Source organism: Plecotus auritus, assembly GCF_963455305.1.
Source record: "Plecotus auritus genome assembly, chromosome: 3".
Classification (NCBI taxonomy): Eukaryota; Metazoa; Chordata; class Mammalia; order Chiroptera; family Vespertilionidae; genus Plecotus; species Plecotus auritus.
In genome coordinates this window covers 183,531,925-183,604,013 of record NC_137772.1, presented here as the reverse complement: position 1 = coordinate 183,604,013, position 72,089 = coordinate 183,531,925, and the positions used below count along the sequence as shown (strand labels likewise).

Genomic DNA, 72,089 nt, shown 5'->3' with positions numbered 1-72,089 from the left:
ACAGGCAATGACTTTTCTTAGTGTGTCAATTGTTTTGATGATCAAAGCAAACTTTGCCAAACCATAACTTTCCTTGGGGGTCTTTGTTTTATTTGAAAATCCCTGTGTGTGTACTGCTATTCTAGAACTTACGCCATTGTGTAATACCATCTGTGTGTGGGTGTCTGTCTTCCCACTTTTACATTATGAGGTCTTAGATATTGTGACCATTTCTTAGTGATCTTTGCATTTTTTAAACCTAGCATAAGACCTAGCATATGGCAATCATTCAATAAATGTATTTTGGATTGAATTAACTGTACATGTGCATGTCCTTGAACCATTTATATGCCATAAGCGTCTATAGACTCAAGCGGCAGACCTTTTTTAATTAAATTCAAAATATTGTGGCAGTTAACTGGTTAAACACTAATGATATTTTGTAGTCAAATTCACAGATACTCATCAGAGAGTTTCTAGAACTCACATATCCTTTTAAAGTATCCAATAAGCCAAAATTTAATCAACATTCATTCATTCAACATGTTTTATGGAGCAACTACTGTTTGAAGTCACTCAAATAGGTCATGTAGATGTTAAGATGTTGTCCTGGCTTTCCATAAAACTTTATTTAGAATGGGGATCTAGATATATAAAAGCCTAATATACAAAATGTCCCCTCGGGAGTTCCACTGGGAGACCAGGAGTTCGATCACTCACTATGACGTGTGCTGACCACCAGGGGGTGGCGCGGAACTAAGGAAGGCCCTGGCTGGGCAACCGCTAGGGACCCTACCCGTGCACAAATTCCATGCACTGGGCCTCTAGTATAAGTATAAAATCTAATAAGGTAAAGAACCCAAAAGACTTAAGCATCACACAGGAATAATTGCCCGGTGAACAGAACATCCGAGAATCACCAAGGAGCACAGGCAAAGGAGACATTTCCTTAAGCTGAAGACTGGTTTGTCAGGAAAAGGCAAGTAGCACGTGGGACTTAAGGGAGGTTATAAAGAGAAAGTTTGCCTACTTAATAAAGAAAGAGCTAAGTCATTTGAAGGGATTTTATATCCTTTCTCCAATTTCCCTTTCCCCTACATGCCCACTTCCAATCAGAACTGAAATGGAGTGGTGGCAGAGAGAATATTTTAGAACAATGATATGTATGTTCAGGGGCTGTGAGTCAAAAGCACATGCCGTGCTGGCTGTGGGCTTATCCTTCCAGAACAAGCACCGGTGTTAAGTGTCTGCAGTGGCACTGCCTGGTGGTGAATCGCTCAGGATGGGAAAGCAGCCTATGATCCCTGAGCGGCTTCCTTCAGCATTGCTCCAGAGCTCCTCAGGGGTCCTCTAAGTCTACTTCTTTAGCAGGAATTCTGGCCCCAATTAGGCTTCCAGAAAAACAAATACCATAAAGTGTGACTTTTTAAAAGATAAAATGTATTCTAAAAATGTTTAGTTTTCCTTTGGAAAATGCAGCCTGGCAGGCACATTCATAACACTTTATGTTCCACAATAATGTATGGGAATGCTTCTGCCCTCAGGCCAACCACCTTAATATCTCTCTCTCTCTCTCTCTCTCTCTCTCTCTCTCTCTCTCTCTCCACACACACACACAAACTCACACATATGCACATGTACATTTCCTGGAAAAGTCATCCAAGGATCTTCAACAAATCATTATGAGCCCTTGATGAAACACTAATAGAAAAAAAAATTAGAGGAAAGGCAATTGATTTTTTTAAGGATGGAAATCTCCAAAATATTATAATATATATATATATATATATATATATATATATGCACTAATTGATATTTAAATAGGTTTTTCAAAGTTTTTAACTTGGGTATCATTCAAGATGATTCAAAGAAGCCAGTCAGTTTTCATGATTCAGATTTCTAGGCATCACCTAGAGATAGTCTGGTGCTGTTCTTACCTGAGTACCTGAAGCTGGGTTTGAAGCCAAGTTATCTTAAAATAGTCTTGGTCTTTCCCCTTGAAGTAGCCCTAACCATAGACCCGTGAGCCCATTCCCAAGGGAGTCTGAACGTGAATTGCTTTAAAGTCCCCAGTTTTACACTAAAATTTCTTGTTTAAATAGTGGGATTACTAGGTACAGCTGTAATTTCAGTCCTGATGTCAGCTAATGTCACAAAAGTTTCCCAGTGCATCTCAGCAGATTTTAAAGTTAATTAAAAGCCTATATTGTACAGGTGTGAAAGGCAATTGGTACCCTCTTTATCTGTTTTAGTTTTTGTGTCCTTTCCTTGTATCAAGGTGTTTTATTTTGGACTTGATGGTTATGGAATATGCCTTGATGCCGGGGGGGGGGGGGGGGCGGTGAGGGGGTGGGAGCCAGTGCTTCTCTACACAGCTCACATTTACAAAGTTCTTCCTCTAGAGATGCCCAAGTCATATCATCTGGGCAAGCCGCCGCCCCCCACCACCACCACCCCACACAACCCATGGCAATTACTGCTTTACTGAGTTTAGGGACCCTGGGCTTAAATTCAGTTTGAATTAACCCCTTGTCATGCTAGTAAGCTTCTGCACTCAATGGGACCCAAGAGCTCTTGTTGATCCATTTACAGTTGTTCAATAGGGCGGTGTGTTTGGGGCCCTTTAAATGGCATGGGATGAAGCATTTGGGGCTGCTTTTCATGAGGATCTGGGCAATGGATGCATTCCCCTAAACACCTGAGGATCACAATCTTTTTTTTTTTTTTTTTTTTTTTTTGGTGACAAAGGCGTAGGCAACAGCAGAACAAGCAGCATTTCATAGAGTCCTCATGAGCTTTTTGGAGCATGGACCTCAGCACTCCACACAGTGACACTCTTCCTCACGTGGAGTGATCACCTAACAGGCCGTGTACTACATGGAACAGAGTCCTTCCCTTGAGAGGTCTACAGAACACGGACCACTGCCCACACGAGACACACAGCCAACAATCACAGAAGAAGAGTCTATCCCTGAGTCCAACGTCCATCACTGCTTATCCCGAGATCAAGGCACACAATTTAGTCCAAGACTCATGGAAAGGTCCAGGCCAAAACCCAGGGCCCAGGGCCACATTAGGAGAGGCTCCAATTTCATACTCCTGTGCCCAAGCACTGACTACGGAAACTTCCAAGTTGGGTCAGTGAAATCTCTCACACACGCCTGACCTTGGTAGGACACGGCAAAAGTAGCATAAAGTACCAGAGCACACACTAGGCAGCAGGCAGCAGGCAGAAGCTCAGAGTGCAGGCTCACCAGCAGGTGGCCAAGCCTGTCACAGGCCAGAAGCAAGAGAAGTTCCCCAGGGGGTAGTGGTCCTTACCTAGACCATCCTGCTCACAGCAACAATCATTCTGTGGGTGCCCTTAGGCAACAGGATCAATTCCCAGAATTGGTCTAGATGTTGGGACTGCTGACGCAACTCTGGGACAAAGAAAGTGTGAAAAGGTTTATTATTCACATAATATTGCTTTCTGGGAAGGAATGGGCAACCACCCAAGCTGGTCCCAAATGGCTCGAGCGAAGGGAGGGGGAGTTTGAGTGTTTAGCATGGTTCGAGAGTAGGACCCCTAAAGGTTTCCTTATGGAAGCTGGTTGACTCTGAAGTGCATGAGCTTTTGTGCTGGCTTGCCTGGACAGATGTGAGGCAAGAGAAGAGAGAGGCATAGGGTTTGAAAATTGTCCATGGCCAACCATCAAAAACGGAGTCAGACTCTTTATCACAATTAGTTTAAGAACCATGATTTAAATTAACTGATTTTCAAACGTTTCTATTTTATTCAGTAATAACATATTTTTCCCTCTTTATCCTGAAACAAGGAATGTCTAAGGAATCTATTCTTTCTTTGATTCCCTAAATCTCCAGATGTTTTCCTAGAGCCAGGAGCAGAGATTCAATTATATTTGTGCAAAAGATAAATGGTTAGAAAAACAATCTTAAGTCTTCAGCAAAATGCAACTCAGTGATTTAAAATGCCAGAAATTGATTTATCCTATTCTTTGCAAGAATCAGGAGTAATTAAGAATTACTTTTGCATTTTTCCCAACCAAAACATGAATGCATTCCTTTTATCTTAAAATGAAAGTTAAAAACGTATGGTTTTTGTGACAGGAGAATCTGGATCCAAAAGACTACAAAAGTGTTCAGAGAAATAAAGCATTTTGTTGTCATTAAAGCAATTACCCTTCTCTCGGAAAGAAGAAATAACTTCCCACATTAAATACATCAATAAAGACAGAAAGTTCGTCTGCAAAGAACACAGGTCATATTTTTATGTGGTCACTGACTCTGATGCTTTCTAGCTTAATTGTGTTTTGTTGTCTTTTTTTCTTCAGCTAACTTAAAAGATTTCTTCACAATCAATGGGATCAACAATCTGGTCAATTCAATTTAGTTATTAAGACAAGCAAAAACAATAAATTGACTGTATTTTCGATCCGGTTGTGGAGATATTTCAGTCAGAGAGACATGGCAATAAATTTTCTTTGAGAGGAAGTCTGGGTGGGAAAAGAAATGGCTGCGTTAGCTAATAAATGTTGCTTTTCAAACCTGCTAATGCTCTCGGATGATTTATCACTGTTTGAAAGCTTTGGGCTATTTTACCAAGGAAAATGCATCATCCCTTGAAGTTGTATAAAAAATTTTTTTTCAAAGTCACGTTTATAAAACCCAATAGCACCTAAAACTGGCAAACTCAAAGTCGTCTAGCCAATCAATACCTAATGGCCTGCGCCAGCAAGGAAGCCTGAAGAATCTTCTACCATCTCGTTTCAAAGGGTGATTTTACGTATCACATATCTCCAGATGTTGGCTTCACGTGCCCCCCTCAGGAAGGAGTCACGCTGGTGGTGGGTATTGGAATGGTGTTCACAGAAGTCTCTCCAGAGGTGGTACCTGGTGTATGCGCTCCTATCTGATGAGGGAAAGATGAAAAAGGAACCCTAAGAGACAAGATACTATTTTGAGAGTTTCTATATGGATGTCTGTGTGGTTTGCAGATATAGAGCAGCTCTGATCATCCACAGCTCTGTTGAGTCCAAGCCAGACCTGGTAGTGGGAGGCAGTCTGCCACAGTCAGCTAACCCATGGGAGTGCAGAGAAATATAAACATGTCCCTCATGCTGTTTTTAAATCAATAGTAAGGTTTTTAAATGGGATAGTTCCATGGCATCATCAGAGGAAACTTCAACCCCTTACAATGAAAGAATCTCTAATTTTGATCATTCACTGATAAGCTCATTGGCATTTCATGGTTTATGTTTATTTTTCTTATCCCGGGTATATCTCATCAGAAAATGCACGTGGTTTTCTGAAATTTTTATAAAGAGGCTATTATTGCAGGATGAAAAAACAAAAAGTTCCCCAGCTAGGGGAGAGAGAGAGAGAAAGAGAGAGGAGAGAGATTTGAAAATAGCTGAAGCAAATAAGCTTTTTACTATTTCCTCTGCATGCCCAGGTTTAGAAATCCTTTTTGTTCAGGAGTAAATAATTTTTGAGCATATACTATGTGAAAAATGCCAGACTGGACTCCATGGGAGATACACAAATGAAACAAAAAGTGATGACTATCCTATCTAATAAAGAGCTAATATGGAGATCAAAAAATGGTGGCGGAATTGACAGACGTGTCCCGAGCCTTGTCCCAGAGCAGATAGAAAGAACAGCTGAGGGTCGCACGGGGAGTGTTTGTTGGTGATTTGAGGGACAGCTATACTCCAGGAGATGGTGGGTGACTGCTGGACGGGGCTCCCCTGACCGGGCAACCCCCACTGCTGCTGGGTTCCCTCCTGGAGCAACCAGCTCGAACACGGAGACCACGCCATCTTGAAGGGGAAAGTGGATGTTATCGGAAGCCTGAAAATCTACAACTACAGCACCCACTGAACAGCTGCGAACCCCAGAATACCAGTCCCCAATTGGCGCAAACATGCGGATTCAGAGGAGCTCTACACTCCACCATGGAAAGGTCAGATTTCACCTGGGATAAGGTGAGGTCTCTGGTCCCGGCAGGAAAGAGAAACACACGCACTGCGGGAGCTGGAGGACCGGGGGAAGTCTGTGCCTAGAAAAATCCATGGCTGTTGGGGCTGGCGTGATCCGTGAATGTGGAAGGGGGTCCTCAGAGCTGCTAACAGAAGGGAACTCTAAAAAGCAACCCATTTTGATCTGACGCAAAAGGACAGCCTAAAAATTTTAAAAGTGTGCCAGCTGCTTAGACCCAAGGGGGAGAAAAAGACTGCACAGACTTGTGTGCAGCCCCGGAGTTTGCACAGTTACACTGGCTTTTTTTTTTTTCTTTTCCTCTTTAAATCCTTGCTTCTGATTACTAAGCCAAATACATAGGATCACCCAATTCGGGACCCTAAGAGACTGCAGGGAAAAGTTGTTTTTCTGGAACCTGGGGATCAGAGCGGGGAATAACCATCAGAGAACCAGCTCTGGGGCAACCCACTCCCACAAACTGGTATTGAGTGCCACAGGGAAAGCAGGATCTAAGCACTGGCTAGAGAGGACCTATAGACCCAGAGGTCAATCCCGAAACACTGCCACCCAGGGGTTGAATCACAAATTGACTCTTGTGTAAACACAAATAAAGGAATACAAGAAATTAAGACACACTGCCTGCTTAAAAATCAGGACTGGTTTACAACACTGAGGAGCAGTGGAATGCAGGGAACTGCAATACTGTCCTGACTAGGAAACAGGCATGCCAAACAGAACGGTAGAGAAAGTGAATGACCTTCACTACTGCACATTTTTATTTTTATTTTTATTTTTTTATTTTTTCATCTTTTACTTCAGAAACTAATTTTTTTCTTTTTTCCTCATTTGATACAACCTTTTTAATTATTACATTTTTATTTTCAATCAGTATTATTACTACTACTATTTTACCTTTTTTTAAAAAGGTGTCATTTTATTTTCTCTTTATTTTACTTTGGGATTAGTGTTCTACATTCTATTTTCATCTTTCCTTTAGCATCATTTTACTCTATCTCAACTTTACCTTTATGCCATTACTCTCTTCCTAACTTTCCCCCTTTTGTTGTCCTGTTTCTCTTACCCTTTTCCTGCTTTAGATTTTCCCTATTCTTTCTTTTTACCACCTGTTAAAATTGCACCCTACTTATATATCTAATTTCCAATCCCCCTGCTCCAAGTCCATACACACCTCTTTTCTCTGTCTTCACTATCCAAAAAATTGTTTTTCTCTCTGTCCTTTCATTGTTGTTTGTTTGATTGTTGATTATATCAATTTTTTATGCTTGTTTGTGAGATTGTTTTGCTTATTCTTTTATTGTTTGTTTTGTTTTTGTTTGTTTTTTGCTTCTGTTTTCCATCGCCTCACTTGATATTAGTTGTTGTTTGTAGTTTGTATTCATCTCCAGGTACTTGTCGCTGGCATTTGTTGGGATTAGTGGCTGTTCTATTGGAGTTTTCTACTCATATATATAGTTTGTTCCCCTCTTCTTTCTTATTCTCTTTCTTTTCTCTCTTACTTTTTTTTCCTTTTCCCAATTTCATTTTGGCATTCCTTTCTTTCTTTTTTTTTCCTTTCTTCTCTTCTTCTTTCTCTTCTATCCCCTAATTTGCCTTTCTCTGGAGGTCACCTTTATTTTGGGTTATTAATATCATGAATACATTTCTGTTCAGTGCCTTGTGCATTATACCTGGTTGTGTTGTATTTTGTGCCTTTAAATCAACACAGGAGAGAGAGAACTACATAACCAGACCCCCGGAGAAGAGAGACCATAGGGAGACAAAGAAACAGCCTGCATATGAAAGAAAAGCAGGCATCACCAGAAAAGGAAGTAAACGAAATGGAGGCAAAAAACCTGCCAGAGAAAGAATTCAGAGAAATGGTCATAAGGTGGCTGAAAAGAATGGAAGACAAAATCAACAATATGAGTAAGAACCAGGAGGAAATGAAGAAGAACGAAGAAGAAATGAAAAATGACATCGCTGCTGTAAAGAACTCAATAGAAAGCATCAAGAGTAGACTAGAAGAAGCAGAGGACTGCATCAGAGAGCTAGAAGACAAGGTAGGAAAAAATACCCAAGAAGAGCAGCTTCTAGAAAAAAAAAAATGAAAAAGCAGGAGGAGAGCCTAAGGGAACTTTGGGACAACATGAAACAAAACAATATCCACATAATAGGGGTTCCAGAAGGAGAGGAATCTGAGCAAGGAATAGAAAATCTGTTTGAAGAAATAATGACAGAAAACTTCCCTGATATAGGGAAGAAAAAACCCACACAAATCCAAGAAGCTCACAGAGTCCCAAGCAAAATGAACCACAAAAGACCAACACCAAGGCACATTATAATTAAACTGGCAAACATCAACGACAAAGTAAGAATCTTAAAAGCGGCCAGAGAGAGACAGAAAGTGACCTACAAAGGAACCCCCATCAGACTAGCAACTGATTTCTCAACAGAAACTCATCAGGCCATTAGGGAATGGAATGAAATATACAAAGTCATACAAAGGAAGGGTCTGAATACAAGAATACTGTACCCAGCAAGGCTATCAATCAAAATTGAAGGTGAAATCAGGAGCTTCACAGACAAAAAAGGACTAAGGGAATTTATTACCACCAACCCAGCAATGCAAGAAATGCTAAAGGGTCTGCAGTAAAAAAAAAAAAAAGAAAAGAAAAAGAAAAGAAAAGAAAAAGAAATAGGAAGCAAAGAAGGAACACAGGAGTAAAGAATAAAAATGGCGACAAATAAATACCTATCAATAATAACTTTAAATGTAAATGGATTAAATGCCCCAATCAAAAGACATAGGATAACAGATTGGATAAGAAAACATGACCCATATATCTGCTGTCTACAAGAAACCCACCTCAGAAAAAAAGATGCACACAGGCTGAGGGTGAAGTGATGGAAAAGGGTTTTTCAGGCAAATGGAAATGAAAAAAAAAAGCTGGGTAGCAATACTTATATCTGACAAATGAGATCTCAAAGTGAAGGACATAACAAGAGATAAGGAAGGCCACTTCATAATACTAAAGGGAGCAATCCAACAAGAAGAAATAACTCCGGTAAACATATATGCACCCAATACAGGAGCACCCAAATACATAAAAAAAAAAAAACACCTGGAGAATATCATGGGAGAGATTGACAGCAATACAATCATAGTAGGATACTTTAATACCCCACTATCACTATTGGACAAATCCTCTAAACAAAAAATCAGCAAAAAAACATCAATCCTAAATGACTCACTAGACCAGATGGAATTAATTGACATCTTCAGAACATTTCACCACAAAGCCACAGAATATACATTCTTCTCAAGTGCACATGGGTCATTTTCAAAGATAGATCATATGTTGGGTCATGGGCAAAGTCTCTTCAAATTCAAGAGGATAGAGCTCACATCAAGCATCTTCTCAGATCACAGTGGCATAAAACTGGAAATCAACTACAATAAAAACAATCCAAAAAAATCAAACACATGGAGACAATACAGCATGCTATTAAGCAATGACTGGGTTACCAGAGAGATCAAGGAAGAAATAAAAAACATCATGGCAACAAATGACAATGACAACACAATCCAAAATCTATGGGACACAGCGAAAGCAGTCTTGAGAGTTCATAGCTCTACAAGCCTACTGCAAAAAAAAAAAAAAAAAAAAAAAAAGAAACAATGGTAATAAATTACTTAACCTTACAAATCAAAGAGTTAGAAAGAGAGCAACAAGAAAAGCCCAGTGTAAGCAGAAGGAAGGAAATAATAAAGATCAGTGTGGAGATAAACAACATTGAGACAAAAACAATACAAAAGATCAACAAAACCAAGAGCTGGTTCTTTGAAAGGATAAACAAGATTGATGAACTTCTGGCCAGGCTCACCAAGAAGCAAAGAGAGAGGACCCAAATAAACAAAATCAGAAATGAAAGAGGTGAAATGACAACTGACCCCACAGAAATACAAAGGATTGTTTAAAAATGCTATGAAAAACTGTGTTCCAACAAACTGGACAACCTGGAGGAAATGGACATATTCCTAGAAAAATATAACCTTCCAAAATTCAATCAGGAAAAATCTAAACATCTCAATAGGCGAGTAACTATGGAAGAAATTGAAGCAATCATCAAAAAGCTTCCGGCAAACAAAAGCCCGGGGCCAGACGGCTTCACAGGAGAGTTATACCAAACATTCAAAGAAGAACTAAAACCTAAACTCCTCAGACTATTCCAAAAAATTCAAGAGGAAGGAACACTTCCAAGCTCCTTCTATGAAGCCAGCATCACCCTAATACCCAAACCAGATAAAGACAACACAATGAAAGAGAATTACAGGCCAATATCCCTCATGAATATAGATGCCAAAATCCTCAACAAAATTCTAGCAAATTGGATCCAACAGTACATCAGAAAGATCATACACCATGACCAAGTAGGGTTTATCCCAGGAATGCAAGGATGGTACAATATCCACAAATCAATAAATGTGATACATCAAATAAACAAATTGAGAGATAAAAATCACATAGTCATATCAATTGATGCAGAAAAAGCATTTTACAAAAGCCAACAAACTTTCTTGATAAAAACTCTCAACAAGGTGGGAATAGAAGGATCATACCTCAACATAATAAAAGCTATATATGATAAACCCACAGCTAACATCATACTCAATGGGCAAAAACTAAAACCATTTCCCCTAAGAACAGGAACAAGACAGGGATGCCCACTCTCACCACTCCTGTTTGACATAGTACTGTAAGTATTAGCCATTGCAATTAGTCAAGAAGAAGAAATAAAAGGCATCCAAATTGGAAAAGAAGAAGTAAAGCTGTCCTTATTTGCAGATGACATGACACTGTACATAAAAAACCCGAAAGACTCCATCAAAAAACTAACAGACTTAATAAATGAATTCGGCAATGTAGCAGGATACAAAATAAAGAAATCTATGGCATTTCTATACACAATAGTGAACTTACAAAAAGAGAGACTAAAAAAGCAATCCCATTTTCCATCGCACCAAAAAAATTAAGATACTTAGGAATAAACCTAACCAAGGAGGTAAAAGACCTATATGCGGAAAACTACAGGACACTGAAAAAAGAGATAGAGGAAGATGTAAACAGATGGAAGAACATACCATGTTCATGCATTGGTAGAATCAACATCATTAAAATGTCCATACTACCCAAAGCAATCTATAGATTCAATGCACTCCCCATTAAAATACCAACGGCATATTTCACAGACTTAGAAAGAACTCCCTAAAAATTCATCTGGAATAAAAAAAAAAAGACCCTGAATAGCCACAGCAATCCTGAGAAAGAAGAACAAAGTAGGTGGGATCTCAATACCAGATTTCAAGCTGTATTACAAAGCCACTGTTCTCAAAACAGCCTGGTACTGGCACAAGAACAGACATATAGATCAATGGAATAGAATAGAGAATCCAGATATCGACCCAAACCACTATGCTCAATTAATACTTCACAAAGGAGGCATGAACATACAATGGAGTCAAGATAGTCTCTTCAATAAATGGTGTTGGGAAAATTGGACAGATACATGCAAAAAAATGAAACCAGACCACCAACTTACACCATACACAAAAATTAACTCAAAATGGATACAGGACTTAAACATAAGATGGGAAACCATAAAAATCCTAGAGGAATCCACAGGCAGAGAAATCTCAGACATATGCCAAAGCAATTTCTTCAATGATACCACTCCTAGGGCAATGGAAACTAAAGAGAAAATAAACAAATGGGACTACATCAAAATAAAAAGCTTTTTCACAGTAAAAGAAACCATCAACAAAACAGCAAGAAAGCCCACTGTATGGGAGAACATAATTGCAAATGTTATCACTGATAAAGGTTTAATCTCCAACATCTACAGGGAACTTATACAATTTATTAAAAGGAAGATAAATGATCCAATAAAAAAAATGGGCAATGGACCTAAATAGAATCTTTTCAAAAGAAGACAGAAGGAAGGCCAAGAGACATATGAAAACATGCTCAAAGTCACTAATTATCTGAGAGATGCAAATCAAAACGACAATGCAGTACCATCTCACACCTGTCAGAATGGCAATCATCAACAAATCAACAAACAACAAGTGCTGCCGAGGATGCGGAGAAAAAGGAACCCTCATGCACTGCTGGTGGGAATGCAGACTGGTGCAGCCACTGTGGAGAACAGTATGGAGTTTCCTCAAAAACTAAAAATGCAGCTCCCATTTGACCCAGTAATTCCACTCCTAGGAATATATCCCAAGAAACTAGAAACACCAATCAGAAAGGATATATGCACCCCTATGTTCATAGCAGCACAATTCACCATAACTAAGATTTGGAAACAGCCTAAATACCCATCAGCAGATGAGTGGATTAGAAAACTATGGTACATCTACACAATGGAATACTATGCTGCTATAAAAAAGAAGGAATTCTTCTTTTGCAGCAGCATGGATGGACCTGGAGAGCATTATGTTAAGTGAAATAAGCCAGGCAATGAAAGAAAAATACCATGTGATCTCACTCTTTTATGGAAAATAAAGAACATTATAACCTGATGAATAAAAAGATAGATACAGAGGCAGTAAAGCACCGAACAGACTGTCAAATTCCAGCGGGAAGGCTGGGGAGTGTTGGGGAAGAAGGGAAATAGATCAACCAAAGGACTTGTATGCATGCATATAAGCACAACAATGGACACAAGACACTGGGGGGGTGGGATGAGGGCACGTGACAGAGGGTAGGGGAGGCTGGGGGAAGGTCAATGGGGGGGAAAAAAGAAGATATATGAACTAATATATGTAATACTTTAAACAATAAAAAAATTAAAAATAAATAAATTGTTAAAAAAAGAGCTAATATGCAAATGGTCATCACGCCCCTGTGCCCTAGCACCCTCGCGCTGGGGTCGGGGGCCTGAGGCCAGGCTGGGAGACCTGAGGCCGCACCTCCCACCAGGCGGGGCTTGACAGGGGACCTGAGGCTGCGTCCCCTGGCCAGTGCCAGGCCAGGGGACCTGAGGCTGAGCCCCCTGCCCTGCAAGGCTTGACGGGGTTGGGGACAGCCGGTCTGGGTCTCATGCAATTTCAAGGTGCACGCAAGTGGGCAGGGACTTAACTCTGGGTCCTGCGGTGTGCCCCAGATTCTGACAAGAGGGAGGTTTTCATATACATTTTACAAATTTTCTATCATCTCTGACACTTCTATTATAGAGAAAGGGCAAATCGCAAAATTAAAATATTTCCTCTAATTAATTCCCTTTTAATGTGCATGCATTTCATGCACGGGCCACTAGTATCATGATAAATAACAAATCTATAATAATAAAAGGGTAATATGCTAATTAAACTGGACATCTTCCGGACTTCCTTCCTGTCAAAGCCGGGGCAGAGGGAAGCCAGCCTGGTCCCAAGTGCCTGTGAGTGGCCGGAAGAGAGAAGCAGCCCAGGTTCCAGGTGCCTGCTGGCGGCTGGAGGAGGGAAGCCCGGGTCCTGGGCACCAGAGGGAAGCCGGTGCTGGCAGCTGGGGGAAGGAATGCCTACTCCTGCACGAATTTTCATGCACTGGGCCTCTAGTACATATAATAAAGTATGTTATGGTTGATAGAAGACTGTTGCTCAAGATGGGAAGAGTGGAGAGTTGTACCAAATCATTAGTTATTTCATTCATTATATATAGTGAGTCATGGACTCATGGCTGTTTATTTGTTTGTTTGTTTGTTTCAGTGGATGAAGACCTCATTCTGTTTTATTTATTTTGTTGACAAACTGTTTCAGTTTGGGCTATTAGAAGCTTCTTCACGTCTACTCCTGTGTGTGTGTTTTAACAAACACCACCACATCCATCTTTATTTTTTTGGTGTTTTTTTTTTAGTTTTGGGTTTTTTTAGCATTTCTTTACTTTCTGGCATCACAAGACTTCCCAGGCTCAATTTGTATTTTCCCTATATTAGGCCCAGAATCAACCAATTCTCCAAGGATCCCTGGCTCTTTAAATTGGAGAACTAGAGGCCCAGTGCACAAATTCGTGCACCAGTGGGGTCCTTCGGCCTGGCCTGTGGGATCGGGCCAAAACTGGCTCTCCGACATCTCCCAAGGGGTCCTGGATTGCGAGAGGGTGCAGGCTAGGCCAAGGGACCCCACTGGTGCACGATGGGGGCCAGAGAAGGACACAGGAAGTTGGCAGCCAGGGAGGGACCACAGGAGGGCTCCAGGGTGTGTCCAGCCCATCTTGCTCAGTCCCGATCGGCTGGACCCCAGCAGCAAGCTAATCTACTAGTCAGAGTGTCTGTCCCGTGGTGGTCAGTGCACGTCATAGCGAATGGTTGAGCAGCCTTAGCATATCATTAGCATATTACACTTTGATTGGTTGAACAGATGACCGGGCAACCAGACAACCGGACACTTAGCATATTGGGCTTTTATTATATAGGATGATATTTTGAAACCAAGATCAGGGAGCTAGATATCAGTGTCTCTTGGTCCTCTCTGCAGACAGAGCTAGCAAATATATGTGTGTATTCTAATCCACCCCACACATACCTATCTATACTAATAAAAGGGTAATATGCTAATTAGACTGGGAGACCTTCCGGACATCCTTCTGGACAAAACCATGGTGGTGGGGCTGAGGCAGAGGCGGTTATGGGCAATCAGGCCAGGAGGGGAGGGCAGTTGGGGGTGATCAGGCTGGCAGGGGGGTCCAGTTGGGGTTGAATAGGCTGGTGGGGGGGGCAGTTGGGGACGAGCAGGCCAGTGGGGGGGGGGCAGTTGGGGGCAAGCAGGCTGGCAAAGGGGGGCAGATGAAGGTAATCAGGCCAGCAGGGTTTGGGGTGATCAGGCCAGCAGGGGGGGGGGGAGTTGGGGGTGAGCAGGCTGGCAGGGGGGGGCAGTTGGGGGTAATCAGGCCAGCAGGGGGGGGCATTTGGGGGTGATCAGGCCAGGAGGGGAGGGCAGTTTGGAGTGATCAGGCCAGCAGGGGGGGGGACGTTGGGGGTGAGCAGACTGGAGGGGGGCGGGCAGTTGGGGGAGAGCAGGCTGGCAGGCAGAGTGGTTAGGGGTGATCGGGCAGGCAGGCAGGCAGGCAAGCGGTTAGGAGCCAGCAGTCCCGGATTGTGAGAGGGATGTCCGACTGCCAGTTATCAGGCCTAAACCAGCAGTTGGACATCCCCTGAGGGGTCCCAGATTGGAGAGGGTGCAGGCCAGGCTGAGGAACACCCCCCGTGCATTGCGCCACTAGTATTTATATATTTATACTAGAGGCCCAATGCACGAAATTTGTGCAAGGGCTTTAGCCCCGGCCCCCGCCCACCACCGCTGCCGCTGCCGGGGCCTCTGCCTCCTCTGCCATGGCCCCTGCCCACCGCCACCACAGCCGGGGCCTCTGCCACCTCTGCCTCGGCCCCTGCCTGCTGCAGCTTTGTCCAGAAAAAAGGACATCTGGAAGGACATCCAGTCTGATTAGCATATTATGCTTTTATTATAATAGATATCTATGTGTAGTTGAAACCAGGAGTTCATAGTGATTCTAATCAAACACCACAGAGCTCATTTTAGTCTTCCTTTTTTCTTATTTATAATCAAAGGGAATCCCAATTTTTATCATCTACTATTTAGTGACTCTTTTATTCAGCCCTAGAATATGTATAAAAGAGCTTCTGAATTGCTAGTCCACATCCTGATGATGAGGAATCTATGTATTTTTACTAATGAAATTGCACCATTCATGTGCAGTTCTTTCTGCAGTGGCCTCAGAGCACACTGTTTTCCATAGTAACTTGGGTTAGTTCTTTTCTTTCCTGCCCCCTTCAGGGTAGGTATGTTATTCATTTGCAACACAGTACTTGTTTTGCTTGTTAATATTTGTATTCCATTTTGGGTTCCCCCCACAAGGTTGGTTTTTATTGTTTGTTACTCCTTAGGTGTGTGAACTATTACTATGATTCTAATAGTCAGAACTGTACAAAAAGATCCACTGAGAAAGTGCCATCCCCTCCTCGGCTCAGCTACCCTCTCCCTACTTTCCACCGCATGCCCTCCCACTTTGTAGGTAACCAGGTCTGTTTTCTGGCTTACCTTTCCTGATTTTTCTTTGGCAAGTTAAATACCTGTGTATGTTCTTATATCTACCCACTCTTTTCTTACAGGAGAAGTAGCATACTATGGATACTATTTTGAGCTTTACTTTTCTTACTTAAGAGATATAATTATTGCTGCAAATTCCTGCTGAGGTGTCACACTTAGTTCTACTTTTGGTAAAATGTATTCTTAATATGGAACTTATGGGATTCCCTTTGACTCCTAGTTTCACTGATAATGCAGTTTATGGGCTTTATTTTTGTATTCTCCTTGTAATTCTGGGTGGTTTGTGAGGGAAAAACGCAGATTCAGGACTAAGCATTGTCATATTCCCACTAAAACCAGAAATTCACAGTATTTGCATTGGAAAAATGTTTTCCTAAAAGAAGACTGAAGAGAATGACTTTATAATGGAATTGCAAGCACTGACTTCCTTCCTGGAGATGTTTGAAACCAATGAGGAGGGAAGAACCTTTATAAAAACACTATCAATTCATTACTCAAGCATAGTCGATTTAGCACGTAGTTTTGAGTGCTTACTACCTGGCAAGCATTGGCACTTGGTGTACATCAGTGATAGACATAAAGACCCCTGTCCTCAAGAAGTGCACATTCTAGAATTCCTTCTACATGTAAGATACTACACTAGGACATATAGGAGAACAGATAAATAAATAAAAAATAGAAATAGGTTCTCGCCTTAGAGAACTTTATATTCTTGATAACAGATGTACACATGTCCTTAGTGGGAGATAATGTGCATGTTTATGAAAAATACTGTGATTTATCCTGAATTCCAAATAATAAGCACTAATTTCTTTTGTGTTTCTCTTAAGTATTTATGGAGCACCTATGACGTGGGGTACAGCAGTAAACAAAACAAAAGAAAAAACTGCTTTCATGTAGTTTACAGTTTTGTGGTGATAAAAAGACCATTGATCAAACAAAAAAAAAAGTCAAAAACATGTCAAATATCAGATAGTGGTAAGTGTTCTGAAAAAAATAATAAAGCAAAAAGGGGGAGATGGGGATGTGGGGGTGGAAATGGAGTTGTGAAGCTCTGGAAGTTCATTTTGTGGAGCAAAGACCTAAAAGATGTGAAGACTGAGCCTTGTGGGGGACAAGCATGCCAGGCAGAGAGAGCCCTCTGCAGGGATTTGGAAGGGAGGAAATCTGCCCACAGAAACCTCATGGAGGAGGTGCTCGCGTGGCTGGGCTTTGAAAAATGACTAGTCTCTGGGACGTGGGAAGAATAGGAAGGGCATTCTTGGTGAGCCGTAATAAAACTGGTAACGGAGCACAGGACGGTCCAAATGACTCAACCCACCTGGCTGAGGAAGAGAGTTTGGGGAAGGCCAGGAAAGCATGCTGGAGACAGTTAGGAAGTCTTTGAGTGTGCACCAAGAAGCAGTTCCTTTTTCTGTAGGCATTGGGAACCCTTTGAAAGAGTCTAAAAGCAGAATACTCAGTAGTGAATATAGTTTGACCCCCATTTTATTTTCAGAACACAAAGCACACAAACATATCTCGGAAATAAAACACTGCAAGGAATACAACAAACAATAATGCCAGTTACCACTGGAAGATGGAAAGGCGAGTCATTTTTACTTTTCTTCATGCTGTTCCACATTTTCCAAATTTTCTGAAAATAATAATTTTTACTTTTATAATCAGAAAAAGTAAAATGAACCTTGTTACCATCGCAAATGAAAGCTTGAGCATGGGAACGGCCCAAAGGGGTGTTTTAGAAAATTAAGTGAGTGGTAGATACAGCCATCCGTATCTACAAGAGAGGAAGGGAGGAGGCTACTCAGTAAGAGTGCGGTTCCAATCACAGACACCAACTCCTTTCTCTTGTATGGCCACCCTGGTTCTATTTTTTAGAGTAAACAATAGAGACAGCTGTGTGGATGGTAACATTTCACCAAGCTATTAGCACCCAACCTCAATTTCTCCCTCTCTAAGTGTAGAGAGGGAAACTACTAAATTAAAAAAAAAAGTCCATAATCCAAGAGCCATTAAGATGCAGCCCATATGTTCATTTCTTTTACATATTTGTGTTTCACAGCTCACACTCCAATGTAAAAGTAACAGGAGGATGAACATTCCTTCAGAAATGAGATGGAAGCTCCGATTTGTGAAAGTCCTCCTCTGGGGTGTCCACAGAAGCTATCATCTTTCTTCACACAATTCTGGGAAGTGAGATAGCATAGGAGAGGGTGATTTTCATGGGCCCTGTCAGGAATGGAGGGCACTACATGGGAAGGACTTTGTTCCCAAATTGGCAGCACCAGAAGCTCACCTTCTGCTGTGGATGGAATTGTATTCCCAAAAATCATATGTTGAAACCCTCACTCCCACTGTGATGGAGACTTACAGAGGTAATTAAGGTTAGATGAGGTCATGAGGGTAGGGTGGTGCCCTCATGATGGGATTAGTGCCCTTATAAGAAGAGACACCACAGAATTGCCTCTTTCCCTGTTTCTTCCATGTGAAAAATAGGGAGAAGGCAGCCATATGCCAGGGAGAGGACCCTCATCAGAACCCAACCATGCTGACACCCTAATCTCAGACTCTCAGCCTCCAGATTTATGAGAAATCAATTTCTGCTGTTTAATCTCTCCAGTCTGTGGTATTTTGTTATGGCAGTCTGAGCAAACTTAACAGACTGAGATACCTTTCTTCCCTCTGAGTTCCTACTGGACCCATTTTCTGCACTATTCCTTTGACTGTGTGTGTCCCAGTCTGCCTTATATTCTTAGATATTTTAGAAGTGAATCTAGATTCTCTGTTATATTTATATTTTGAAGTCAGGAGCTATATTCTTAAATCCTACTACCTTCTCCATTGGCCAAACAAAAAGTATCATACATATATTTATCACTCAGTCAATAAATATTTATCAAGTAGCTCCCATATGCCACCCAGGTTGGTAAACCCTCAGGAATACGAAGATGAAGAGCCTTGGTGATGCTGAGAAAAAGTAGCTTTTTAAAATGCTGCAACTAGTTCCGTGCTTCCATGTCTCTGAGTCTATTTTGTTCATTAGTTTATTTTGTTCTTTAGATTCCACATATGAGTGAGATCATGTGATACCTGTCTTTCTCTCACTGGCTTATTTCACTGAGCATAATACTCTCCAGGTCCCTCTGTGCTGTCTCAAAGGGTAAGAGATCCTTCATTTTTACAGCTGCATAGTATTCCATGGTGCATGTGTACCACAGCTTTTTTATCCACTCATCTACTGATGGGCACTTGGGCTGTTTGCAGATCTTAGCTGTTGTAAATTGTGCTGCTATGTACATAGGGGTGCGTACATTCTTTCTGAATGGTGTTTCAGGTTTAATAGCAGAGGGAAGGTGGGAGTGGGTAGATGGGAAGAGATTAACCAAAGAACTTATATGCATAACCCATGGATACAGACAAAAGTGTGGTGAAGGCCTGGGGCAGGGGGAGGGGAGGGCCAGAATGGGTCAATGGGGAAAAAAGGGGGTACATCTGTGTAACTTTGAACAATAAAGAGTAATTTTTAAAATATAAAATGCTGCAACTAAAGGTTCAAAATTGAAGTTGTACTGTTTCAGTAAGCCACTCCTCAAACCCACCTTTCAAAAAAAAATGAGCAGATTAGAAAACAAATTTTTGCTTTGATTTAACAATACTTAATTTTCCATTTTTCATGCTAACAGTATTTTATAGAGATACAATTTACATAGTCACATGCACAAGTCTCCAGTGCACAGCTTGGCGAATGCTAATGTGTGCACTTAACCCTCTGTCACCACTACCCTGTTCAAGAGGGTAATGTAATACCAATGCTTCCATTGGCTTCAAGGTGAGAAACACAATTTCTCGCGCTCAGCAATGCCCATTACCAGTGCTGCCCTCCACCCTCCGTCTACAGGGGCAAGGTAATTTTGGGGTGGTTAACGCCTGAAATAGAAAAGCCATTTTCACTGAAGTAATCTTTTCAATGTCAAACTGACATAAATATTCTTTTCTGAAAGCCATGGTAGCTCTACATTTAGAGGAAAATAAGAAAACATTCCTATGCTTTGGAGAGTAATTTGCGATCCTGCTTCTCTGAGTGGGATTTCCCCTGGTAATTCTGTTCCTGAAAGCCACTAATAACCCCAACTCCACTGGTTTGCTTTCCCCTGTGCACACAGCCTCCCCAGAAGGACATATGGACGGTCCTGTCAGGTGTGAAGTCAGACGGGCCAGAGCCTAAAAAACAAATCTGTTTTTGCACTGCTTTTGCTTTTGTGTCTCACCCTAGTGGGACGGTCTGCGGTTTCCATGGCAATGATATCTGGCAACAATGCCGGGCAGCCTTCCAGGAACTGGGGCTGGAAGCTGTGAAGCTAAAATACGTCTGTCAGAGATAATGAAGAGTTCTCTGTGTAAACATTTCTATCTGACTGCTCCGCTCAGCCACCTGCAGAGGTTCGGAAGGTAATGAGTATGATGCAGGAACAAAGATCTGGGGATGGGGGTGTCAGCCTGAGACCAACATGGCACATATCACACAGTCTATAGCATCCTGAAAGGGCCAAAACTCCCACCCAAATGGGTGGCTTACTTATCCAGACAATCAATTATGAGCTAATGCTGGGTGACCTCTGAAACCTTTGCAGAAGATTTGCAACGATTCTCAGATTCAGCGGTAAAAGTTGAATTCCTCCTAGTTGCACTCCCCACCGCCTCTAACAAGTTGCTTTCCCTGAAGTTATTATTTCTGTTAGTGCTATAACCAATCCCCTAAACATCTAATGCTTCATATTGAGCCTTTCACCCATTTTTTTCTAATTGAGTCAACAAATCCCAGCAGCTTTTCCTTCACATTTTTTTTCTATCAGCCATTCATACCCATTCATTTATTTATGCATTCATTCATTTAAAAATACTAAGCATGCAACAAAGAACAAAATAAGAAAAAGAAGTTCAGTGTCATGTTGCAGAGTCGGGCAGGGCAGAGCTTAAAGGCAAAGTCAGGCAAGAGAACGGAGGATGGGCAGGTACCAGGAGGCGGGCCTGATGGCTCTCATAAGCACTTTTCTTCCATCTCTTGCTCCATACAGTGTCAGTGTTGGACACAAAGAGCTCATCGTACCAGTGGAAAATAAATAATTCAATCAACTGGAAGACTGTGACCACCCATGTGTTGAAATACTAACCCTTAAGGTGGTGGTGTTAGGAAGTGGGGCCTGTGGGGGATGATTAGGTCATGAGGGTGGAGTCCAAATGAATGATATTAGTGCCCTTACACAAGAGACCCCTGAGAGCTCCATGCCTCTGTTTCTCTCACATGACTTTGTTATAGCAGCCTGAACTGACTAAGATGAATGGAGTATGGGGAGAGTCCTTAACCCAACTCTGCAGCCTCAATCCCGAAACCCCAGTCACAACCCTTCCTTAGTAAGTCTTCTCATCTCCAGGTTACTTGGTTTCCTCTCACATGTAGCTCTCCACTCCAATTTCCTTCTTAATGTTTCTCTCCTTTGTCTCTCCTGGGATCTGCCCTCTTGGCCTCTCCCTCTTCTCCATGCAGAGCAATTTGGTTCTCTCCCAGCTCTCTTACACATGCCTCCTCACCCCCCATCACACTTGTTCATCCAATGACCAGAGCCCACCCTCGTAGCAGGCAGTCAATTATGTGACAAAGAATATTTTCTTGTCATAGAATGAATAGAGTGAGTACCTTGAGTGTTAGGAGTGTGATAGAAAGTGGTTTGGAGAAACACTGTGTGAAATAGCTGCCACTGCTTGCCTGAGCCACGGTGAGGTTGGTGGCAGAGGAAATGCTCTTAATGACCTGGCATTTGTCCCCAAAGCCAGGCGGAGTGTGAACCCATCTAATTACTATTTAGTAAAAAAAAAAAAATTGTAAACAAATACAACCTAAGTACCTTAAATGATTTTTAAATCCATTTTAAATTACAAGATTTTTTTTACTTATGTAAAGAATGTATTTCATGTATAATTAAAATTCTGTTAGTGAAATTCAATCTCTCACTGATTGCCACATTTAAGCAACATATTTCCACACAAATTACACCCTGGCACCAATATTTAGGTATTCTCATCACACTGTCAGAGTGCCCAGCAATAATCACTCTATCACTTGAAATCCAGAGCAAACACAGAAGTACACAACCACCGAGTCAATGTTACAAAGAGAATCTCCAAAATGAGATGCAAAATTATGTGTGTAAAAATAAATCTCTCTCTCTCATGACTTCACTCTTGGTCTCCCCCTCTCAATGTACTCTGTATTATCAAGTGTGATGAGATGCTGAGTATATTTTTGTATTTTCCAAGTTTTCTTTTACAATGATGTAGTAGAACTTTTACATGAGGTGTTCAAATATCTGGGGATAGTTACTAAACCAGTGGGGTCAAACTCCCACCATATATTTATACAAGGAATTGAGAAGACTTCTCAGAAAGTTTATCACAAAACAGAGCCAAGGATGAGAGTCTTGACCCACCAAAAAAGCCATGGTCATCAGAAGGGAGGGATGATCCTGAGTACATTCTGACATGAGTCTCTTGGATGTGTCTGTCACCTTGGCTTCATATCTGAGTTCTCTAAAGAAAGGGTGGCTGGCCTGGTCAGTGTTGCTCAGTGGTTGAGCATCAATTCATGAACCAGGAGGTCACAGTTAGATTCCCAGTCAGGGCACATGCCCGTGTGCAGGCATGGTCTCTGGTGAGGGTTGTGCAGGAGGCAGTTGATCAATGATTCTCATCATTGATGTTTCTATCTCTCCCTTTCTCTCTAAAATCAATAAAAACATTTTTTTAAAAAAATAAAAGTGTGGCTGAAATGAAAGTTAGTAACTCTGTATTCTTTTTTACACTGGGGCAGAAGTAGCCCAGCTTTAAGATTCCTCTGACCAGGTATAACACAAGGACATTTCTCCCCATTCACTGTGGAACTGCTTTAGCACCTGGAAGAATCTAGTGGGAGACTGTGATGCCCAGCTAGAGGATGTTGAGTCTGGAAGTCACAGAGATAGATGTTCACCTGGGAGGAGAAGTGACTGCAGAAGAACTAGTATTATCAAGTGATTCTCACAGAAGAGGCAAGAGTGTCCAGTAGATGGGAGAGGTGCTGGGTGGACCCAGGAGTGGTGTCCAGAAGCAGCTCCAGATGCTGTAGTGTTCCTGTCAGACATGGCAAACCCGCTGGTGGAAGACAGTGCCAAGAAAAGATGAGTAAAACCCCCAAGACACATGAGAACATAGGAGACACTCCTTAGAACATATAAGGACTCCCAAGAAAAAAAACACACACACAGTTTTCAGGAGGCTGGAGCAAGAGACAGTGAAACATAGAGGTGAGAGAAGTACATCTCACAGTGTCTCTCACAGGGGAAGCATTCAAACGTTTTCTTTTAGAAGTGTGAGTTTAAATGCTAGTAGAGCTGTTAAGACTATGAAAGATAATGAGAGACACACAGTTGTAAATGTATTCTCTGTATCGTTACAGGCTGTCTTGAGGAAATTTCTCCTTGCTGGTCTTCACTCTGTCCCCTAGAGCACTGACTTACCAAACTCCATTCATGGATCCCTGGGATTCGATTGGAGGTGCCTCAGAGGGAAAGTGCGGTGGGAAAGTCTGTAGGAGGGACCTGGGTGTAATTCCAGTGAGGATTTTTCGGGGGGGGAGGGATATTTTTTTTCTCAAATTAAGACAAATGTCATTGCTGTATAGCAATATAATACAAAACAACTCATTTTTTTGAAATAATAACCCTTAAAATATTTGTGGACAGCTGTCACATCTCTGCTTAGTCTCTTCTCCTGAGGCTAAACGCCTCAGACATCTGTTCCTCCAATAAGGCAGCTGCAGCACTTCATCCTGCCAGTTGCTTTCTTTCATTATCTTCTGGTTGGTTAACCCATGTCCTTTTGACTATGTGTGTCACTGAATCAAAATTTGCAACTCAGATATGGGTTTGTTTTAAGTTTTTAGTGTCTACAATTAATTTTATATTACTCTTGAACCCCTTTCCTGATTATGGTGAGAAAAATTAAACTTCCCAGATAAATCTACTTCTTCCAGGTAGATGTATAGACTGCAAATTATAGACTGTTCTGTGTTATATGTCTATAACACCAACTCCTCATACATGACTGGTTACTAGGCGGAGGGTGTCTGTATAATGCAGAAATCTCTTTGGTTCATACATGACATCTGCTAGGCAAGGGAAGCAGAGTTAGCAGGTCTGCTCACTCATCTTTGACTCTCTATCTCCATATCCTCATGAAATAATTGGAGGAGGGGGGATATTGTGTGACAGAATGAACTTATTAGTGACAAAATGAAACCAAGGTTTTTGCCCTCAAAACTGAACTCTTGAAGCCCAAGAACTAAACTCTAACAAAAGTGTGTAGTCTGCTGAGAGAGGAGGTAAGGATGGTTGGCAATGGTTCTGGGACCTGAGAAAGAAGGCAAGATTGAGGTGAACCTGGACCTCCAGGAGAGAGAGGGGAAATGGTGAAAAAGCAAAGGCAGTGATACAGGAAAGGAGTGAGACAGACCAAAGCTCTGAATTCCCAGAGTCAAGCTGCCCTGCTCAAGTGACCCACAAGGACATCAATTGTGCTGATGTGTGTCCCCAGCTACACAGACTCTGCAGCCAGGTCTGTTCAGAAGAGAGGCCTCCTGCATGCAGAGTTGTGTTCATCAGTTACCTATACTCACCAATACAGCTCTCCACTCCTGAAAATGAATGAACCATAAAAGAGCATCCAAAAGCCAAGGAAATCTAGAAGAAGAGGGAAACAAAGACCAAGATGAACAAATGGAACATCCAATCCTAGAAACAATGGAGGAACCAGATTTTTAAAATACCTAATTCTCGGCTTTTAGCTCAGAAGAGGCTTAGGTGCAATTTCTTTGGTCTGGCATCCGGGTTCATACAATACCAACTGCCTCAACCATGGCACCGAAGTTTGACCCTAATGAGATCAAAGTCATATACCTGAGGTGCCCCAGTGGGGAAGCTGGTGGCATGTCTGCCCTGGCCCCCATGATCAGTCCTCTGGGTCTATCTCCAAAAAAAGTTTGGTGATCACATCACCAAAGCAAGTAGAGATTGGAAGGGTCTAATGATTACAGTGAAACTGACCATTCAGAACAGACAGACCAGGTTGAGGTAGTGCCTCTGCCCTGATCATCACAGCCTTCAAAGAGCCACCAAGAGACAGAAAGAAGAAAAAAATAAATAGTGGAAATATCACTTCTGATGAGATTGTCAACATTGCCCGACAGATGCAGCACTGATCTACAGCTAGAAAACTCTCGGGAACCATTAAAGAGATCCTGGGGACTGTTCAGTCTGGGCTGCAAATTGATGGCTGCCAGCCACCCTCATGACATCATAGATGACATCAACTGTGGCACAGTGGAATGCCCAGGTAGTTAAGAACTATAAAGGAAAATATTTGAATTAAAGATAATTTGACAACCAAAAAGAAAGAAAGCAATAGAGGCTTAAGAGTATTATTTCAACACAATGGGAACCTCCAGAAACACTAAAAACCAAATCTGCCCACCACAGTTGCCTTTGGGAACTAAATCCAGGGACACAAGTGGAGAGATAAGGAGATTCTACTTTTCACTTTACACTGTCTTGTACTGTTTAAATTGTTTACCATTAGGATGTGCTCTTTCTATCACTTAATACAAAAATATGGAGAAGGAATCTTTACACATGAAAAGCATGCTCTCATTTTTTTGGTCATTTAAACAAAGAAGGGAGAGGGAGGGGGAGAGAGAGAGAGAAAGAGAGAGAGGCGGGGGGGGAGAGAGAGAGAGAGAGAGAGAGAGAGAGAGAGAGAGAGAGAGAGAGAGAGAGATCCATATGAGAGAGAAACATGGATCAGCTGTCTCCTGCACTCCCCCTAATGGGATCAAGCTTACAATCTGGGCATGTGCCCTGACCAGGAATCAAACTGTTGACCTTTTGGTGCATGAGATGATGCTCAACCAACTGAGCCACATGAGTCAGGGCCCACTGTGTTTATAAAACTAAGAGTTACAAATCCTGAGTTTTCAGAATAAAGTCGGAACCTTTGCCGGAGAGGCCCAGGTAACTATGGATCCACGAGACCTGTAATCCCCACTGGAATTTGCTGCTTTGGATTTAAACCTGGAAGGCATTGGCTAAAATATGCAATGATCTGCAAGAGCAAGATAATAGATACTTAACGCTTTGACAAAGGATTAAGAATTTAGCATAATTTACCTCGTGAATCACAAGGATGCCCAAAATTAATTGGAGTTTTGAGTTGGAAACACATGGGACAGTAAAAGGAAGAGCCACTCTAGAGAATCCCCATTAGGGACTAAGAAGAAGCTGTAGAGCCATTTGACATCTAAAGAGGAAAATCGTCAGGAAGAAGTTACCTATTTTACAATTTGCATTGGGTCAACCCTGACTGAAAATGTTGACAAAGCTAAAGTCTCATCTAGAGTTTAAACATCACATTTTAGGTCACGTCGATAAAAATATCATTGACTGCACAACACAAGCCTTAAAACAAAGCTTCACATAGTCATCCTCAAACTCCATGGCAGAAGTAATCAGTCTATTTAGGCACAATGGGATCTAAATAGATATTTACAAAATTTGTAAATATCAAAGCTGACCACAAAGCACACTTAACAATGAATCTTTTATACGAAGGAAAACTGTGAAGGTGCTGTATGAGATACTGAAGTAATATTCACACAACATTAGGTAATTGCTATAAATGCCTTGAAGAATAATAATATTTACCAACTTGCTGGTATGTTAGTTTTAAGTGTAATTGTGTAAGGTCATTTGCATAGAGTTCTTTTTACTTATGGCCACTTTGTCTTTTTTTATTCCTTTAAAGTTCACTTCAGCTATGCAACTAACAGGAAATTGCTGGATACCGACAGCGAGGTCGATCTGAGGGCAACACTCAGCATGGGAAGAAAACAGTTGACAAACACAGATCAAAGGTATTAATCTAACTACATGAGATCACTTGCATGGGAAGATATACTAATAAAGGGGCTGAAATTTTTATCATTGACGTTGAACCCAATGCTGCAGAAAATGTAAGTGTTGGGAAAGTTTGATCTTGAAGCCTCTAAAGAAAAAACTGACCATTGACTTAATGGGCAAGGCAAGAAATAGAAAGGCATCTTGCCATCAAATGCAAAGAGAAGACTTTCCCCAAGCCATCAATGAGATGACAACGCAGTGGGGCTGGGGTTGGCTGCTTAGAAACCTCTTAACATCCACCCAACTCATGCTCAAGCCCCATGTTTGGTCCTGCAATGACATCCTGCCACCACTTCACAATTGCCTTTGGGGTTCATTATAACCCTGTTTTCTGTGCACATTTGGGAAATCCTCCATTTGACTTACCTTGGGAACTCACCTCTCAACTGGATCATCTGAAGGAATTCTCAAAGAATAAATGCCCAAGAGAATAGAATATCTAATTGGCTGACTCAATCAATCAATATGAACCAATTTAAGGAGAGACCAAATGTTGTTCCTCTATTATTTCTATTTCTTTTGATTTTCATTTTGAAGGCAAATGGGACATGTTTTATTAGCATATCTTCTGTAATGCAATGATGGCATAGCTTTAAATTTTGCTACAACTGGAGTGCTATTTGCCCATGTGTCTCTGACTCTTTTCCTGTGTGTTTTCCTGTGTAGGGTCTGAATTTCTGTATCATATTTATTGGATAATTCACCCTCACCAATGCCAGCATCTTGTGAGCACATGAGGGGCTTGCTAATTACAGATCTAAAGCATTCATTAAACTATTCTGAAACATGACAAGAACCACTCTATCAAATAAAATAAGGCACAGAGTACACATGCAGGCCTGCTTGCTTAGTGGTAATATGGATTTTAGTGTGCACTTGTCACCCACTTTAGGTTCTCATTATTGTCCTGCTCTCCCTAATTCAGTGATGTATCATTTTCCTGCATTTGTCTAAATCAGTTCAGCAGCAGATAAATCAAAGCTTTTCTTGCCCTTGCCCTTCCAAGCTGTTCAAATCATCCATCTGACCATGGAAGAGAGGAAATAATCACTTGCTTGGAAAAAGAAAATATCTGCACTAACGCTACAGTAAACCACTTTTGCATCAATGTGTGCAAATATGTCCATGGTACTTGTGTGTGTACACATATGCATGCACACTGAAATCACACACCTTGGGGCATATTCCCAAAGAAAAACATCAAAACCCCAAAATGTTGCTCATTTTTCTTCTTTTAGAAAGGAAGAAAACCAGACTCAATTCTCTTCTTTTAACAGGAGAGTGTATTCAACATTTCAAAAGCCATCTAAGATCCTATTTTTACATCCTCGTGAGCTGTGGGAGCTGGAAATTAATTGGTTTTTTAACTGGCAAATCCTTTGACAGACGATATACCCTGTCATTCAGAAACCTAATTCATTTTCCTCTTTGTGGTTCAACAGAGGAAGAATCATAAACCAGGAGACTTCCTGGGCAGACCTAAAGAATGCACCACCTGCCTCCTGCCCCTTGCATTCCCTTTTTCCAACCCACCCCTACTTTTTGATATTTTACTTTTTTTTTTTTTTTTGCCTTTGGAGCTTTTGCTTCTTTACTAGAAAGTGCATTACTGGAAAATTTATTTAAAGTTATAAAAAGCAAGGTCTATGCCTGTGACAGGGAAACTAAAATGCAGCAGAGTTTCTGCCAGAGCCCCCACTGCCCTCCGGGCATCTGCAGCTGAGACATGGACGCATCAGCTCCATTCCCAATGGCCTGCTGGGAGAGGGGCTACATCAGCTCTCCCGGCTACTGCAGAATGCACTCTGCTGCTCTTGGAGGGTTTGCTGGCATGTCCAGAATGAAACCAGGGCACCGGTCTTCTTTCACATTCTGCAGAGCATCATGACAAACTCCATTTTAAGAAACAATAAAGTAAATAGGACTTTCCCCATGTTCTGTAACAGATCCTAACATGCTTCTCTGAACTGGTTTTCTGTATCACTCATACTTTTGCCCAGGGTAGAATCTAGGTTAAACTTTGGAAATTAGGATCTTGAAAGTATTTCTTTGGAGGCAAAAGTAGCAGAATGCAGTCATACATTCTGTTTATTTCAAATTATAATTTTATTTAAAATAACATTCTCTTCCTATCCTATTTTTTGTTTTATGTATGTTTATACATATTTTCTTCTCCCTTTTCTTTAAGTATTTTTTTAGAGTAGTATTAGGTTTACAACAAAATAGAGAGGAAGGTCCAGAGATGTCTCATGTACTCCCTGCCCCAACACATGCATCGTCTCCCCATTATCAACATCCTTCACCAGGCGGTAGATTTATTTATAATTGATGAACTGGCATTGATGGGTCATAGTCATTCTAAGTCCACAGTTTACATTACCCTTCACCCATGGTATTGTACATTTTATAGGTTTAGACAAATGTCCAATGACATGTGTCCTTCATTATGGTATCATACAGACTTTTTTCACTGCCCTAAAAATCTCTGCCTATTCATACCCTCACCCTGACCCCCGCCCCCCAGCAACCACTGATTTACTTTTTATAGGATGTCATATAATTGGAATCATTCAGAAAGCAGCCTTTTCTGATTGGCTTCTTTGACTTAGTAATAAGCATTTAAAGTTCCTCCATGCCTTTCCATGGCATGGTAGCTCAATTCTTTTTCCTTTTTTTTCTCATTTCTTTTTAGCACTGAATACTATTCCGTTTTCTGAATGTACCACAGCTTATTTATCGATTCACCTACTAGAAAGACATCTTTGCTTCCAGGTTTTTGCAATTATGAATAAAGCTGTTATACACATCTGTGTGCAGGTTTTCATGTGATGTAAGTTTTCAAGTCCTTTGGGTAAATAACAAGAAGAGCAATTGCTAGATTATATGTTAAAAGAATGTTTAGTTCATAAGGAACCACTGACCTATCTTCCCAAGTGGCTGCCCTGTGCTGCATTCCCCCCAGCAGTGGATGAGAAGTCCTGCTGCTCCACAGCCTCACCAGCATTAGGTGTTGTCAATACACCCTACTTCTTTTTTATTTTTTAAATGAATTATTAATTTTCTCAGCTATAAGCCTAATGTTTTGAAAGTTAGCTGATAAAAGTAATGCCATAGTCCTGGCTGGTTTCTCAGTGGTTAGAGCATCGGCTTATGGTCCAAAGGGTCATGGGTTCAATTCCAAGTCCAGGGGCCATACCTCGGTTGCAAGTTCAATCCCTGACCCCAGTCAGGGCTCAAGCAGGAGGCAACCAATCAATTTTTTCTCTCTCACTTCGATGTTTCTCTCTCTCTCTCCTCCCTTCCTCCCCGCTCCCTTCCACTCTGTCTAAAAATCAATGGAAAAAAATATCCTTGGGTGAAAATTAAAAATAAATAAATAAATAAATAGTAATGCCATATACTTTCTTTACAGTTTTCATGGGACATGTCTGTGGGTGTATTGTTGGGTACCCTAAGAACATTCATTCTCTCTCATTCTGGTGTTGGAAAGTCTTTTTGATTCTTTATAATTTCATCAACATCCCTAGGTTCCTTGCCCCTGTATTGTTTCTTTTGTGTACTAATTCTGTCTTCTCTTTCTTGTCCTAAGAAGTCTGTCCTCATCTAGGGTACCCCCCAAAATGCATACACACACTTTGAATAATTATAAAGGCAGCATTTATTAAAATACATTTCATTCTCAAAATTGAGCTCTCAGCTGTTAAAGGGAGAACACCCTGTATTTCATTAGCCAGCACTCAGAAGGGAGAAAACCTGGATAAAACGAGCGGTTCATTTGCTCCTATGATTTGGTAGTTAGGAGAGAGCTGGTTCAATTGCTATGAGTTAGCGCACCAGAAGGAAGAGCACGCTGGTACAAGTCCCCAAGTTCCAGATTTCTCTTTCAAGCAAAGCCATTTCCCTGATTGGGAGCCTCTGAGGTTTCATCATGGTATAGATATAACCTGCCCCTCCAGTCCCTGCCATGTGTACATCACAGACAGGTCCAGGGGTCTTCTCCATGGACCATGGGCCATTATGCATGCAGTCCACCTAGGCCCACTATAAACTGTGGGATAATGAGATTTTAAGGGATTGTGTGCGCTCTGCTACATCTCTGCTTATAAGTTTTTCCCAAATTAAACCTATTTGATATCTGCATCTCCAGTGGCTCTGGTGGTCTTTGCCTGACCCCTCCTTGCACAGTCACCCCAATCTCTAGCTGGTGTCTCTTCCCTTGGCTTTTCCTCGTGAGGCATCTCCCGTGGTCTAGAGGCATGGTTTAGAAACCATATTGTACAAGCTTCTCAGGCTAGTCCCAAGGCAAATATCTTAATAGCAATAATGTTTATTTCACACAATTACCTTATTTTTTATTCAAGAAGTTTCTGCCAACATCCCTCACAAGTGTATCATCAGGGCAAGCCCCACTCTTATAAGAATTTGGAGGATTATGAACATACAATCGAATAGTGAGTGGTGTGGTTTTTGTCCTGTCAATGTTATCTGCAGATTAAGCTCATTGGAGTCTGGCTGCACAGATTTCTGTCCCTGTTCTCCCTTTAGCAGTTGGTTTGTTCTCTTAAGGTAGGTATGTGCACTGGAGGCAGGGTGGGAAACAACATATGCTAGTAATATGCTAGTAAAATAATAATATTATTTCAAATTGTTGAAGCAACTATTTAGAATACTCAACAGTTATTGCCCATTGCCTCTAAAAATATTTATAATTTGTCAAATAGTCAGGAGAACAAAAACCACAAAGTTATCCCATATTCTCCCTTATATAAAAACCCAATTAAAAATTGCTGCTAAAGGTGCCACATATAGAAATAAAAGTGAAGTAAGTTTATGTTTGAAAAAAAAAAAGTTTAAATGAAGATATCAGAAACTCACCAAAAATGTTATGCACTAAAGGGAATTTAAGGAAACAGAATTTCTTATTCTTCATACGTTTCAATGAAATCTTACAGCAGCATATGTTCTACACAATTTGGTCGGAGATCTCAGAGGATCTGGGAAATATAATCATGGGAAGAGCACTATTCCAGGATGAAGCCTCCACCAGAAGTGAAAAGAAAATAAAGGGATTACAACAAGCATACTAAAAAGGGAAGCTAATGTTAGATAGATTCCCCCAAGAAACTGGTGGTAAAGGAATAGATTTTTGTCTGGCTTTTTTAATGTGCTTTGTTTTTATTTCCAAATAGCATGTTCAGTTCAAAAATACGATAACATCACATAGAATTATTCGCCAGTTTACTTCAGGAGGGCTTAGCATTTTAAAAATAACAATAACAAACAGTAGACTATTTCAGGGCTTAGGCTGATTTATTAAGTTATAGGACGCTAACTGGGGAACAAAGAGCATGGTACATGACTGAGTCTTTGTAAATAGCAAGCAGTCCTAATGGGAAAATAATTTAATTAACATAAAAGCACTGAAAAATTAGTGGTGCTTATCTGGCTCAGGACCCCTGAACTCAATTATCACTAGTCATCCCATTAATCAATTTAAATTTTAGAAACTTTGGAAAACGTTTAATTTTTTTTAAGTTAGAGGAAAAGGACAGTCTCTGGTGTACAATCAGAATAAGTGATCCCTAATGGGCTGCATTCTGCAGAGAGGAATTTGGTTGGACTGCAGTAGTATTCCCGGAGTTCGAACATGAAGTACCGGGTCAGGGCCAGCAGAGTGCCAGCCCACATTCTCACTCTCTGTGTTACTACTGAAATGTAGCATCACTGCCCACCAAACCCAGTGGAAGTCTCCAGTAAGGTCTGGGGGAAATGGGGGGATTCGAAGGACACTGTGTATTTTACTTTGAGAGGCGTTTTGGAAGATAGGCGTAATAAGCTCAAAAAAATTATCTAATGTACACCACTGTTCCTTCCCTTCAGCCTCTTTGAGAGCTCATCTGAGGCCCCACGGGACCTCTATTGCGCTGTTGGTTTAGAAATCACTGGCTAGATGGCAAGGGCAAGAGCAAATGGGGACAAAGTCAGGGTGCGTGTGAAAGGATGGGTATAGGAAATATTTCTAAAATCCTCCACTGAAGAAAAAACAGTATTAGTCACCACCCTAACATATAGAGAGCATTGCATGCCAGCGTAAAGATTTTGGTCATTTTCCTAAAAACATCAGGTAAACCACTGAAAGATTTACGTGATGTGACTGTCTCACTGATGATTTATTAGGTGTGAAAAATAGTTGGATACTTGAAAACATAACGTCTGTCCACAGATGGGCCATTGGAATGCTGCCATGCTCCCTGGATGGCCGGGGCCCAGCCTGTCATCCCTTCAGGCAGTGTGACATGTGCTGCTGGTGCAAGATAACACGCCCACACAACAGGCTAGGAACTACATCAGCGCTCCAGAAACAGAGCCAGAGGAATAACGTCCATCTGGATGTCATGCCCACACATGATTCAGAAAATAAGACAAAACGATGATAATGAGCGCTAGCACACTTCAGAAGCCTGTCTGCACTAGGGGCAGCATTGCTGAGCCCGTGGGAGATCCACAGGGATCATGCTGGCCACCCTGACACCTTTTTCCTAACACAACACGTACAGGACCTGCTCAAACCTGGCTCCTCCGTTTCCTCGTGGTGCAGAAATAGGGCCTCTTATAAAATTGAGAACCACGTTTGTTTTTTGAAAAGTGGAGAACCAGGTGAACAAAATTTTTAAATATAGGGCTTCATCTTTCAGATCAGAACTAATTAACATCAACTCTGTGATGAGTTTTCTTATGTGACTCATGTCCTTGAATTAGAGGTAGTAGCTACAGTTTTCATTTTAGCTTGGCTAATAAATATGTTTTCCTGATCATATTTCCTTTTACATTCACTATGAAAATTCGTGTCTTTCACTTTTTTTTTAAATTAATAGCTAAAAAATGTCTTTTCCAAAAATCCCCTTAATATGTGATACTGTATCCTATATAATAAAACCCTAATATGCAAATCGACCGAATGGCAGAATGACCAGCAGAACGACCAGTCCCTACGACGTGCACTGACCACCAGGGGGCAGACACTCAATGCAGGAGCTGCCCCCAGCCCGCAGGCCCCGACCTGCCTTGGCGGTGGGGAGGCGGGACCAGTGAGGGGGCCGTGCCAGGCCAGCCAAGGTGGGTGCAAGCTAGGGCCCCAATCGCCCCACTGGTCACCCCACAGATTGGCCCTGATTGCTGGTCAGGCCTAGGGACCCTACCCATGCATGAATTTTGTGCACTGGCCTCTGGTTTTAAAAATAATTACCAAAGCTAAGGTGGCAGTTTGAGCATAGATAGCCAAAGACAAAGGCTCTCTTGTTGACCACAGTTGAGTCAGGCTTCTCTGATCCCTCTTCTCAACTAAGCTTGACCTTGGACTCTGTCCTTGGCCTGCTTAGTTCAGTTTTAGCAAGAATCCTGCCAGGTCAGTTTAGTGAAAACCCCCCATCTTTGATATCTGATAGAATTACTTATCCCCCAACCTCAATGTCCGATTGCCCTGACAGCCTGCCTGTCAAGTTGGTTTAGCCAGAATCCTCCCTTACCCCTGACGTCTCCTCTTAGTAATTTTCCATCCACTACCCCGCAACCCTGCTCTTGGCTATAAATCCCCACTGATTCTTGTTGTATGTGGAGCTGAGCCTGATCTCTCTCCCACTGCAAAACCCCATTGCTGTAGTCCTTCTTTAACATTCTTCCCTACCGTCTTTAACAAGTCTCATAAATCATTTTCCTTTAATGCCGGGATTCTTCAAAATTCACACAGAAGTAATCAGAGAATGTTCAAAGAGGAAAATCTTCATGCTATTGCAAACCAGATATTGTGGCCATACATAGGCCGGAGCTTGACGGGGGACCTCAGGCTGTGCCCCCTGACCCGGGCCAGGGGACCTCAAGTCGCACCCCCTGGCCCAGGCTGGGGGACCTTAGGCCATGTCGCCCATCCCAGTGTCGGGCCAGGCGACCTGAGGCCATGCCTCGCACCCAGCAGGGCTTGACGGGGGTGGAACCAGCTGGGTCTGGATCTAGCCCAGGGGTGGGCAAACTTTTTGACTCGAGGGCCACAATGGGTTCTTAAACTGGACCAGAGGGCCAGAACAAAAGCATGGATGGAGTGTTTGTGTGAACTAATATAAATTCAAAGTAAAAGAGCGGAGGGGAGAGCAAGAGAACTCTCTGCTCTTTCTGCTCCGCAGGCCGGATAGAACAGCCGAACAGGCCGGATCTGGCCCACGGGCCGTAGTTTGACCACGGCTGATCTAGCCCAATGGGGATGGGGCCGGCCGGATCTGGGTCTCGTGAGATTTCAGGGGACATGGGTGGGCGGGGACATGACTCTGGTTCCCGTGGCACGCTCTGGACTCTGACAGGAGAAAGATTTTCATATGCATGTTACTAATTTTCTTTCATCTCTGACACTTCTACCTGTTTCCCCGAAAATAAGACAGTGTCTTATATTAATTTTTGCCCCCAAAGACACGCTAGGTCTTATTTTCAGGGGATGTCTTATTTTTCCATGAAGAAGAATACGGTACACATTTATTGTTAAATGAAAATAAAGGAAATTTATTACCTGTATACGGTACGGTAGTACGGTAGTTGTCAACACAAACCAGACAAACTGTGAATCCTACAGTATCAAGAATTTACTCATTTATTCAATGACAATCATGTCATCATCTTCTGGAACATCATCATAACAATCCAGTTTCTGAATTTCCTGGTGAATTTCTTGTGACTCCATTTCTTTCAGAATCAGTGGACCAAATCTCTCATGTTTAGCAATAGCACTGTCTTTAAATGAGTACTTCTTGTCAAGGTAGCCTGCTCGCAGTGCATTTGCAATGCAACTGTCAGTGATTTTCTCCCATGAATTCTTCACCCAAGTCACAACTTCTTGCAGTTTAGGTTTCACAAAGTTTGCACGCTGATTTCTCTCCATTCTATTTTCAATGTAGTAATTAATTTCCATGCGCAAATTGTCTTTGAATGGCTTGTTTATTGCAATATCAAGAGTCTGGAGATAGGCCGTCATTCTTGCGGGAATCATTATCTGATCTATTTTTCTTTTGTGAAGAAATGTCTTCATGTCTTTAGCGTGGTGAGTGCTGGCTGCATCCCAGACTAGCAGACCTCTTTGGCTCCCTCGCATAACAAGCGGCAGCATTAAATTGACCCACTTCCTTATAACTGCTTGTGTGGCCCAGGCTTTTTCAGTTTCAAGAATAAAAACGCCCAAAACACATTCAATCTTTTTCTTCTTGCCCTTAGAAATGATTAAAGGTGGGATTTTAGTGCCATCCAGATGAATTGCCAAAATACAGGAAACACGTGCACTTTCATAAGCAGTGGAGGGAATGTACGCTAAGGAGGCACCCTGCTGTTCAATTGTTGCTTGAGATGATTGGCCCATAAACACTGCAGTTTCATCCATAGCAATCATGTTGGAAAGATTGTATTTAGAGAAGTCAGCATCATCAATAAAGGACTTGAATGCAAGTGCTCGCTTAATAACTTGAGTATCTTCCAACCTAAACAATGTTGTAGATCTTCTTAAAGACAGTTCACTTCGCTGAAGGAAATTATCCAGCCAGTGTTGTGATGCTTTGAAGTCTTCGGGGGCTATGTCAAACTGTGGTGCCATTGCAAGGGCAAATTCTTGAATCTGAGCCCCATTCACAACCAAAGCCTTTGCTCTCCTGTCAACAACCCATTCACAGATCAGGTCTTCCAGCTCGGAAAATAATGGTTGCCGACCTGATCCACACTTGTGCTTTTTAGCATTTCCCTTGTCCACTTGTTCAATGAGGTTACCATACTCTGCTTGCCATTTTCAGACCAATCGGATACTCAACATCTTCTCTTTGCAGAAAGCAGTAAGATTTTGGCCCCAAGAGTCTTCCACGATTCCTTTCTTGTACTCCGCAGAGTAGCTTTTTCTTTTTGCGCTCCTTTCTAGGGGTAAAAAAAAAGGAATTGGGGTATCAAGGTGGGGGGAGGGGGATAACTCAAAATGACACAGGGGAAATCAGAGGGGGGAATCAAAATGGCACAGGAGAATCAGAGGGGGGATTACCATTTTAGTAACCCCTTTTGATCCTCCTGTGTCATTTTGATTGTCCCCTCTGATCCTCCTGTGTCATTTTAAGTGATCCCCCTCCCCCACCCCTGTGCCACTGAACACCTTCACCAGACATCCCCCCTACCCCTTTATCAGACATTTACCCCCTGGGGCCTGCCTGGGGACTGTCACTGGGCTTGCTGGGGCCTGGATCTGGGCTGGAGCAGGGTCTGCCACTGACTGAGAACCTTCAGTCATCATGAAGGCGGCCGCGAGCATCAGGTAGTGTCACCAGAGACAGACCAGGTAGTGTCACCACCTTCGCCGCATCCCATCCACTATAATCCTCCTGTTCTTCTACACGCATCTGCGAAAGTCTCCTCCTCTCTCCCGCCCCACGCTCACCGCTCACTTCGACCTCCGCTCCGCCTCCACACAGCAGTGACATCAGGACTCAGCGTAACGTCACTGGTTGCTAGACGCCAGTCGGGGAGGCCCTAGCGACCAGTTTATGGTAAATTAATTTTCATTCTGAGACAGAGCCTGGGGGCCTTATTTTTGGGGGATGCCTTATATTTCACTCAGAAGGAAACCTGTAAGTAGGTCTTATTTTCAGAGGATGTCTTATTTTCGGGAAAACATGGGTATTATAGAGAAAGGGCAAATAACAACATTAAAATATTTCCTCTAATTCCCTTTTAATGTGCATGAATTTCGTGCACCAGGTCACTAGTTACATATAAATAAATTAAAACAAATATATAACTACACAAAATATATAAATTCAATTAAGTATATAAACAAAATAAAATATAATTAAAAAGTGATTTTAAAAAACCAATAAGTAAGAGATATCTGTAATACTGTGAACAATAAAATGAAAGTAAATAAATAAATAAATAAGCCAATAAGAGGGCAATCATAGGCTTCCTAGTAAAAATAAGAGTTATGAGGCCCTGGCTGGTATGGCTTAGTTGATTGGAGCATTGTCCCATACACCGAAAGGTGGCTGGTTCGATATCTGGTCAGGGCACATACCCAGGTGTGGGTTTGATTCCCCCAGTTAGGGTGCATACGAAGGCCAACCAATTGATATTTCTCTATCTGTCTGTCTATCTATCTATCTCTATCTCTATCTCTATCTCTATCTTTATCTCTATCTCTATCTCTACCTCTATCTCCCTTCCTCTGTCTAAAATCAGTTAAAAAATAAAAGAGTCATGAGGCCCATGAAAAAATTCCACAATTCAAAAGATAAATACAAAAGAAGAGAACTCTGAAAACTGGTTCCCTCTGCAATACGTCTTCTAAAACACCAAAAATCAAAATAATACCTGATCTTTATTTTCACCTAAAGACATGACACCTATAAAATCAGAGAAACCATCATGAAAAGGGAGTGATCTGAGACAAGGAAGATCTGGACAGAGACTTTAAAAGCCAGTATCATACCAAAATTAAAACCCACAAAGAACACACATTTTTTTTTTTCCCACATGAAGAAACCATATTTATTTGTTCACTTGATGACTGTCTGATCCCCCAGGTGACCGCTGAGCCCTATGAGAACTGGGGCTTTGTCTTCCGTGCTCATCACCCTTCTGCCCTTGGACCCAGCGCAGAGCCTTATGTTTGGCAGGGCATCCACAGCACTGGTTGAATCAATGGATCCTTTATTTAAAACTGGAAAAATTAAAATTAGTTACTCCACAAAATGGAACACTACATAGTGAGAAAGAAACCAGCCCTTCCATAATAAGTCACTGCTGCTACTTATAGGTAATTAGAAAAAGAAAACAAAGTTATCTCTTTAATGTTTTACAGGCAAACCTCTGAGACCCTTTCAAACACGATTCTGGCACCCATGTATGCAACCTACTTCAAGTTGACTAACTTTTTATTGCAAAGCTCCCCTTAATTCCCCTGCTGAGTATGAGAGCTCTCATCTCCCCCATGTGAATATCTTCTGACCTGCCCAAATGGGGTCACAGCCTCCACCTCCCCTGCTTGTCCCAAAGCAATCTTGGATAACGTTTTATGTTGCACTCAGGTGTGAAAGAAAGCCTGAAAGTTTGATGAGTTAGAGAGCTGGTGTGGTGATGGGCTGGCTGCCAATTTCTGAGCCTCCTTTTCTTCTTTCTTCCTGCAGTACTGTCCTTACACACAGTCTCTTACTTAAATTATTAGGCTGTGGTCTTATTTTCCACAAGAGAAGCCCTTAAGACAATGCTTATTAAAGGTTTTCATAAGGAAAATGCTTATAATATGACATTAAGTTTCTTAAAGCTCTAAAAATGCACAGAAAAATACTGGGAGAAAAGTAATTACATTGTTAATAATTGTTATTCTGGATGGTGTGATTTGGGCCATTTTACTTTTATCTTTATACTTTTCTAGTGTTTTTTATTATTTAAAAAAACAAAGAAAATGGCAAACAAAATAATATAAGTTTTAAATGAGGTGTGACTTATGAAGAAATATGGATTCTTTTAACTTTTTTTTTTTTAATATCAGTCACCAGCTATTCTGTGACTCAGTCTGGAAGGGGTATCCACAGATAATACACTTAGGCCTATAGTGATACATAGAATGTGCTCAGTGCCCCAGATAATAATACCTCCTGGGGTTTCCAAGCAGGAAAATATGAATATGTGTGTGAGACTTGTTTAAACAGTATTGAGAATTGTACATTTGACCTATAAGAGGATGAGGAACTATATGTATTTACTTGAAATCATTAGTTTGGGAATTTAAAGTCATCAAGACTGCATTATAAAAGTTACAAAAGCCTCCATTAATCAAAAAAGGGGGGATAGAAGGGTAATATCATGTAAGGAAAAATATCCTATAAGTAAATTACATCTAGAAAACTTTTACTTTACAAAATTAGTTTTCATTTTTAATGCTAACAGCAAGACACCCATGAAAAACACACATGGTGTCTAAATAAGACAAAGGAAAATCGTTTGGGCAAAAATAAAAAGGATCCCAAATCAATTATATAGAAAAGATTCCTTTATTAACTTTTGGTCGAGAATATGTTTGTATATTTTCAGAAAACAACTCCAAGACCATGTGGATTCCTGCAACAGAGAGGAATTGACAGGTCTGCTCCAACCACGAAGACAAGAGGAGAAACAGTCCAGAGATGGAAGACGCTGATGACGCCTTGCCACGCCAGCAGTCAGCAGCTGTGCGTCGCAGCAAGTTGCCTAGGACCAAACCAGAGAGGGTCGGACCTGCATTGCCACCATGTGCCCACCATCCAGATATCATTGCTGACATGTACACATAAGGAACTGTTTGACATTGAAATGGGGACTCAGAACTGTTGGACATGGAAATTGGGACTCAAACATTTTTTGTTATTATATGTTTATTTCTAGTCTGCAGAGGCAAGATTTTTTAAAGGAATGAAATGGGGAAAAAAATAGATACAGAGGCAAAGAAGCATTGAACAGACTGTCAAACTACAGTGGGAAGGCAGAGGAGGTTGCGGGGGGGGGGGGGGAGCGCTGTAAGAGATCAACCGAAGGACTTGTACACATGCATATAAGCATAACCAATGGATAAAAAACACTGGGGAGAGGGGGCAGGTAAAGGCATGTACTGGGGGGAAGGGGAGGCCGGGGGAAGGTCAATGGGGAAGGGAAAAAAAAAAAGGAGACATATGTACTACTATTTGTAATACTTCAAACAATTAAAAAAAATAATAATAAAATAAAAAAATTAAAATAAATGAAATCATTAATTTGGGGACTGGGAAGGGAAGTTGAGAAGGACATGGAGTTTGACCAGTGGTTTTCACCTGGGGATGACTTTGCCCTCCTGGGAATATTGGCAATATCTCAGAGACATTTTTGGTTGTCACAGGGATGAGTGTTATTGCTATCTAATGAGTGGGGCCCAGGGCTGCTGTAAACATCCTGCAATGCACAGGACAGCACAGCAAGGAATTATCCAGCCCAAAATGTCAACAATGCCAAGTGTGAGAAACTGAGTCAGGCAGATAATACAATGCATGTATGCATTTACAGAGTGGAAATTTCATTCGGAGGATTTATCATCTGCTGGATGTCTAAAAGTAATGACTTGGCTATAGGATCACTAACAGGTAACTGAGTAATCCTGCCAACCCTTAGTCTATTCCCAATGATCATAACCTGAAGGATTTTGAAGACCTCAAATTCCTATACTAATAGCAGATTAAAACATGAACGGTTGCTTTGCCCAATGTCATGGATGTTGGCTGGAAATGACATAACTAGATATGCAAACGTGAACAGAAGAGAGAGAAGATCTGTCTGATTTGTCCCAGATATAATATCCATCGTACAATTACAGATTAGGGGGTGAAGAGAGGAAACAGGACCCATAGATGCTAGAGACATTTCCTCAAATATTTATAGTTCCCTGGGAGTCACCTTTTGTTGGGTAGATAGCAAAGTTTGTGCAGCTTGCTGAGCTGGTCATTAACCATTTGCCTGAAGATCTGAGTGTTAGCATCAGTGACAGGGTTTCCTAAACATGTCACATTTCCTTTGGTGTCACTAAGAATTATAGCGTGTGTGACTCACACTATAATCACAGCTATTTGCGATATTTTAGCCTAATGTGCAGCCCCAGAGGAGGAACAACAGAAACAATAAAACATCTGCCAGGGACTGGCTTGAAGGAAGGGATTCTGCGTGTTCTGAGGATTCCAAATTAAAGAGTAAAGACTTGGGCGTCAAATACTAAAGGGTCTGCACTCATTAACTTCCCAGTAATGTATGTCTTGATTAGCTCTGCATCCCAAAGGGGGACATTTTAATTCACCTATCTAGCCTTTACTTGGTAAAATTACAGGGTAAAGCCAGAAAAATGTGTGAAGAACCTAATTTTGTTTTTCTGCCTTTACGGACTGGGGTTGGGGAGGGGGGCTACTAAAATCAAATACAAAGGATTCCCTTCCACGAGAATTTATTCTTCAGCATGGATTCTTGCCATGGCTTGAGTTTTCTTTTGCGGCAGAAAGGGAGGGTGGGCGGGCAGGGGAATTGACCGTTTTCTTACTTAATGAGAAACCCGGTGTCAAAACTACCATCAGGATTTCTGCTTTCTTCCTCCGCAGCCTATCAGAGCCGAATGTGCACAACAGGCTCAGGAGAAATGAGCACCAGCTTTGGAAAGACCAAATCGACTAAACAAAATAAACCGTGTCATTTCATGCTAATTCAAAGCCTCATTCCAACTGCTGGGTGATGAGGAAGCCAAGAACTGAACTGGAACCCAAACACAAACACACCACCCTGCCAGGAAAGGGCTCATGGGCCTCCTCCTGCAGGGAGCTTTCAAAATGTTTTAAGCAGTGATGAATACAGCGTTTTGGAAAGAGTTCAAACATATGCAGCATTAATTCTACAAATACATCTTTCTTACAAAAACAATCTCACTTGCCTTGAAATGTGAATGGGGAAATGCGGCCTTGCAGTTGAAACATATAGATGGGTGCTTCCTTGTTATTTGCTCATCCGTAGTGTCGTGCTGAGTCCCTGCAGCTTCCACGAAGAGCATCTTCTTCCTGCATTTCTTCCTCTTTCAAAAAGAAAAGTGCAGCCACATTAGACTCTTAGCCTCTGAGGATGGGAGAGACATTGAAAAGGTCTTTAGGGTGCTCTGCACCAGCCCAAGCTTCAGGGATAAAGACACAAGTGTGTTCACTTTGCAAACTCATTTTTGGAAAGAAGGCAACAGCCTGCCCCTCTCCCATACCAAGGACCATATGAAGATTGATGATCCCCTTTGTGCCCATTTGTAGGAAGGGGTAGCAAAATCCATAGAGGCCATGCAACATAGTGAATAGGCATCTGCTATCATTTGCAAAATAAAGCTGCCCCTAAAAGTAGAGTTAGCCATACAAGGTGTATCAATGCCAGGGCAGTTGGAAACAATTCAGTTTGAAACATTTTCAAATTGAGCTGAGCCCTAGACTTATTCTAGTCTATGCCTAGCGGCCAGAGCTGCTTTCATACTCAGACGAACCCAGGAAGTCCTCTTCCCAAAGAGCTCCAACTGGGTACCACCAACGCCGATGGAGAAACCACAGCCAGGGCCCTCTGGTTAAACTGAAGGGAGCCACCAGGTTAAGTTAGGGGCTGCTCGTGTGATAGGAAGGGCGAGCATGTCAATCTGTGTCAGCTATTTACCTGCTTTTTCTCTCCGCTCTAAGTCTACCCTTCTGAAGATGGAATTCCCCAAACTGGCTTCCTATCAGGTCCTGTCCACTTGAGGCAGAGAGTGAAACTGAAGGTGGGAGGAGGTAAAAAGCACTTCCTTTCTATTCGTCCTGTTCCTGTCAGGGTCACTCTAGCGGGGTGGTGGGCTCCAGGCCCAGCTTCCTGCGGCTCTGCCTGCCCAGCCTCTGTAGCTCTCTCCCTCCCGATAGAGCAGCAGAAATCTGGACACCGCCTGGATGGGCCTTATGAAATCAAGCTCCTAGTTTCTGATGACTCTACATCTTTATTTTCCCTCAGTTCCAAGGGTGGTAGCTGTTTCCTGTTATCTCAATGTTCCCTTTTTGCTCTTTCAGCCTTTAACACCTGTGTAATGAATTCACAAGGTATTCCATTTTCCTGGCTGGATCCTGACCTGCACAGTAAAGCCTGTGGAGGGTGGGGGAGGGAAAGGAGACTGGGTTTTAAGGTCTGGGGTTTCCACTTGTTGGAGGGTCATTTAGAATTGAGGCTCTAACCCTGTGGGGTCCAATAGGGTAGCCTTTGAAATATGGCTAGTGTGACCGAAAGAATGAATTTAAATTATTATTTTTTTTTTGGTGTTCACTTTGGTTATTGAACAACTTTTTAGTATGTTTGGAACAACCGAATAAGTAATCCTTTTTTTTAACTGTAAGTTTTATCTAAACCGATCAATGATCTCTGATGAAAAGTTAGCTTACGAACTGAGATATGCTATAAGCACAAAATACATACTGCATTTTAATGTCTTCATTTTTTTAAATGTAACATCACATTAATAATTTTTATAATGATTATATATTGAAATATACTATGTTGAATATATTATTAATTTCACCTGCTTTTTTATCTTTTTTTAATGTGGCTACTAGGAATTTTTAAATTGCATATGTGGCTTACATTCTATGTCTCTTAAACATTTTTTTAAATCCTCGCCATAGGGCATGTTTTCATTGATTTTTAGAGAGAGAGGAAGGGAGAGAGAGAGAAAAACACACACTGATGTGAGAGAGAAACATCAATTGATTGCCTCCCATATGAGGTCCAATCAGGGATCAAACCTGCGACCCTTTGGTGTATGAGACAACACTTTCAACCAACTGAGCTACCAGCTGGGGTACATTCTATGTCTCTTACATAGCTCTGCTCTAGGTTCTTATTCCTTTATACCCTCAGTATCCAGGTTCTTCATCCAAATACATGGTGTTAGTTGTTGGTCATTTGCAAGCATGTAACAAAAACCAACTCTGGATAATTTAATAAAAATTAGGCAGCAGAGGGGAAACCTGAAGTTAGAATAGTAACATTAAAAACAAGTCTGAAGAACACAGCACTAGCCAGATTTTAACACCAAAGAACTAACTCAACCTCTGCATGCTTCCTAACCCTTCCCAACATGTTACTATTTGGCCAGATGGCAAGCAAAATCTCAGAAACACATAAACAGCAAAAGCCAGATAAAAGAATATCCCTCTAAATTCAATCTCACAGTTGCAGATAATTAGCTTATGATGTCTGAGTCATTCAATATGCTTTCAAATTTCACAACAAAGCCATCCAGATGATTACAACTCATTTGTTATGAGTCAAAGTCCACCAGTCAAATGGAGTGAAGATTCTGAATTTGGGGTTGTGGAGCAAGAAATACAGCAAGATAGCATCAGCAATTATACCATACCCTTAAATTGTGCATTTCTGTGTATTTCCACAAGACAGACTTCTTATTAATGTTTCTTCTCTGATTATAAGAAAACTAGTTTGCATACAGAAGTTTTCTATGTGATACCCAATTTGTGTTCATTACAACTGCTTAAATTCTGTGAGAACCTACAGACCAATCAAGTAATGTGCAAATGCTTGTTAAATGTCTACTACAGATAAAGCACAGAGTGAGGGGATATGGGCATTGAAGAGGTACCAATGTCCTCTTGGCACTGAACTTGCAGACAACTTTGGCTTTGAAGGACTAATACAATATTCTAGTTGGTGGATAATTCGACTCCTGCAACTCTCCTCAGGATTGTTCAGATTCTGCTCAAAGCTTCTTAACTAGAGACAGATACCTTGGGAGCTTATCCACTCCATTTTTGTATTACTTTGATTTAAAAAAAAATACACCCTTATAGTTTCTACTCATTGGCCCTTGAAGTGTTTAAAGACCTCTATCATATTTCCTGTCCTTTTCATTGCAGCTTTGCCCTAGGATGTTGGCGGGGGGGAGGGAGGGAGCATTCCATAGTGAAATATACTTAGAACGTAGCATATTCTAATCTGGTCTTGAAAATACACCTTTTTTTTTTAAGCTCTGAGGATTCCAGCAATAAGGAAGCCCATCTAACTGCACTGTACCAAGCACTTTCCATACCTATTTTCCCACAGAAATCTGATTTCTTCCAATGCCACCCTATTAACATCACACGGTTCAATGGAAATTTTATCTACTCATTCACTCATTTAATAAATATCCATTAAGCATCCCTTTTGCTCCAGGCATTGTGATATTTGCTGGAAACACTACAATAGACAAAACAGAAATGATTCTTGATATCTTAGAGCTTAAAATCTAATATGAAAGATGAACAATTAAATAAACAATAACATAAAAGATTGACACAGGAAGTGTTGGGGAACACACTTCAGGTACTGCTGCTCTGGGCTGACCAGTCTCAGGTCTTTTGATGGCTCTTTTAACATCACAGTTTCCAGACTCTGGGCCTTCCTGATCATCATCCTTTGCACATGGTCTACTTTGTCAATGTCCCACAGAAAGGGCCCCAAAATAATCATAATGCCACAGGTCAGCCTCTGACAAGATAATATCCTCCTCTGTTCTGGGCATTGAACCTCTATTAATGCAGCATGCTACACAAATATAAAACATTGAAAATAATAATAAAAGAGAGAATAGCTTACTGCAATAAAATAAGAGCTGCTCCAAGAAGGTACTTTATATTAATTATCAGTTAAATGGTAGACCAAAGTGATCATCCGAGAAGAAAACTCATCTCCATCATGAGAGACTGGATAAGGCTTCAAAAAATATTTGGTTGAATCATGATAAGAGGTAGAATTTGGGTAGGGAATACCTAGGTTGTTCACAGAAACATAAAATCTAGAAGAGATCTTGGAAATGCAAGCTTAAGCAGGGACCCCAATAAGCTGCTTAGGAATATAAAAATAAATTCCAGACTCAGAACAAATTTGTGCCCTTGCCGGTGTTGCCAAGTGGCTAGAGCAGGGGTGGGAAAACTTTTTGACTCAAGGGCCACAATGGGTTCTTAAACTGGACCGGAGGGCCGGAACAAAAGCATGGATGGAGTGTTTGTGTGAACTAATATAAATTCAAAGTAAACATCATTACATAAAAGGGTATGGTCTTTTTTTTTATTTCAATAGTTTTATTCATTTCAAACATTTTAACAAGAAGAATGTAAACACTAATTATTATAATTTGAAACTTCAAAAAATGGAGGAATCATAGCACAATAACATACCTTATATTGAAGATGGCAAAGGCAAAATAAAATTGCCTAACAAAGGAAAGGTACAAAAGCCTTTCAAATTAAACTTAAATATAATAAAATAATTTAAAACTAAAACAAATAGAAAAGAACAAAATGTGTAAACAGTAAATTAAACATTTTCTTTAGTGCAACTTCCAAATTATGCCCGGGACGAAGATGTAGATGGCAATGTAGACTGGGTTGAAAGGTTTTTGGTCTTTAAAACATCAGCTTTCAGTGGGAACAGTGTTGTTGGTCTCCTTTTTAGCTAATGCTCTGATACTGTGCTCTCCAGGGGCGTGTCTCCCTACATCACCACGATAATGTGTCTACGCATTCCCAGGGTGATGTGGGGGGTGGGGGGGAGGAGGGGGGAACGTGTCCTCGGGCATTACAAGGAGCCTCTGGAAGATTGAGAGGTTGTTCCTTCTACTGAATGGGCAGATATAAATCCGCCCACTCAGAAGAAGGAGCTGCGGCCGTGTTTCCTGACGTTGCCATGTTAACACTGCTGCTGGTGAAGGAGCGGAGGGGAGAGCAAGAGAACCCTCTGCTCTTTTGGTTCCGCGGGCCGGATAGAACAGCCGAACGGGCTGGATCCGGGCCGTAGTTTGCCCACGGCTGGGCTAGAGACATCGGCCTGAGCACCAACGAGTCTGAGGATTGGATTCCAGGGCAAGGGCATGTTACGTGAGTTGTATATTAGATCCCTGGCACCAGTCAGGGTGTGCTCGAGAGGCAATGGATTAATGTGTCTCTCTCATATCAATCTCTCTCTCTTTCTCGCTCTCTCCCTCCCTTCCATTCTCTCTAAAAAAAATCAATGGGGAAAAAAGAAAAAATATAGATAGATATAGATGAGATAGAGATAGAGATAGAGATAGAGATAGAGATAGAGATAGAGATAGAGATATAAAATCTTCAGGTGAGGGTTAACAATGAAAAAGGAAGCAAATTTGTGACATCTAATCACAGATTCAAAGCTTTACAAAGATAACAGGTGGCATATCCGAGAATTATGTTTACAGTGGCATTGACTGAATCTTTAGATGTCCTTAGGAGATCAAAGAGACTGCCTTCCCTCATCAATGGAAACTAACAGTGAGCACCAACAGGGCTCCTCATCCTGTCAGTGGTTCAGGTGGGGACAGGAACACTCAGAAGTCACTGGAACCAGCATAACTAGAATCTATGCTGGAACAGAGAACTTTAACCTTAAAGAAGTGACCCTTTTATATATTGAAATGACATCAGAACTAACATGTCACTGCTCTCAATATGTAAAGCTTCCTAGAAAGTAAAACCTGAAACAGTTGCAGACAGGGAAAAGGGCAGAAGGACTTTCCCATTGCCTACATGTCCCTCTAGAACTCTCGCTGCAACCAGCACCGTCGTGCTTGCTAAAATCCCCGCCACAATTTCCAAAGGAAAGAATGGATCACTCGGCCCATTCTGCTCCTCCTTTGGTTTTGGTTAAATGGTAGAGATATTCAAAGCAATAGTTGGGATGCATTTTTCATTGTTACTACTATCATTCTAGTTTTCATTCCTTCGTGCCTCCTGTCTCCCCATTAGCGTGGATAATTGAGAGCTGAATGGAGTACACTGCACTGAAATCAGTAATATTTAATACTGATTCTATTGAGAACTCCTGACCTCACACTACCTGACTGAGCCTGGTAACACTGAAGGACATGAATGTCCTGTTATCATAATTGTTCACAACTCATTGGTTACACATGAGAAGCCCTACTCTGTTTACTTTTAATTTGAGTTTCAGAAATTATTCTATTCATCATCATCAATGGGGAATTCACAAGGGCAAAGCGATAGCTATCTGCCCAACACCCTGATGAATAAAATCTTAAACAAGCATCTGGAAAGGTTTTCTGTATCCAGGTAAGCCTTCAAATGTGTGAACTGAGTGAATTTTTCATATCTAATTCACTTATTTGACCACAGCATTAATTTACATTTCCCTAGCTGGATATGCCAATAATCTAAATTAGCTGTGAAAATGACCCATAGCAACCAGGTATACTTTATTTGCATCCTTCTATTTTACAGGTTTTGTAGATATAGAGTTGGAAGGAAGGAAGGAAGGAAGGAAGGAAGGAAGGAAGGAAGGAAGGAAGGAAGGAAGGAAGGAAGGAAGGAAGGGAGGGAGGTAGGGAGGGAGGAAGGAAGAGCGGGAGGGAGAGAGGGAGGAAGGAAGGAAAGAAGGGAGGGAGGCAGGAAGGGAGAGGGGGAGGGAGGGAGGGAGGGAGAAGGAAATTGATGGAGGTAGATGGAACAGAGGAAGATGAAATGGAAGAATAATGGAAAGGAGAGAGAGTCAACAAGCAAAGTATAGAGAAAATCATTTGTCCCAGATCTGATACCTGTAAGGTACTACAACACCTTCATTAGTTTTCCTGTGTTTGCTCATTTGATTGATGAGCTTTTCCATTGAACTCTTTTATGTGTGAATCAGCAATGTTTTGAATAAATAAAAGAGAAAATTACAGTTACTATCTAGCAATTAGAAAACTGAAAAGCTAAGTGTTGGGGTTTTCATCCCCATGTGGTAAGCTGAAAATGGCCCCAAAGATATCCAGATCCTAATCGTGGGACCTGTGAATGTTACCTTATATGGGAAAAGGGCCTTTGTAGATATGATTAACTGAAAGATCTTGGGGTGAGGAGACTAACCTGGGTTATTCAGGTGGCTCCTAAATGCAATCATATGTGTCTTATAAGAGGGAGAGTGAGGGAGATTTTATTATAGACAGGCGAGGAGAAGGTGATGTGACCATGGAGGCTGAGATTTGGAGTGATAGGGCCACAAGCCAAGGAACACCAGCAGCCACCAGAAGCTGGAAGAAGTGAGGAGCAGATTCTTCCCTAGAGCCTCCAGATAATTGTGTGGCTCTGCCAACACCTTGCTTTGGGCCCACTGAAACTGGTTTAAGACTTAACCTCCAGCACTGTAAGAGAACAAATGTGTGGCGTTTTAAGCCACCAAGTTTGTGGTCATTTGTTGCAGCAGTAAGAGAAAATGAATACACCCCCACATTACAAAAAAAAAATGTAAGCATCCAGTAGCTTCAAAAATAATTGCAAACTGCTAAGTGTCCCTGGGCAAAAGGTCCCTCTGCAGAGCCTCAAGACACGGATCCCACGGGTTCCGCATGCACCCACTTGAAGACCAAAAGACTACCCAACTCCTCCTGGGGGGAAAGCCAGTGTAGACAGCTATCAGGATGAAAATGATAAAGGAGAAGAACTTGTAACTACTGAGATTATACAGAATATATTTTCAAAGACTGTTATGAGTCAAGAAAAATAAAATACCACCTAAAAGTTACAAAATAATGACACTTCAAAAAAGAATAGAGAAATGAGGGAAGGAAAAAAGAAATGTCTATGAGTGCATGAACTAGGAAAAGTAAACATCTGGACATGATTATGCTCAAGATAGAATTATGATCAATAATTCTGAAGAAATTTCCAATTTCCTTCTGAAATCCTCCCTGAGGGTGAATCAGATTTTCCGTCTTATCTCCTCCACAATGCACCGGAACGTGGAAGTCAATGATTGAGAGAGAGCCCAATTAAAATGCTGGATGAAAAGTCAGAAGCTGTGCCTTTTGCCACTGGAGTTTTCAGTAGGAGGAAAGATGCCTGGATTTGAAACAAATCATTTTACAGAAAAGAAGGGTTATTTCCTGCAATAAATCCCCGTCAGGACGAGTTCTCACTGGTGCCAGCGTGGTGATGGATGACGCTCTCTAGGCCGGCTGTGTGGATTGGATTTGGATGGGCCACCAAAAGTGCAGATGCTTATCTAAAACGTATCAGAACCAGCCAATTCTCGGGGGCCTGCAAAATTATGCTGGCATTCTTTCATGATTAGTCTCTCCTGAGATTGCTGGCACTGGCACTTGGGGACTTGGCTGCATGTCCTGTGAGGATAGGATTTTTCCTTCATATTTTTTGGCATTCCTGGTGCACGGAACTAAAACACATGTGCACACAGACATACACAAGAAAGTAAATTGAAAACTACATTACCAAGATTTTAAAACTACCAGCAGGTGCTTACAGAGGGCCTACTATGTGCCTATGGTTCCTGCTTAAAAAGAGTTTATAAGCCACTATCAAATATTAAAGGAAACTCAATTATAAATGTCATTTAAAAAAAGGAATAATCAATTCTGGGCATTTGAAAAGTATTCTTCCCAACTGTGCAACTTAAACTGGACTACACTCTAGAAAAAGATTCAGTAGTCAAGGAACCTACTCATTTATATGAAAACTAGAGGCCCAGTGCGCATGAAATCTTGCGAGGTTACAGTCCCTAGGCCTAGCCTGGCCTCTGGAGCTGGCCTCGGCCGCCCTGAGACATTATGTGAAGCTCCCCACCCCGGGACACTCTGTGATGCTCGTGGCCCCTCGACTACTCCGAGAGGCTCCCCACACCCCGCCACTGCTCCGAAAGTCTCCTCCCGCCCCACCACTGCTCTGTGAAACTCCCCCTGCCCCGCCACTGCTCCACAAGACTCCTCCCGCCCCGCCACTGCTCCATGAAACTAGCCCCCACCCCTGGACTGCTCTGTGAAACTCCCCCCCACCCCTGGACTGCTCTGTGAAACTCCCCCCGCACCACCATCTCACGACTGCTCCGTGAGACCCTCCCCTTGACTGCTTCGCAAAGCTTGCTGCCTCCCCCCAAAGCTCGCCACTGGACAGTCCACGAAACTCCCTCTGCCCCGCCCAGTCCCGCCACTGATCCATGAGGCTCCCCCCGCCCCGCACTGCTCCTCGAAACTCCCCCACCCTGCGACTGCTCCGCTAAGCTTGCTGCTGCCCCGCGAAGCAGCACGCACTGCCGCAGCTCAACAGTCCCCAGTCCCGCCCACCGCCATCCCCCCTCATGGCAAGTGGCTCAGGGGCGGGGTCAGGGGGCAGGGGGTTGGGAGGACCAAGAGGTGCTCCATGCACTTCATGGTGACCGGTTGTCTGTTTGGGTGTGATAGCACCTGGCTCTTTATATATTAGGATGAATCACTATTCTTTTATGAAAGCCTACTATGCCAAGCACTATTTGAAAGCATGCATTATTATTTTTTTTTTATTTCAACAACACTGTGTAGGTAAGAATTTTCATCCTAAAAAAAAGAATGTTTATCCTCATCTTACCCATGAGAAAAGCAAAGATATGCAAAAGCTACATCTCCCAAACCTACTTAATAAAAAAAAACAGCAAAATCAGGATCTAAATCCAAGACTCAAAAAAAAATTTAAAAAGCTCTTCATCAGTTTTCTCCAGGGTGCAAAATCACAGTAGATGGTTATTTCTGAGAACAAAATGTGAGTGTAGGAAGGAAACCAAAAAAGGGAACTAGTATTCGGGGTTATTATGTTTTTTTTCTCTGAAATAACTGTCATAACCTCCATTCAGGAAGCAGGATATTTGGAGGAAAATCACCTTTTCTAAAATACACATTTTTCTGACTAAATAAAACTTTTTTTTTCTGAGAATACAAAGGAAGTCTAGCTTTACCACCGTGCTTGGAATGTTTGCTTTGTTTTAGATCTTGTCGCATCAGAATGTTTTAAGGACATTCTTTGAGCATCTCCAATGTGCTAGGAGTGGAGAATTCATTCTGTAGTATTCAGTTCCTTGGTACTTGTATTCATTTTCTGTTACTGCTGTAACAAATTCCCACAAACTTAGCGGCTTAAGACAATACAACTTTACTATTCGCAGGACTGCAGGTCAGAAGTCCAGGTTGGCGAGGCTGGTTTCTGCTCAGCCAGCTATGGCAAGTCAAATCAAGGTGTCGACAGGACCTTGTTTCTTTATTGAAGCTCTAGGGATAAGTCAGCTTCCAAACGCATTCAGAATGTTGGTAGACTTCAGCTCCATGCTGCTACAGGAGTGAGGCCTCCATTTCCTTGCTGCTTGGTGGGGGGAGGGAGTTTTTCTCAGCTTCTACTGCCCACATTCCTTGGCTCGTGGTCCTGGTCCTCCATCTTCAAAAGCCAGGTCCTTTTCACACCTCTAACCTCTATGCCATTCCCGTTTCTGCATCTCTTCTCTGCTACTTCCTCTTCCACCACATCTAACTCTCCTACCTACCGTCCTTCCTTCTCTGCTTCCCCTCACCTTTTTTACATATAAAAAGCTCTGCATAATTAAAGTCTACAAATTGATGAGCTTGGAGATAAGAATACACTCATGAAAACATTATCACAATCTATGCCATAAACCTATCCATCACCTCCAAAAATTCACTACCACCACCACCACCACCACCACCACCACGCCTTATCTTCCTCCTCTGCCTTTTAAGGCTCACATGATTATACTGGCTCCACCCAAATAATCCAGAATACTTTCCCTGTTTTAAAATCAGCTGATTAGGAACCTTAATTCCATCAACAAAGTCCCTTCCTAGCAATATCTAGATTAGCATTTGATTGAATAACCAAGGGGCTGGACTTTTGGGAGGAGGGTCGTATTTAGAATCCTACCATAGCACTTATCAGCTATTTTGTTAATAGCAAGCATTTACTTTATTGATAACATAAAATTAATTGTATCATCAACCTTATGTGATTTCCACTGCCTACCACATACTTTCTATCCCTGTCCTGACTTCAGGAAAATTAAAACTCCTTCTATGAATAAAGGGCTTGAGTTTTAAGAAGACGGGAAATCCTCAAAAACAAGTTAATATTATCAAATAAAAAAAATTTAAGCAGATAGTTCTCTAAAGAAAATGAAATTTCAAAAACTAGCTCCTATTTTAATTTCTAGGAGCTTTCCATTTCCTTTCAGAGGTATTAATTATGAAAATAACTCCCTCAATTTCTTCATTCTGTGTTCTTTTGAAGCCCATTTTAGTGCTTCTGTTGGGGAAAATGCTTGCTGTATTTAAAATTCCTCATTCAAAACCCATTAGTTTTGTTTTGTTTTTATGTAAGAGGCAAGAGGATATATTTTTGTTTGAAGGGCTTACTATTTGAATAATCCTCTTCTGGTCATTTCTTCTAACATCACCATAGATAATGATGAAAAAAGAAATTACTCTGGCAAAAATTTTGCTAAGTTCCAATTAGTTATTAAGGCATTGCTGTCCCCTGCTGATACAGAGTATACCTACCTCATGTTCACTGTTTGTGGAGTAGAATACACCTCTCCTCATGATCCCCCTTGCTCACCACACAGGTACTCCTGGAATAACCCCAGCTCACTGCTTGAAAAGGACTTCCCTTCAGCCGCTAATCAGTTTAGCATATAATTAAGAGAGCTTTAGAAATCATCAGTCATCTTGCTTAGGGTAAGTAATAATTTATGCCAAGGGAGTTGGAAAGAATGCTGATTTCATTTATTTTTATCTCCTTGGAGGGAAGGTGGACTGATAAAGCCATGTGCAAGATGGTAAATTTTTAGACATACTCATAAAGCTAAATTAAAACAGCAGACCTATTGATGGTTGCTGAATATTCTTTAATCTCTCTTTGTTCTACTCAGGGGGGAAAAAAAGAGGTTTTACAGAAATATAAAGCCTGTCCCAATTCTCAACCAGCTGTGGTGATGGTTTAGTTTTTTAATATTTTTAATCTAAACTAGCATCCTCTTCACTTTTTTTACACTAGTGAATAAATATGTTTAGCAGATATTTGAAATTTAGTTATATTTTAGATCGGCTAAGTGTTGGTTCACCCACATATTTTCCTTCTAAGAAATAACACTGCAGTCCCACTTAGAAATGAGCTCTCTCGGTACTTAATCATTTGTGCAAGTGCAAGGTGTGGGCTGAGAGATAGGACGCACATGCTTCAGGACCCCAAGACACCAGGGAAGGTGCGTGCTGAAGGTTATGAATTTGCATTGAGTACACAGGGTGAGTAGGATGGACCTACCTACTTAAACCATCTCACTAAAGTGGATTCAAAAATCAGCCTACTTTAGCATTAAAATAAGCTTAACCCTACCTCGATAAGGAGTATGTTGAGATCGCTTCTACAATGTGAGAAATATAGAGACAGCAGTTGTGCACACTGTTCTTTTAAAAAGAGCTCAACTAAAATATTTAAGTTCAGATGAAATGTATCCTTTCATTTACTGAAACTGAGTTCAATGAATAATGAACTGTGCCCAGGGGTTATTCAAAGCTGTGGAAAGATCAAGAGATCATGAGTCCAGGTTTCTCCACTGAGGTCCTTGGACACTCAAATCTCTCACATCCCTCTTTATTCTTCTCTAAAATGAACATTTATTTCTTGACAGGATGCTCATGCGTCAGATGCCTTGGGTATGACAGAATAACCAATTCAAACAGGCTGAGCAGAAGAGGCAGCTCATCACTGAGGAGCTTAGGCATTACTTTGACATTGGGTTCAGTTTGACCCAAGAACTTGAACAAGGCCTTGCACTGCACTGTGTTAGCTCCATTCTTAAGTACCACAGGGTGATCCCTGGTCTGGCTCACATCGTCCTCACTGCTTGCAGCCCCAGCAGAAAGAGCACCTACTGCCTTCTTTACTAATAACCATATATGTCTCTCTGCATCTCATTGCTCTGATATGATCCTGTGCTACTCAGTGGACTAATCCCCAGAGCAAGGAGAATCTGATGCACATCCATGAAATTAGGGGTGATAACAATTCTCCCAGAGGATAGTGGGGCAGAGTAAGTTATGCAGAGAAAAACCAGCCTGCTGTGTGAGAAGAGTGAATGAGTGCCAGTTTGCCAAAATGAAAGGTTCAGACTAGACAGTCCCAATGATTCCTCAGGGCTGCTCTTTGTTCTTCTGTTGTGAGCTGAATTGTATCCCCCACCCCTTCTCTCCATTTGTTAAAGGCTTAACCACCAGTACCTCAGAATGTGACTATTTGCAGAAGGCTCCCTAAAGAGGCAATGAGGGTTAAAGAGGCAATATGGGTGGGCCTTAGTCTAATCTGACTGGTGTCCTTACAAGAAAAAGAGATTAGGACACAGAGAGACACCAGGGATATGTCCAAGAGGCAAGAATGTGTGGCAGGCTTCAGAAAAAAAAATGTACTGGCACACTGATCTTGGACTTCTAACCTCCAAACTTGGAGAAAACAAATTTGTTGTTTAATGCCCAGCCTGTGGTAGTTTGTAATGGCAGCCCTAGCAAACCAATACATCTTCTGAATAAGACACAACCTTTTCCTTCAACAGATACACACACACACACACACACACACACACACACACACACACACACACACAGCTACAAGGCAGTTTTTTGACTAATGCTATGTGAGCAACACATCAGGCCAACAGAAGGCACAACCCCTATTTCCCAGTGTTTGTGGTTAGAGCTCAAGCTTAAGGAGAAGGGAAGGCTATGTATACAGATTAAAGGAGTGGTTCTCAATCTTCTGGGGCTCAAGGCACACTTTCAAACTTTAGACTAGGCAGCCCTCATGAAATATTTGAATTGCATTCATAGTCATCACACTGTTTATATGGGTCCTCCTTGAACACTGGGTCACCATAGTTGACATTTGACCATCCTGCTTCTGAATCGTCCTGTATTTGCAAAATCGTCCACTTTATAAATCCCAGGAGAGAAGCTGACAATGGCAGGCATTTGCCTTCCCAGCCTTTCTTGCAGCTGGGTATGAGAGGAGACCCATGTTCAGCTACCCAGACACACCTGCCTGGACTAAATCTGTAGCTAGTGATAAAAACAAGACAGAACTAGAGGGACCTCTCTGGCAGTGGTGGCAGTTACAGGGGACAACAGAGAGGTGCCAAGGTCAACAATGGTGCAGTGCTGGCTGCCCAGGGAAGGCCAGATGTCAGCTGGGTCCATGACATAAGCTGAAGAATCTGAGCTCGGTCCTGACAGGATCAGCCCTGCTGTGTGATTCCAGAAAACGTTCCTGGCTGCTGCCCAGACTCTGACCTCCATGTCCAGGTCTCCAGGGGATTGCATGAGCTGCCCCAAATCCTTTCAACAAATTCATTTTTGGCTCAAAATCAATCAAAGTCCTTTTATGATTGAACTAAAAACCATGACTGACAACACTATTTGAGTTGAGCTCTTTACCACCTCTAACTGTGCAAAATTCTCACCTATTCCAAGAAACATCCAAATTTTCCATTGTTTCTATGTATTTTCCTTCTTATCCTCACTCTACACAAGACCACATTAGCCACTTGCTTGATGTTACTCTGCCAAGCCAAGCATATCCTATCTAATAAAAGAATAATATGCAAATTAACCATCACTCTGCCATGCCCACAAGCCACGCCCACCAGCCAATCAGGAGCAAATATGGAAATAAACCCAACCAAGATGGCTACGGCCACAGAGAACAGGAGGGAGGCTTGGGTTTCCCTGGCAATGGAGGAAGCCAAGCTTTCCGCCTGCCCTTGCCGGCCTAGGCCTCCACTCAAGGCTACAAAGTTTCAATGATAGAAGATACATAAATCCCAAAAGAAATGGCTGCTGCCACGGAACAAGCAGAAGGCTTGGCTCCGCTCCAGGCTACAAAGTTTCAATTGTAGAATACAAATAAACCCCAGATCCCAGGGCCTCTGCTTGGGTCACCAGGGGGCGTGGCCGGCCTGCAAACCACCACAGGCCCCTCGCCCAGGCCGCCCCACACCCCAAGGGAACCCCCACCCTGATCTGGGACACCCTTCAGGGCAAACCAGCTGGCCCCCACCCGTGCATCAGGCCTCTATCCTATCTAATAAAAGAGTAATATGCAGATTGGCCATCACTCTAACACACAAGATGGCTGCCCCCATGTGGTCAAAGATCCTGCCCCCATGTGGACACAAAATGGCCACCACAAGATGGCCTGCAGGGGAGGGCAGTTGGGAGGGACCAGGCCTGCAAGGGAGGGCAGTTGTGGGCGATCAAGCCTGCAGGGAAGGGCAGTTAGGGGTGACCAAGCCGGCAGAGGAGGGAAGTTGGGGGCGACCAGGCCTGCAGGGAAAGGCAGTTGGGGGGGACCCAGGCCTGCAGGGGAGAGCAGTAGGGGGGAACCAGGCCTGCAGGGGAGGGCAATTAGGGGGGACCAGGCCTGCAGGGGAGGGCAGTTGGGGGGGACCCAGGCCTGCAGGGGAGAGCAGTTGGGGGGGACCAGGCCTGCAGGGGAGGGCAGTTAGGGGTGACCAGGCCTGCAGGGGAGGGCAGTTAGGGGTGACCAGGCCTGCAGGGGAGGGCAGTTAGGGGCAAACAGGCTGACAGAGGAGCAGTTAGGCATAAATCAGGCTGGCCAGGGAGTGGTTAGGGGGTGATCAGGCTGGCAGGCAGAAGCAGTTAGGGGCAATCAGGAAGGCAGGCAGGCGAGCAGTTGGGAGCCAGCAGTCCTGGATTGTGAGAGGGATGTCCGACTGCCTGTTTAGGCTCAATCCCACCAGGATCAGGCTTAAACGGGCAGTCAGACATCCCTCGAGGGGTCCCAGATTGGAGAGGGTGCAGGCTGGGCTGAGGGACATCCCCCTGTGCACGAATTTCATGCACCGGGCCTCTAGTATCTTATATTTTATGTACATCTTCACTTAAAGGTATATATACATAATCTTCAACAAAAAATATATTTTAAAAATATATTTATGATTTAAAAATATTTTAAATATAATGTAAATATTTATTTTTATTGCATACCTATGAACTATGTGAGGTGAAGAAGTCTGCAGAAACACTGAGTTAAAGCATGAAAGATAGATCTACTCGATTTCTGGTGGAAAAGGAGATATAGCCTGTGGCAATGTTTACCAGTTTGGTGATCATTAGAATCTTCTGAGAGCTGCTGTTTGTAAATACAGATTTTTTTTATTTTTCAATTATAGTTTACATTGAAAATTATTCCGTATTAGTTTCAGATGTATAACATTGTGGATAGAAAATCATGTACCTTACAGAACACTGGTAGTCACCCTGATGTTTCCAGTACCCACCTGGCCCCATACATAGCTATTATGATATTATTAACTATATTCCCTATGCTGTAATCTACATCTCTGTGACTATTCTATGACTACCAATTTGTACTTCTTAATCGCTTCACCTTTTTCACCCAACCCCCCACCCCAGTCCCCTCTGACAGCTGTCCGTTTGTTCTCTGTATCTATGAGTCTGTTTCTGTTTTGTTGTGTGTTTTTATTCATTTTGTTCTTTAGATTTCACATATAAGTGAAATCATATGGTCTTTGTCTTTCTCTGTCTGATTTATAAATATAGATTTTAAATACAGATTCCAAGTCCCACCTCCTAGAAACTCATTTTGTACATCCAATGCACAGCCCAGGCAGATAAGGTTTTATAATTCTTCTTCCTATCAAAAGAGATTGTGCAAATGGCCCAAATAAGAATGGAGGGTCAAGTTACAAAGGGAAACAATCGAGGTTAAAGTATAATATAACTAACAAAACTTGGGAGAGGTGTGATAGAATAGGGAAGAATGACAAGAACTAAACACCTCAACTTTCATGATGAGAAATCAATAGATAATGATTACAAACATTACATCAAGAAATGGATGTATAAGCTTTATCACTCAGAATATGGTAGTAGCCATCAGGAAAATTAAAACTGAAATGTTTCAAAGTTCTGGCTTAATTAGTTCCTTCTATTCACAGTCACTTCGTGCCCATTTTGATGTCTTTTTTTTTTTTCTGTAACTTCATACTTTCTATCTGTTACTATCCTTTTATTTATTTCCAAAGTTATAATTAGCCCCATTAGTCAAGGATCTTGTCTGTCTTGTTCATTGAGCCCCACAATTAGAATAGTGCCTGTAGGTGCTAAATAAATATTTGATGAGGAAGGGAGGAAAGGAAGGAAGGAAGGAAGGAAGGAAGGAAGGAAGGAAGGAAGGAAGGAAGGAAGGGAGGGAGGGAGGGAGGGAGGGAGGGAGGAAGGGAGGGATAAACAAAGGTAGATACCGCTAGGGAATGGAAGAGCAATAGCAGAATTTTATATTTTATCTAACACTCTTCTGAACCATTTGAACATTTTTTACTATTAAAATTTATTATGTTCTAATAAAAATTTTAAATGTTCTCCTAGTAATTCTCATGTGTAGCCAGGTTTGGGCATTGAACTAGAGCATGAAAGAAAATACCTGGAAGTTAAAGGAGAATTTAGAATCAGCTATGTATAGGTAGGGAGAGTGTTGCTAATTTTACTGGTAGGATTTTCTGTTTTAATATTGTTCCATTTTTATTTTATTTTTTGTTTCAGTGCTAGGCCTTTCCCTGAATCACGTGATGTGAATAACCTTAGAGAGTCGTACCCAGTCTTTGCCTAGCACTTTACAGTTATTCGTTCCTTTATTGGAAGAACTTTTCCAGATTGCTTACTCTGCTTGGATACCCACTTCAGACCATTTTAAAATTCACACACTCCGCAGATGGATAACATACATTATGTGATCAGTATCTTAGCATGAACCTCTTGCATTGTTTAATTACCTTCTCCTTCTGTTTAAATGCCAATCACAGAAACGGGAGATAAATCTCTCTGCAGGACTCCAGCTATGGCTGTTTTGTGTGGTGAAGGATGAATTTGACCTTCTTTTTCATCATTTGCAATCACACACAGGCTGGAAGCCAATATGGCACTTAAAGCTCCACCCTTTTTTATCTTTCCAGAAGCTGATTTTAATATCCAGGTAGTGAAGCTCTTCACAGACTCTGACTTACATCTGTAGGCATCCAGTTGGGAACCACTGTCATGTTTTCAAGTGGACTGAGGACTCGGATTTTAAAGGGAAGACAAAACAAGTGGTGGCATGCCTTGCTCCTGCTGTGCACGCTCTGTGAGATGAAGGCTGGATCTTACTGAAAGTGCCGCCTCACAGAGGCTGCCTAGGTGCATTCTCAAAATCACGCCCCTCCAGAGAGAAAGATGGGGAAGCTCTTCTGCTCACCATACAGATTCAGGGCTCAAGGCTCAGTGCAATCGAAGGCTCCAGAAGCACCAGGGTCTGATCTCAGGACTTACCATCCATCGTTCCAGAGGTAACAAGGTCATATCACTTTTAATTATCTGTTTCATCCGTTTTCAGGTGAGCCACTTTTTCTTCTACATATGCCACTTTGTCTCACTTTGCAGTCACAACGGAAAAGATGTGAATCTACACACTGCAATGATTTTTTTTTAATTCAACATGCCAGCATTCTGCATCCAAATAAGGTTTACCCACTTAAATACTGATCTTGGAAGCCAAACGTTCATTCCACGTATGTGCCACATGTCAGAACTTTTTCAAAAGTTTTCCTTGGAAATTATCTCAGGGTCTGGAGTAATTTTTAAAGAAGTTCATATTGGCAGTGAGTAGTTCTTTAGAAATGTAATTGACTTAGAACAGCAATTCTCAAAATTTTTGGTCTCTGAATCCTTGACACAGATAAAAATTATTGAAGATCCCAAAGAGTTTTTGTTTGTGTGAATTGTTTTATCAATATTTACCATGTTAGAAATTAAAATAGAAATTTAAATTTTTATTTCTTTTAAATAATCATAGTAAGCCCATCAAATGTTAACATAGGTAACACATTTTTATGAAAATAAGCACTACATTTTCTCAAACAAAAACATTTTGTGGGAAATGTAGCATTATTTTACATTTTTTTGTAAATCATTGTAATGTCTGGCTCAAGAGAACACAGATGGGTTTTTATATCTGTTTCCACTTCCAATCCATTACAATGTCATTTTAATTGAAGTATATGAAGAAAATTCAGAATCTCACATATACATAGTAGAAAAGGAAGGATTGTTTTAAAAAATTTTTTCAGATAATTTTGAAATTATTCTAGGATGATATACCAAAATTTAACAAATGTTAGTTTTTTAATGGTTAATTGCAAACTGAAATTGAAAACCATACCAGTTGCCCGGCCAACGTGACTCAGCGGTTGAGTGTTGACCTCTGAACCAGGAGGTCATAGTTTGATTCCAGGTCAGGGCACATGCCCAGTTGCAGGCTTGATCCCCAGTAGGGGGCATGCAGGATACAGCCAATCAATGACTCTCATCATTGATGTTTCTCTCTCTCTCTCTCCCTCTCCCTTCCTCTCTGAAATTAATAAAAGTATATTTTTAAAAAGAAAACCCATACCTTAAATTAACTTTTCATATTCTTCTACATTAAAATCTATTGGTCTGTCTTGCACTTTGAAAGAACCCTTTTTTCATGCATAATTCTGTAACATCATGCATTGGTTATTTGGAAAATATTGATTCGCTGAGTTGTGCAGATCTTCCAAATATTGACATATTTCATTATACAATCATATCATGTGCCATAAAACCTCTGGAAAACTCCACTGTACTCTTATGAGAGAATTGGAATTTAAAAGGCAAATAACCTCTCAGTATTATTATATAAAATAGGTTTGGCTTCATGAACCCCATGGCAAACTCTCCAAACCCTCAGAGTCCCCAGATCACACTTTGAGAACAATTGACTTAGAGGATGAGCTAAAGGTTTTTCAGAGTCAAACCTTATACTGTATGTTGTGTTCCCAAATTACATAAAATGAAACATATGGTTTAGAAACTTAATAAATGCAGCTACTTAAGCAGTTTTTGCAGAAAAGTTAATTTTTTTCTACTGTTGTCAGATGTTTTAATTAACATCAGGTTTTATCTCCTCACATTATATTAAGAGAATTCATGATATTGGCACTCTTTAGGTGCCGGGATTGTCCTGAATAACACAGCCAGTTAGAAACAGCTGGGTCAAAGTCCACAAAACGTAACACAGACAGCAAAAATATCTTCAGTTTCCAAACCATAGATGGTGATCCATTTACTTTAAGCAATATTCAAAAGGACCGTGTTTAATTTAAGAAATAATGTGGATACCTTATGGGGTTTACTGGGGAGAAAAAAGATTCTATACTCCTAATACAAAAATTCTATTTTTTAAAATATATTTTTATTGATTTCAGAGGAAGGAAGAGGGAGAGAGAAACAGAAACATCAATGATGAGAGATCATTGATCAACTGCCTCCTGCCTGCCCCCCCACCAGGGACCAAGCCAGCAACCCGGGCATGTGCCCTTGACCGGAATTGAACCCAGGACCCTTCAATCCTCAGACCAACACTCTGTCCACTGTGCCAAACTTCTTATCTGTTTCTCCTTTTAAACTGTGATTTATTATTACAAAATTTAAGAGCTATGAATAACTGAGGTGTTCTAGTTCAATAATCTAATTTTACAAATGATGAAAGTGAAAATCAGAAAGTCAAAACTGAAGAACTACTCTGAGGCTGGGTTGAAACCTAAATTTGGTTGCATGACATCCTATAAAGAGTTTTCTGCATAGACTGAGAAGGTTCTCAAAGAAAAATGCCTCATCTTATCATCAGCTTTCTTTTTCTCATTTATCACTCAAACCAAATTGGAGATGTGCAAAAAGGTACCCACTAATTCAGAAATATTTTAGACTTTTTTCCCTCTAAAAACAAGTACATACATCACTTTTCAATTTTAAGTTAAAATTTGTAACCCACCCAGAAGCCACAGGTGACATTTTATTAGCAAGGGGCAAAGAAATATTGAAATAATTTAGTGGAATGCCTACATATTACAAAATAACCACAATCAGAAAATTATTATCTATTTTATCTGCCTTGGTGATATTCATCCAAATGTAATAAACTAAGGTTCAGGGTCTTGAAATAGGCAATAAAAATTATAGTTAAAAAATGACTAAGGATAGGTGGAGTGCCATTAATTAAGCTATAATCCCTTTGAAATCAGTCATTACCGGCAGTTTTTTGCTATGGGCCATTAACACTCTAACTAGCAAGTCATTAATAGTGGTAATAACCAATTCTGAGGGGATTAATGCTTGAATAAACTATATATAATGATTTTTAAGCTTTGTAAAAATTTTCACACTTTTGTGTTAACCTCTGAATAATAAGTTAGTATGTGTAGAATTAGCTAAGAGTATTACTGGCTCATTTATTAAAACATAAATATTTATCTCCCTCCATCTGTCTATCCCTATTTGTCTATCATATCCTTCATGTTTGAGGATGGTGCTCCTGACATGCCAGTATGTTGAGGGTTTTGCTAGCCTCTTTTCATACAATGTCTATAAGGACTGTGGTGGTTTGCAGCTGCCCTCACTCATTAAAAGCCCAACATTACCATTGACTTCATCTTTGAAATTCCAAGTCCACTTGAAGTCATTTTTTGTCCAAATTCATCTGGGTCACTTGGCCAATAATGTAGACAACCCCTGTAGTTTGCTCTGGGTGCAAAGGACCACACCCAACACAGAAACAGACATAATGTAGCAGAGAGGGTGGATGAAAAGTTTCCTGATTATGTGATCTGTAGTGGTAGCCCAGAAATAAACACCTTGACCTAGACTCCCTCCTGGTTTCTTTAGGCCACTAGGCTCCATCAGCGATTTGGTAATAGCTTTTACCATAGTTGCATGATCATCATAACTTGTTATTTCTCCTTCATTCTGGACCAGGGGCAGGAGTTGGGGGTAGAGATATTGGACCTCTCTGATATATTTGATTAACATCACAACTTGACTTTTAGATAATTTTACAAATTATAAAACAATATTGGGTAAACTTATACCCCTCCCTAATTGAATGATCCAAATAAGGAAAAATTATGGGGTACATGAAAGGATTCTGGAAATAACAGGAGCTGAGAGAAGACAACCAACCTTCTTCAAAAGAATTACAACATCTTCTTTGCTCAGAAATAGTGTTAGGGCATAAGAATATTTTATTAAGTGTGAGATTAGTGTTATCTACAATATGCAAGGATATACTGCCTCTGTGAGATTGATAAAATAGATGAGAACATACCAAGATGAAGACTGCCGTTTAAAGCCACAGTAAAATAAATGAAAAGTAAATTCAACACTAGAGAAAATTAACAAATGAATTAGAAGATACACTTGAAAAGTTTCTTAGATTAAAGGATAAAAATACTAAGACTAATAGATAAAGCTACCTAAAATCTGGAAACTTTTGTACATAACCTACTTCCATAAATTGAATTTTTAAACTGGGAATATACACTGAGTGACCAGATTATTATGATCTCTGAATGCATAATAATCTGGCCACTCAGTGTATATTCTATATAATAAAAGGCTAAATGCAAATTGTCCCCTCAACCAGGAGTTCGACCAGCAGGCAGGCTGGCCAGTCGCCCATGTCCCCTCCCCCTGTCCAGGCTAGCCGGACCCCACCCATGCACAAATTCATGCATCAGGCCTCTAATATATATATATGATGGTCAATTTGCATATTACCTCTTCACATACACATACACATACACATACACACACACACACACACACACACACACACACTGAGTGGCCAGATTATTATGCATTCAGAGATCATAATAATCAGGCCACTCGGTGTAGATGATGTATTATAAAATTACTAGAGGCCCGGTGCACTAAATTTGTGCACTGGAGGGGGGTGTCCCTCAGTGCAGCCTGCACCTTCTCCAATCTGGGACCCCTTGGGGGATGTCCGACTGCCGGTTTAGGCCCGATCCCACAGGACATCCCTCTCACAATCCAGGACTGCTGGCTCCCAACCGCTCGCCTGCCTGCCTGCCTGCCTGATTACCCCTAATCACTTCTGCCTGCCAGCCTGATCGCCCCCTAACCACTCCCCTGTAGGCCTGGTCCCCCCCAACTGCCCTCCCTTGCCAGCCATCTTTGTGGTGGCCATCTTGTGATGACATGGGGGCAGCCATCTTGTGACCACATGGGTGTGGCCATCTTGTGACCACGTGGGACAGCCATTTTGTGACCACATGGGGGTGGCCATCTTGTGACCACATGGGGTGGCCATCTTGTGTGAGGGCATGATGGTCAATTTGCATATTACCTCTTCATTATATAGGATTTATTATATAGGATATAGCTGAAAACTATATAATTTTATTGATCAACGTCACCCCAATAAATTCAATTTTTTAAAAACTGGGAAAATATTTACCAAAGAAAATCTGGCAAAGGACCAATAGCCTTAACTTCAAGGAACTCATAGCAAATAATTAGAAAACACTGGCTCTTATATGTTAGTAGACAGCAAGCAATTCAGAAAAGTGACAAACATATAAAATAATAATTACCCTTATTAGTAATCATACATACAAATTAAATTAAAACAAATATTTTCACTATCAAATTAGAAGAAATACAAAAACTTGTAATACAAGAAGTGTAAATGCAGTCAAGAACAGTCAAAAATGTGGCCTGCTGGAGGAATGAAAGGAACCAACCCAATTTACCTTTTATCAAAAAAACAATTTGGCAACATAGAAATACAGCAATATATTTTGAAATCAAAGAATCTAAAAATCTCTATGAGAATAATACAATGGGACTGGCACTCCAAAGGATCATGCCAAATCTTTTGTTCCAAGGCAAAGACCAAAGGGACAATCTCAGGCCCCAACTTTGCACATGTAACCAGGAACATAAAGAATCTATGCAACGTGGGGACACCCCAGATCACTAAGCCCTAGAAGAGTGATCCCCTCAAGTCCAGGAGAAGACGCATCTCTGAAACATTGCATTTCAAGAAGTCCAGCTGGCCAGATTGGATGGGAGGATGGAGAGGAACAAAGTGAGCTTGTTATCTGCCACAATACACTTCCCCATTTCATTAGTTCTGATTCCAGCTATGGATACTATCCTCCCCAATCATAATAGCTCAATGTGATTTCTAAATCTATCTTATATACCATTGTGCTCATATATAAAAATTAGAATACACTGTCCCTCTACTTATGAAGATGTTCAAATATTACAAATATGGTTTCTAAATAGGATTTCATTACTAAAGAGAAATAACTTTTGTTTCTTGCAAGTTTTAAGGATAGAAGCTGAATAGACCTTTGAATAAAAATTGTTCCTCCATTTGAGCTCAGAAAAAAAAAAAGACTTGATTCCCTGATATGCTTGAGTGCATCATCTCTAAAAATCAAATGTTATATTACCATCTATTGAAAAACAATATTAATGAAGCCTTATCTTGTGAGCTGCAAGAAGTTTGAAAGGTCAGTCAAAGCCATAGTTCAATATAAGATCACTTAGAAGTTCAAAGACAATATCATATTACTTACAAGTCACACAATATTAAACTGGGTTGTTTCACTTATTTAAATTCTCTTTTATGAAGATCTTTGTACATCTTCTCAACTATATCAGTCCCTGATGATTATATCTCAAGGATATTCAAATCCCAGCCTATCAAAATCACCAGAAAATAACTTCAAATGTACTCCTGGCTGTCTTTGTAATCCTGAGTTGGTAATGTGAAGGATTATTTATAGGTAGGATGCTGCATTTTCCACTTTGCAAATAAGCTTCAAATTGGTAGCCCATTTGCTGACTTGAATTGGATGACTGAATCTTAAGAAAAGTTAGAACCATCAACCTTGAATAATTCTTGAACATGTTCAGAAATGGGAGCAACCTGAATGAATCTAGCAAACATAATGTTGAGTAAAAAAAAAAAAAAAAAAAAAAAAAGCCTGACCTAGAATACTATATAATCCCATTTATATAAGTTACAAAAGCAGATAAAACTACAGTGTGCAATTAGAAGTCAAGAGCGTGGCCACCCTTGACAGGGATAGTGATTGTAAAGAGGCATGGTGGGGTCCAGGATGCTGGGAATGATGTTTCTCACCTGGGTACTGGTTGCACATGCATGTTTATTTTGTGAATGTTTATGAATCTGTCCACTTTTCTGTATGTGTCTTATCTACACTAATAAAAGAGAAACATGCAAATTGACCATACCTCTGCTACACCCACAAGCCATGCCCACCAGCCAATCAGGAGAGAGTATGCAAATTAACCCAACAAAGATGGCTGTGGCCACGGAGCGAGCAGGAGGCTTGGGTTTCCCTGGCAATGGAGGAAGCCAAGCTTCCCACCCGCTCTGGCCAGACCTGGCCTTTGCTTAAGGCTACAGAGTTTCAATTATAGCAGATAAATAAATCCCAGATACCAGGGCCTCCGCTTGGGTCACCGGGGGGCGTGGCCGGCCTGCAAACCACCACAGGCCCCTCGACCAGGCCACCCCACGCCCCAAGGGAACCCCCACCCTGATCCAGCACACCCTTCAGGGCAAACCAGCCGGCCCCCACCCGTGCAGCAGGCCTCTATCCTATCTAATAAAAGAGTAATATGCAAACTGTCACTCCAACACACAAGATGGCTGCCCCCATGTGGTCAAAGATGGCTGCCCCCATGTGGACACAAGATGGCCATCACAAGATGGCCATCAGGGGAGGGCAGTTGGGAGGGACCAGGCCTGCAAGGGAGGGCAGTTGTGGGCGATCAGGCCAGCAGAGGAGGGCAGTTGGGGGGGACCAGGCCTGCAGGGGAGGGCAGTTGGGGGGGACCAGGCCTGCTGGGGAGGGCAGTTAGGGGCAATCAGGCTGGCAGGGGAGCAGTTAGGCATCAATCAGGCTGGCAGGGGAGTGGTTAGGGGGTGATCAGGCTGGCAGGCAGAAGCAGTTAGGGGATCGCGCCTAAACAGGCAGTCGGACATCCCTCGAGGGGTCCCAGATTGGAGAGGGTGCAGGCTAGGCTGAGGGACACACACCCTAGTGCACGAATTTCATGCACCAGGCCTCTAGTACATTAATAAAGAGTTTTTTTAAGAGCAAATTATGGACTTGGGCTGCCTGAGTTCATACTTGCTAGCTGTGTTGATTTTGAGCAAATTAATCTTAAAAGTTCATTCCAGTAAAATGCTAATAAAAGTAGTAGATACTTCACAGGACTGTAGGGAATATTAATATTCAACCATAAGGTAATAAACAGGGTCCCCAAAATTCAATTGGGTATAAGCATGTCATGTTGAAAGGCTAATCAAACAACAGGTCATGCCTGTGCCACTCACCAGCTGGGAGCTCTGGGAATCCAGCTAAGCAATTTAAATCCACTTCAATCCTGGCTGTAGTTTTTCATCACTTGATGGCAAAGGTCGGCTCTGTTTTGAATATTAATAGAGACAATTCTAGGTTCTATGTATTGCCAGGATTTCCAAAACAGAGTTAGTTGGTGCCCATTTTGTCCTCCACAGAGAAAATGGGTTGGAAGAGTCTAAGGTTTCTACCTTACTGCTTACGAAGCCAAGATCATCTTCCATTTCCCAACTTAACATGATGCTCTCTTCCATTTTCCCTCTCTTTGAAGCGACCTTTAAACCACTCTTGTTTGAAAAAAATACAGGCTGGGCAGAGGACAGGAGAGGACATCAACCCCTGAATATCTGAGTTTGCAGTTTGGAAGATGGGAAGTTATTAAATACATAAATCATGTGAACAACAAGCACTTAAGGAATGTTAGCTATTTCCCTCCTCCTGCCTATTGCAAGACTTCTGAACCTCCTCAAGATTTTTCCCATCTCTTTCCTGTAGTCCTCAGAGACCATGTGGGATTCTCTGCCACGTACTGAGTCCCACCATCCCTAAGACACGGGACTAACAAACACAGAAATACTTTGTGTTATAGCATCACTGTCCTTAGGAGTCCTCAAAATACTGCAGATGGGCTGGCTTCCCTGACAAAGAAAGCATGCCTTGCTTCCCCTTTTGGATTTGAGAAGGAACCCTGCCCTGCATAACAATGCCTTACAGAGGTTTGGGGGGAAAGCAGCTCCAAAGTCTTGGGGTATTTGGTGGACTTTTGGTTTTGTTAATTTTTCTTCTTTTTTATGTGTACACCACTCCGTAGTACAAAACATCATGGGGACTGAACCACTACACGGTAAGGGGCTCAGCCCCTTCCCTCAGATGGCATTTATCTTATTACTGGGTCCAGCTGTTTATTTTCTTAGGATAATTTCAGTTCCTGTTGCAAACACACTCCTAGCAAGCTTATCATTCAGTCAATTAGACACACCTAGTTATGTCTGATTCCCAAGAATGAACTCACTTGTCCTCAAGGAGAAATTCCTCCCCAAATATTTTACATTATGTACCGCTGGCTTTCTAAAACTCAAGAGCTTAAAGAACATGTCATACAGCTCTAAAGATGGCTGTCTGAACCAGGTAGATCCGATGGAAAAATGGGAGGAAGACTCTGGGACCCAGAACAGGCTGCAGTACTCAGCAGCCTTAATGCAATGGATAATCAGCCGTTCGACAAGGCCCCATCTTCCTGATGCGCAGCACAGCATACACCTAGAGTTCCCACAATTCCGAGGGCACCCACTGCACCTCCACCACATCTCTCCCACTCAAGGAAACATACTAGAATGTAAGAAGGTATAAATGATGTTTAATTATAGATATAACCTGACAGAGCTCTAAGCTGCTAGAGCAGTAAAACATTCACGAGTTTTAGTTCCTCCTTATTAAGAAAACATTACTTGCAACCCACTGCACCACCGGTGGTTTTGATCACTAAGTGTGTGACACTCCTCTGACAGTCAGACCCACACCTGAATAAGATTCAATTCATCAAGATTCCTTAGCTAAAGGGTAAAAACCCAAATCAAACTAATGTGAGGGGAAAGGGGTGGAATTTGCTAACAGTATATGGGAGAATCTCACATGGATGCAGGAAGGGCAGAGTAAAGCTAGATCTCAGGGACAAGTTGCATGCTACCTAGACTTCCTTGTTTTTGTCTTTCATACCTGCTTCTTTCTCTCCTGGAGATCAGTTTCCTTCGCAATGTAGAGAACATGGCCCCCCGAGCTGTGTTGCTCTCACAGCCAGAGAGGGTTCTCTCCCCTTGGTTACCATGTAAAAAGCTGTCGAAGGACAGTGATTGGCAGTGGTTCTCAGCAGGTGTCCATCCCCAAGCCAATCAGCAAGGGCCATGGGGCCTTTTCCCTGGATACAGGCACCCTTGCAAACCAAGGCCAATGCAGAGAAGGGAAGTTTATTTATATCTGTCACAAAGATACATTTCTGTCTGGATGTGGCATAGTTTCTACCCTGATTATGGCATTTACAGAATGCAGGTGGTGAAACTAACGGAAGGAAGCCAATATTAGAACCAAAGAAGTGAAGACCAATAAGAGGTTTTCTCAGTTAAAAGAGCCAGGCCTTAGGCTTAAGTCAGAATCGGATTGAGTATCACAGCAGTCTGAAAGTGAGTGAAAGGAAGTTGTTTGTAACAGTCTGATGACTCCCCAAGACAAGGCACTGATCCCCATCTTTAATAATAACCAATAATAAGCACACTGCAAGATGCCCTTCTACTCCTAATATTATGGGTAAAATTGTGCAGGCCGAATAAAATGCAATTACTGCTTTAGACAGAATGGATGAAGCTCCTACACATTAAAAAGATTCAGTAGGTGAAAGACCTAAAGAAGAAAGATGTAATAATGTTTTTTATGATTATTACTTCCATTATTATTATTTTGGTTTGGGTTATTATAATTATTATTATGATAATTACTTTTTTATTGATACTTCTCTTTACGTTTATCTTGAGACGGAAACAATAACTGCCCAGCTCTCCTTGTAAACGTGCCAAGGGAGTAGTTGTAAGTAATGATGAAAAAGTCTTTTTCTTTTATATTAGTCCTGCTATAAAAGGGGTGGTGACTCTTTGTGAAAAGGTAGCTTATGCCGCATAAAAGTAAGTCAGATTTTTCTCCAAAGCTGTTCACTCAAATCAGGAAGTCACTTCTTCTTTCTTATGAAAAGGCATACTTGAGTGATTATCAATCAGATCTTCGGAATGTCCCTTCCTCATATAATATGCAGAGTTAATAAAAGTCAAGGCCCTGGTCTCCGTGCGCGGCCTCATCTTCCCCCATGTTCCAGTGCTCCGTTGACTCCGTTGATTAAAGAGCTCACGGAGCAAGGTTTCATGTGATCCGTGTTTTTCAGAAGAAGGAGAACAGGAATTAATTGATCTTTTGTCCCTGAATAATGCTATGTGATGGAAATTTAATAGGAGTTGGTAGATTTCAATATCACCAGGAAGCCACAGAGAACTTGACATTTCAATTTGTTTCTGAATCACTCATATAGGAGAGAAGCCAGGAGTATACATACATTAATAAGCTTTCTGACAGAGCAATGAGGAGGAGAGAAGGGAAGAAAGAACTACACGGATTGCTCATCCATAGGAGACTCAACAAGAAATGAGTTTGAGCTGTAGAGGGAGGTTTCTTTTCGTTTGTGTTTACGAGCTGGGAATAAATAAGTGTGTGAC

At 41.5% G+C, this 72,089-nt stretch overlaps 1 pseudogene across 1 annotated transcript; it reads left to right on the top strand.

Annotated features, from left to right (window-relative positions):
* The first annotated feature begins 25,014 nt into the window (after nt 1–25,014).
* Nucleotides 25,015–25,500, top strand: LOC308245125 (large ribosomal subunit protein uL11-like; annotated as a pseudogene). The gene has a single exon. The product of its transcript is annotated as a large ribosomal subunit protein uL11-like (transcript).
* The last annotated feature ends 46,589 nt before the right edge of the window (nt 25,501–72,089 follow it).